The 55,087-nt window shown below is 30.2% G+C and overlaps 7 protein-coding genes across 7 annotated transcripts in view; 4 read left to right on the forward strand and 3 right to left on the reverse strand.

Annotated features, from left to right (window-relative positions):
* Positions 1-4,699: 4,699 nt before the first annotated feature.
* On the forward strand, positions 4,700-7,353 carry ACS6 (1-aminocyclopropane-1-carboxylic acid (acc) synthase 6). The gene is made up of 4 exons (XM_028063670.2): positions 4,700-5,118; positions 5,228-5,359; positions 5,481-5,641; positions 5,990-7,353. Exons 1-4 carry the CDS (start codon positions 4,948-4,950, stop codon positions 6,978-6,980), a joined length of 1,455 nt encoding a protein of 484 aa, XP_027919471.1. The 5' UTR covers positions 4,700-4,947; the 3' UTR covers positions 6,981-7,353.
* A 3,397-nt stretch (positions 7,354-10,750) lies between these two features.
* Positions 10,751-12,434, reverse strand: LOC114176366 (heavy metal-associated isoprenylated plant protein 39-like). Its single transcript, XM_028061397.2, has 3 exons — positions 12,288-12,434; positions 11,708-11,783; positions 10,751-11,296 (listed from the first exon to the last, which is right to left on the reverse strand). Exons 1-3 carry the CDS (start codon positions 12,291-12,293, stop codon positions 10,962-10,964), a joined length of 417 nt encoding a protein of 138 aa, XP_027917198.1. The 5' UTR covers positions 12,294-12,434; the 3' UTR covers positions 10,751-10,961.
* A 2,302-nt stretch (positions 12,435-14,736) lies between these two features.
* On the reverse strand, positions 14,737-22,177 carry MDAR6 (monodehydroascorbate reductase 6). The gene is made up of 17 exons (XM_085671107.1): positions 21,961-22,177; positions 21,726-21,885; positions 21,530-21,629; positions 21,340-21,417; positions 21,055-21,126; positions 20,544-20,662; positions 20,373-20,457; positions 19,948-20,037; positions 18,232-18,333; positions 18,029-18,118; positions 17,771-17,851; positions 17,410-17,481; positions 16,286-16,380; positions 16,107-16,195; positions 15,943-16,005; positions 15,812-15,852; positions 14,737-15,106 (listed from the first exon to the last, which is right to left on the reverse strand). The coding sequence occupies exons 1-17, from the start codon at positions 21,974-21,976 to the stop codon at positions 14,975-14,977; spliced, it is 1,485 nt and encodes a 494-aa protein (XP_085527233.1). The 5' UTR covers positions 21,977-22,177; the 3' UTR covers positions 14,737-14,974.
* Positions 22,178-26,308: 4,131 nt separating this feature from the next.
* Positions 26,309-27,857, reverse strand: LOC114176072 (protein ROH1A). The gene has a single exon (XM_028060981.2). It carries the CDS (start codon positions 27,623-27,625, stop codon positions 26,456-26,458), a length of 1,170 nt encoding a protein of 389 aa, XP_027916782.1. The 5' UTR covers positions 27,626-27,857; the 3' UTR covers positions 26,309-26,455.
* Positions 27,858-40,728: 12,871 nt separating this feature from the next.
* LOC146887424 (transcription repressor MYB4-like) lies at positions 40,729-43,311 on the forward strand. The gene is made up of 3 exons (XM_085671255.1): positions 40,729-40,970; positions 41,219-41,348; positions 42,232-43,311. Exons 1-3 carry the CDS (start codon positions 40,838-40,840, stop codon positions 42,905-42,907), a joined length of 939 nt encoding a protein of 312 aa, XP_085527381.1. The 5' UTR covers positions 40,729-40,837; the 3' UTR covers positions 42,908-43,311.
* Positions 43,312-48,884: 5,573 nt separating this feature from the next.
* LOC114178309 (small ribosomal subunit protein eS10z-like) lies at positions 48,885-51,517 on the forward strand. Its single transcript, XM_028064140.2, has 5 exons — positions 48,885-49,044; positions 49,139-49,187; positions 49,285-49,564; positions 49,755-49,887; positions 51,256-51,517. Exons 1-5 carry the CDS (start codon positions 48,886-48,888, stop codon positions 51,328-51,330), a joined length of 696 nt encoding a protein of 231 aa, XP_027919941.2. The 5' UTR covers position 48,885; the 3' UTR covers positions 51,331-51,517.
* A 2,854-nt stretch (positions 51,518-54,371) lies between these two features.
* LOC114178368 (mitogen-activated protein kinase homolog MMK2-like) overlaps positions 54,372-55,087 on the forward strand; it is a 2,732-nt gene continuing 2,016 nt past the window's right edge. The window contains exons 1-4 of the mRNA XM_028064222.2: positions 54,372-54,390; positions 54,502-54,724; positions 54,818-54,947; positions 55,071-55,087. The exon at positions 55,071-55,087 is cut by the window's right edge and continues 121 nt beyond it. Of these exons, the coding sequence (XP_027920023.1) occupies positions 54,540-54,724; positions 54,818-54,947; positions 55,071-55,087 (332 nt within the window). The 5' untranslated portion in view covers positions 54,372-54,390; positions 54,502-54,539. The remainder of the gene's footprint in view (positions 54,391-54,501; positions 54,725-54,817; positions 54,948-55,070) is intronic.

Here is a 55,087-nt window from a genome sequence, read left to right on the forward strand (position 1 = left end):
TATACAGAATCAGACGACACTCTGTGTATGCGAAGGGATACATCTACTTTAATAATAGAGAAATAATAATTGTAGGAGATTGGTACGACAATGATATGTTTTTATATACTTGAGATTATTTTGGTCTGTTGTTAGAAGTTTCAGGAATCATGAATTTGATATTACGTATTAAAAAATGAAAAGTTGAATCATGCCTTTATCTAGAAGCTGGGAACAGAACCAAAAAATAGCCAGTTGAACAACTCCAGTGTTTGTATGCGTATTAATTTCTCGTTTCCTACAATAATCCTTGGTTCATCTTTATTGAAAACAAAAACAAAAAACAAGTTATTTTGAAAGGTGGTGAATCCCGACACCTGGATTGCCGACAAGAACACCACATGCGTGGTGTCGAAGAACAATGAATGATTTTGAGGTTGAAGGTCCCGTGCGAGTTTTGCATATATTTAGGTTATGTGTAGAACACGGATAGAGTGAGTTCCGCGTATATAGGGTGGGTGGTTGGGTGGCTGAGTAGCGAGTGAATCAGGTCACACTCTCCTTTCATGCCACCTAAGGGATTTAATGGTGATGTACCTGTTCTTCGCTAACTAAGGCCCCACTTACTTTATACTCTTGCTATCTCACTACTCGTCACGCTACAACTTTTGTAAGTACAACTTAACACATACATATAATTTGTTATCTATATACGTGTGATATTAATGTACATAATTAAAACGAGATCATATGTTGGGTATGTTCGGTGTTCTTATAGGAAATTAATTATTGCAACCTTTTTATAGTAAAAAAGGTGGTTTGTCTAAGATTTCAAGTATTAATTTCAATAAGTGATTGCCTAAGTTAGAGAAAAGGAGAAAAGATTCATTTATTTAAAAAAAAATTGACACTTAAATAAGTAATAATAAAAAAAAATATCACCAATGGATGTCAAAAATATTTTCCCTAATAGGGATTGTAAAAAGAAATTTATATGGAGAAATCTATAGGCTTTGTTGCTTAGGCGAGTCTTTTGAATTGGTATGTTATTTCTACAAATCTTTATATGGCTTCATACAGTCTTGTAGGACTTGTTTTTACAAATTTAATATCATTGTTCAACAATTTGCTATAACTTGCAGTAAGGTAAATCATTCAATATTTTATTGTCACTTGAATGTTGAGTGTATCTATCTAATAGTATATGTAGGTAATATTGTGCCTACATGCAATGATTACTAAGGTTTGTTATAGGTAAAGTAACACCTTTGTTTTACCACTTTCAAACCAAAGACCCTAGCATACTCAAATATTTCTTAAGGTGAGGTAACACAATCCAATAATATAATTATTATTTTTCAAAGAAAGTATGCATTAAATATTTAAGAAGAAAATAGGCTAATGAATTTAAAGTCTGTTGACACACTCATGGACCTCCTCATGCCAAACTCAAACCTAATTAGAGGAGTTACTCACATATCTTGAGATATGCAAAATATTAGTTAAAATATTCTGATGTCTTACAATTATTGGTCCTAACATTTCTTTTGCAGACAATGTATAGTGAGTTAATTTCTTAATTCTTCGTGTGCATATAATTGGAATGCTATGATTCATATATTGAAGTATATTAAAGTTTCTCCAAGAAAAGGTTTGATATATGGGCAAAATCTTCACACTAAAGTTGTGTGTTATTCATTGATTAGGCATGATCTCCTTTTGATAGGAGATTTACATATAGATATTGTGTCTGGTGAAGGATAATTTGATTTCTTGAAAGATTAAGAAACAAAATATTATAATATAATATAGTGTAAAAGCAAAGTATACAATTGTGACTTTAGCTATTTGTGAGTTTATTTGTCTAACAATTATTTCAAGAATTGAAATTCGGAAACGTCACTTAAATGACATTTATATGTGACAATCAAGCTACTTTTCATATAAACAAATATATTGAGATTGATTATCATTTTATTAAAAAAAATGGTATATAGAAATGTCAAGAGTGAATTTGTTAATTTTAATGTTCAACCAATACATATATTTATTAAGTAGAGTGATATTTTGACAGCCAAAAAGTTTTTATATCAATTAGACACTACACTTCACTCTCTTTTTTCTTTATAAATACAAAAATTTACTTTTTTTAAGACCGCATTACCCCAAAATGAGTTATCAATTGGTTTTTTTTTTGGCAAACAATTTTTTTTTCTTTTATTAAATCGCAAAAAAACTCTATAATTAATTAATTGGTTAAAATACCTTTTTGGTCCCAATTTTTGTCAAGTTTTTTCAAATAAGTCCTAATTTTGGTTTTGTGTTCAAATAGGTCCTAATTTTTGTCAATTTTGTTCAATTGAGTCCTTTTTTGCTAACACCGTTTAAATCATTAACGGCCATGAACAGTGACTGCCACGTGTCACTTCGTGGTTTTTTTTGAATTTTATTTATTTATTTTAATTTTTTTTAATTTTTTTAAATTTTGTTAATTTTTTTAAATATACACGTGTCAACTTAGGAGTGTGCCACGTGTCACTTCGTGGTTTTTTTGAATTTTTTTTGAATTTTTTTTTAAAAAAAATTAAATGTTTTTTAATTTTTTTTAAAATGTCCACATGTCAATCCAGTAGCGTGTCACATGTCAAAGTCAATATTCTAAATTCAATTTGGTCCCTATATTTGTTATTTTTGTTCAATTAGGTCCCAATTTTTGTTAACATTAACCAATTTGGTCCCTCTCCAAATTAAAACCAAATTTAATTTTTATATTAAAATTCATACTTTTTATTAAATATCTTTATATAATATATTAAAATTCACATCATTATAACTTTGATATAAAAATTAAATTTGGTCACATCTTCTATAGGGACCAAATTGGTTAATCTTAACAAAAATTAGGACCTAATTAAACAAAAATAACAAATATAGGGACTAAATTGAATATAGAATATTGACTTTGACACGTGGCACACTACTAGATTGACACGTGGACATTTAAAAAATAATTCAAAAGAATTCAAAAAAAATTCAAAAAAATAAAATAAAAAATTCAAAAAAACCACAAAGTGACACGTGGCACACTCCTGGGTTGACACATGTACATTTAAAAAAATTTTAAAAAAATTTAAAAAAAATTAAAAATTAAAAATAAAAATAAAAAAAATTCAAAAAAACCACGAGATGACACGTGGCAGTCACTGTTCATGGCCGTTAATGATTTAAACAGTGTTAGCAAAAAAGGACCCAATTGAACATAATTGACGAAAATTGGGACCTATTTGAACAGAAAATCAAAATTAGGACTTATTTGAAAAAACTTAACGAAAATTAGGACCAAAAAGGTATTTTAACCTTAATTAATTATATTCGTAATAAATTTGATTAGATGACAACCCAAAGGAAGAGTTGGATATGTATGCACATGAGTTATTGAAATTATGTTTGATAGTAGAAAATGAAAGGTATAAATACACATTTGGTACCTAAACTTTTTCGGAAAGTTCAATTTGGTACCCGAACTTTAGAAATGTTCAATTTGGTACCCCAATTTTTTAAAGAAATTCAATTTGGTCCTCTCCGTTAAGTTGGAGTTAACACCGTGTCCGTACAGGACACGTGTCAAGCCATGAAATTTTTATTTTTTAAAATTTTTTTTTTCAAAAAAATTAATTTTTTTCAAAAAATTTTAAAATTGCCACGTGTCAGTTTATCATCGTGCCACGTGACAGCTTACAATCATGACACGTGACAGTTTAATAGTTGTTTTCAATTTAGTACCCCAATTTAAATTTTTGGTTCAATTTAGTACCCCAATTTTTTAAAATCATCCAATTTCGTCATCTTCCATTTGAGACCAAATTAGTAAATAAGCTTAATTACAACCTATATATACATGTTACAATAACTTTTTTTAATATATACATCAAATCATTTCACCTAAATACTTAAATTATTTTATTTTTTACATTTTAATCTTTGTAATTTTTTATACATGAAATTTTTTACACTTGTAAAAAATAAAATAATTTGAATATTTAGGTGTAGTGATTTGATGTATAAATTCAAAACAATTATTTTAACATGTTTATATAAGTTATAGTTAAGCTTATTTACTAATTTGGTCTCAAATATGAAAGGACGAAATTGAATCATTTTTAAAAATTTGGGTACTAAATTGAACCAAAAATTTAAATTAAGGTACTAAATTGAAAACAACTATTACACTGCCACATGTCATGATTGTAAGCTGCCACGTGGCACGATGATAAACTGACACGTGACAGTTTTTAAATTTTTTGAAAAAAAATTAATTTTTTTGAAAAAAAAAATTTTAAAAATAAAAATTTCATGGCTTGACACGTGTCCTGTACGGACACGGTGTTAACTCCAACTTAACATTGAATCTCTTTAGAAAATTGGGGTACCAAATTGAATATTTCTAAAGTTCGGATACCAAATTGAACTTTTCAAAAAAGTTTGTGTACCAAATGTGTATTTATACCAAAACGAAAATGTAGAAAGTAGAGTATACACGTGTAAGAAATAAGAAAGTGTGGGAACTTAATTTGGACTTGAATACTAACGGAAAGTGTTGCTGGTTTCCACTGAGTTGACAAAATTTATTACAAGTGGCAGCTAGCTAGGTCTCACAAAGCATTACTAATTAATAGTGGGTCTCTCTGCATACCAACTCTGCCTAATTTTCAAACCCTCACACCTTCTCTCCTTCCTCTGAACCTTCATCCATCTGAACCACTGTCTCTCAAAGTCAAGCTTCATTCTACAATAAATACACCCTCTCTCTTCCTTCTCTTCTTCATTGCAACACATTTCCTTTGTAAAAATTATTCACACCATTTTCCTAACTTCATTTCAACATCCTCTCTCCCACTTACTTGGATTTCATCAATTCACACACTTTTTTACACTCCACACTCTAATCACAACATAAACATACACCATATGGGTTTCATGGCCATGGAACAAACTCACTTGTTGTCCAAGATGGCTATCAGTGATGGACATGGTGAATCATCCCCATACTTTGATGGATGGAAGGCTTATGATGAAAACCCCTTTCACCCCACTGATAATCCTAACGGGGTTATCCAAATGGGTCTCGCTGAGAATCAGGTATAAACCGTGTAAAACTTCACTCCAATGTCATGCAATTGCATGAATTGGGAGGAATATGGTTCATCTACGTATCTGCTGCTAATTTAGTTATCTTCAATTTTTGCAGCTTACTTCTGATTTGGTTGAAGATTGGATTCTGAACAACCCTGAGGCCTCCATTTGCACTCCAGAAGGAATAAATGATTTCAGGGCCATAGCTAACTTTCAGGATTATCATGGTCTTCCCGAGTTCAGAAATGTGAGTTACAACATAAAGTGAAATTTGATCACAAACGCTCTCTTTATGCCATAAGTTGAGTTTCACTATTGATAACATTTGATGCAATCAAAAGCTAAACGTGAATTGCGAACTTGCACAGGCTGTGGCTAATTTTATGGCTAGAACAAGGGGAAACAGAATCACCTTTGACCCTGACCGTATTGTCATGAGCGGTGGAGCCACTGGTGCACACGAAGTTACTGCCTTTTGTTTGGCAAATCCCGGTGAAGCATTCCTAGTGCCCATTCCCTATTACCCAGGGTAATATATTCAATTCAGTTTCTAGTTCTTTCTTAATTTTTTTTTTCATTATTTTTCGGGCATTAATTTAGAAGAAGATGATGATAATGAGTGGAAGTAGTCAACGGTCCTATCAAATAAAAAACGAAAGCCCTTAAACTAAAGTCAAATTCAGACCACAATTGAATAGCAGTTTGATCATGAACATTGTTCGATTATTCATTGTCACGCCATCTCAGACTTTCTTTTGTCCTTCCCATTACAAGAAAAAATAAACCAAGAAAAATTATGTAATCATATGATATTAATTTTGTTGACATCTACATCTTGATGTTTGTTTCTAATAAGAATCTGAATTTCCTAATGCAGTTTTGACCGGGATTTGAGGTGGAGAACGGGAGTTCAACTTGTTCCAGTTATGTGCGACGGCTCAAATAATTTCATGCTGACAAAGGAAGCATTGGACGATGCCTATGAGAAAGCAAGAAACGATAACATCAGAGTAAAGGGTTTACTCATCACCAATCCATCAAATCCATTAGGCACGATCATGGACAGAAAGACACTGAGAACCGTGGTGAGCTTCATCAATGAGAAGCGTATCCACCTTGTGTGTGATGAAATATACGCTGCAACAGTTTTCAGCCACCCCGGTTTCATAAGCATAGCTGAGATATTAGAGGAAGAAACAGACATAGAGTGTGACCGCAACCTGGTTCACATTGTTTATAGTCTTTCAAAGGACATGGGGTTCCCTGGCTTCAGAGTTGGCATCATATACTCTTACAACGATGCTGTGGTTAATTGTGCACGCAAAATGTCAAGCTTTGGATTGGTGTCAACACAGACTCAGTATCTTTTAGCATCAATGCTGAATGATGATGAGTTTGTGGAGAGGTTTCTGGCAGAGAGTGCAAAGAGGTTGGCTCAAAGGTTCAGGGTTTTCACTGGGGGGTTGGCAAAAGTTGGCATAAAGTGTTTGCAAAGCAATGCTGGTCTATTTGTGTGGATGGATTTAAGGCAACTTCTGAAAAAGCCAACTTTGGAGTCTGAAATGGAGCTTTGGAAAGTGATCATTCATGAAGTTAAGATCAATGTTTCACCTGGCTCTTCCTTCCATTGCACTGAGCCAGGGTGGTTTAGGGTGTGCTATGCCAACATGGATGACATGGCTGTGCAAATTGCTTTGCAACGAATCCGCACCTTTGTGCTTCAAAACAAAGAGGTGGTGGTGCCTAACAAGAAACATTGTTGGCACAGTAACTTGAGGCTGAGCCTCAAAACCAGAAGATTTGATGATATCATGATGTCACCTCACTCTCCCCTACCTCAGTCACCTATGGTTAAAGCCACAAACTGAGTCGCTTAGAAGAAGTAACTCATATCTGAAGATTATTACTTGGTTCTTTGATTTGTTATTTTGGGAAGGTACATAAGCGCTGGATTTGTTCATGGAACAGCGATAACAGGAAATTCCTGATGCTGTTTTTGTGATCGGCATCACAATCTAGTGTCCTAGAAGTTGTGCTGATTCATGCACGCCCCTTCAATCTTAGGGGCATTTTTTTCTTTTTTCACTGACCAAATAACGGGTTCAAGGTGAAAAAAGTTTATAGATTCTGTAAGGTTATTGGTTTATTAAAAGAGTCCAAAAGATGTCTGTATTCTGTTACCGAAATTGTAACTTTCAATTATGAATAAATTGTTAATAAAGGTCTTCAAATTCATTTCCATTTCGTACAGAAGACTACATTTTTTCCTCCTCTTCATTTGTCAAAGTCAAAAACGAGATTTTGAATGATGCATGGCAGGTAAAAGATTACTACCTGATAAACATTTGTTGGAAGTTCCACAAATCAAAATATGATAAATAAAATAATAGGTGAGTTGTGTTCTCTTCTCGCAAAAGATGCTAACTTCAATTTCAGGAATACTTTTCTTCTTTAACATCTTAGTTATTGATTTTGAATCTTTACACTCAAATTCATATCTTAAAATCTCAAATCCGATAACAAGTTTAAAACTAATGGTTGATGATGTTGTTAAACTATTAGACAAGAAAACATTCCCAAAAGTTCATTCATATCAGAATAAATTAAGGTGTAATACGTGTAATGTCACAGAAGAGTGAAACGCATAAAATAAAGAATCTAATAACTTAAGCCCTTTACAAGAAAGGGGATTGTATTTTACTTTAGAAAGAAGAAGAAAAGTATGTCCCCTTTTTCGTTGTATTCAAGGTTATACCTTTTGATATTACAACTTTAAAATAATGGCGTAGGTAGCTCCTTTGATCAACTACTGCAGAGTACACAACAATCAGACAACACATGTATACTTAGAAACAGTCAATTTTGATCAAATCAGATAACATTATTGTCTTACAAATAGCAAAAACTCATTGGATAAGATTTGGTGCTGCAATTAAGAATGTTTTTCTTAAGAAACCCAAGATTAGTTAGATATTGGTTCAATGGCATACAGAATGACATCAATTGTATACTTGGTGCGGATTTATTAAATATGTAAAAAAAGTTATTTTTGCTCCTAAACTTATATATTTATTTTCCTTAATTTATTTTTTATTTTTATTTAAAAAGATTGTTGAATTAAAACTCAAATAATTTTGAATTATTTCTGTGATCCTTAAAAAAACCGTGGTAAAATGCTAGATGTTACGAGAGGGGTGACCTAAGCTATTCTGCATTTAAATGGCTGATTATTATTATAATATGGATGACACATTTAAAAAAGGATCACATCACTGATGACTGTGTCATCTCAATAATAAAGAGGCTTTACCTACAACAGTTTAAGTATCTTTAACGTAATTAGGGGATTTATAATTCCTTTTACTTCTCGTGATTATCAAAATCTGCATCTAAATCTAACGGAATGTCTTTTTGTTGAACAATCTATACATAAATAACCCTCTTTATGTTGAATCCATTTACGTCACATTATACATTAATTAAGTTTATTACTTTAAAGACTTAATTCAATTTTAAATATTTAATTATTTTTGTCTAAGTATATGTCAAGATTACATTACCTTTACTTTGGTCGTCTAGTCCCTAACTTGCCAATAAATTTGCTCTGTAGCTTGTTAATATTCTTTAACTTGCTAATAAAAAATAATTAGCCGATATGTTGGAGATGGATAAATGAAAATATCACTCACGTCATCACAACAAAATTAATTTAATAAAATAAATTTTTTTAATGAAGTTAAATATAATTTTGGTCCTTCAAGTTTAAATATATTAAATTTTTTAATAAAGTTAAATATATTTTTAAAGTGAACTCGCTCCCTATGTTGGTTAAGACACTAAATTATATTACTCAAGCTCTTACCAAAAGAACATAAAGATATCCATTTATTTTTGTTGATACATTATTTTATCGCAACAAGTACTTCAAGTAATTCTTGGTGGACTGCCAAAAGTTGGACAAACTATAATCAATAATCAAGACCCAATAGTTTTTCGAGAAGCTTTGAAAGAAAAAATAAAGTAGAAAAAGATTAAAGTGGAGAAAAACAACAATAACTGATATAGGTAAAAAAAACGAAGATACAAGGGAAAAAAAGTTAGATTTAAACCCTTGAAATTGAAATTAAAGATTTACAAGGGAAAATATGCTTTTATGTTTCAGCTATATATGTTATTGACAAATAAGTTATCAGAAGATAAAATTTTTTTAAGAGATGCTCATGATTTAATATTATTATTTTAGATATTAATTTATCGTTTGAAGAGTACAAATATTAAGAGTTCGTCTTTAAATTATATATAAATAGTGTATATAATGAATTCAGATTTTCTATTAATTCTTTTGATGTTATCTTTTATTAAATATTAAAAATATATTGAGTTGATATTTTAAATATTTTTTAATATATTTTAAAATATCAAAATTAGTGATAATCAAAGACTTAATAAATATATAACAAAATTCGATAGAGAATCAAATTCGTATACAATACGAGCAAAAATATAACACTATTTTTTTTATTTCTTTACCTTTCTATTTCTATATTTGATTGTCTTATGGTTTGTCTTGATCATAGATTTATAATGATTCTACATGTCATAGGTGGTTGTTTGTCAACATCAAGAATTTAAAACCGACCAACAAATTAGAACAAAGTTTTTCATCATTTGGAATTATGCATTGGAGCCGACAATAAGGCAATACAGTACAATGCCTCAATAATTTTAACATACCTCCTAATACACAGCAAGAGTCACTACCTTCAGAACCTACTTCATGCTCAAATTATTATGTTTAAGCCTACTTTTACACATACAATTTTTATTATTTTAGGATTTTTCATTGGAATTTATTAACAACTCATTCTCATTCTTCCTTATTGTTTGCTCTGTTTTCATAAACATTTTTAAAATTTTTATTGCCAGTTGTTAATTTTCTAGGCTTAACATTTTTTTTTCCATTAAGACGTTTTGAGAAAAATATAAATATTATATCCAATTAAAAACGTTTTTGAAGTAACCTTGGGTTGTTGTGACAACCCTACCTTAAACTTCTTAATCAAGGAGACACGCTTTCAACCGCAAGCTAACTCTGGATATTAATTTGGCCACTGGTTTTGGCCCCAAAACCAAAACCACAGTCACTATTTTAATCTTTTCTGAATATATATATATATATATATATATATATATATATATATATATATATATATATAAAACCTTAACATCGTCATCACATCTTGATCAAGATAATAAAAGACCGTGTTCCATAATTCAATCTTATCCCAAACAACTTTTCAAAATGTTACGGTCACCCAAAATGTATACATCAAGTAGAGTCCAATTTCTCTCATAAAATACGTTACAAAGTCTTTCGAAGAAAAATGACCGAAAAAGAAACACAAGTTTTGATAACACAGCACAAATAAGATAAGAATCAAATTTAGATATAAAAAAATAACATTATTTTCAACTTAAATCTTCAAAATAATAAATTTATGATTCATATATAATAGTCAATTTTTTTTCAATTTTACTCGGTAAAAAACTTCGACTATACTCAGATTTTCGATAAGAACAAAATTCCAGTAGACACAATTTTCTAAATTGGTATCAAATAACACAGTAATGATCAATATTCCCACAATTCACACATCAATTGATTTATTCATTCAAAACCTCCATAGCCTGTTTTGGTACATCGTAATCCTCTCAATCAATACTCCCAAAATATAATTTACACGAAGGTTTCACGAGGTTGGGTCATCTATGGTGGCATGGGATTCACCAATAAACATGAGTTGTGGTTTTTTGATGGTGTGAAAGATGAAAAAAGATGAGAGTGTGAGTCAAGAAATAGCACAAGCATTAGGGTTTTCTTCAGCACTCTGAACATAATAATATGTGGTCATGTGAGGATTGTATGCTTTGTAGAGCTTGACAAGTTCCTCAATTTGCTGATTTGGATCTTTCTTCTTCTCATCATCTTTCTTCTTGTTGTCATCTTTTTTCCCATCGTCTTTCTTCTCTTCGTCTTTCTTCTTCTCTGGCTCTTTTGCCGGCCCAACAGTTACAATTTCTGTGTGCCAAGTTTTTCTCAATTTGCTCACCACACTCACAGGGTCTATGTCACCCACTACTGTCAGTTTCTTCTCCTTCATGTCCATGGAGATCGAATCAATACCTGCATATTCAAATTATCAACAAACGTCTTATTTTTTTTAAATGTGTTGTAAATATTAAAATCTGTTTAAGGAATTGATAATTAACACATAACTTTAAGCCGTCCATTTTACTAATTAAGGTTCACTTATGTTCAGAGTGGCAAGTAGAGACAAAATAAACGTCCATTCCTGTGATTAACCCCTTTGTCCTTTTATATTGACAACATGCTTTGTTGAAAGCCATTCTCACTAATTAATGGGAAAAATTGTTCCAAATCAATATTTATATGTATTGAATGATTCCTAATGGTCCAATATCCACAGTTAGAAATTGCAGTAAATGAAAGAGAGAATTTAGATGTATTTTTCTATAATTATCAAAATTATAATTTAAATCCATAAGCTACCAAAGTAAGGTCTTAAATCAGTACCTGGCAGGCTAGAAACCGATTTCATCGCCTTCTGCTTTGCTTTCTCATCGTGCAAATCCAATTTCACCACCACTTTCTGCAGCAAAACAAAACAGCAACAACAACAACATGCAGGTTTAAGCTCGTAATAATAATCACGAAACAATAATCACCAATTAAGATTAAAACATGTTTAAGCTCTTTTCTTTTTCTGTGTTTGTATAGAAGCTAAGCTAGGAAAAGAAGAGATGTGAAATCATATTGTAACTGAAATATGGACTATGGTACTGTGATGTGTGCATACTATAATCTGCATCAACTATGATAGCGTTTAAATAATATATGTATGAAACAGATTAGAAAATGGGTATAATGATAAAAAACAGAGTGGGGGAGGGGATAGAAAATGAAAATGAAAATTAAACAAAGATAAAAGAGATATATATTGAAGAGGTCATTCTTGTTTAAAGGAAGAATGATGAGAAAGGGACACAAACTTGTGAAAGGCAAAACAAAAACATATAAGATTAGAGAGAACCAGAAGATATAACATAGGAAGTGCATGAGGAACTGAACTTTCAATAAGAATAGGAAGTCTCACCTTCATTTACAAATTGGTCTAAGTTTTGACAATGAGTGAAGAGTGTTTGAGGAAGAAAGGAAGAAGCAGAGAAATTAGCAGTGCAATTTCAGTGATGGGTTGGGGCAAGGTTTATGTGGAGGATGGACTATTTCCAATGCATCAACCCTGTTATTATATAATATAAGATCAAAACAAGTCAAACAAGTGCCTTCTTAGTTAATTGTTTTTTGGGTAAACTAACATTTTAGACCATTTTCAATCCAATAACTCCTTTAAGATTCTTAAATCAACCCTTCATGTTAACATCACTCATTTTTATTTTAAAACTTCCCAAGTATTACATACATCTCTCTAATCCAACACCTCCAAAGAAAAGTTACTACATGTTTCCACCAATAACTCCACATTCTAACATTTAATCTTTATTTAAATATTATTTTTAATAATTTGTTATTAATTTTTCGTTCAAAAACAAAGTAATTCATCAAATTGAGAATATAAAAAGTTTAAGTTTTGGAAAGAAGTGCATCGTCTAAAACTATGTTTTCACTGGTATAAATACATATTTAATCACTAAAATGTGAAAAAATAGCTAACTTTAAAAAATGATTTCATTGTGGAAATTTATTTAAAGTTTTCTAAGTTTGACAAGGATTTTATGGTTTGAAAAATGAAAACTAAATCTGTGCGTTTTGTTTTTCTATTGAATGAGAGTGTTGGGCAAGGAAGGGATGAAATTGACGCAAGATTTATGACAGCCAAACAAATGAATTTGTTTTGATTTTGTCTGTGTTTGCGTGTTGTTGAAGATTTGAAGGGTAAAAGCTTGACCAAGTCTTTCGCATTGGGAATGACCTATGCGTCACGCTGCATGTTATACACTCTCTGGACGAAGAATAGTTATGGTGCATGCTCAAATTTTAAAAAATGCTATATGTTGACAGTATTAATACGTAATAATGGATGATTTAATTAGGTAATCACTTGATTTTTTTTTCCAACAAATAATACTGGAATAAAAATCGTATTTTAAAATTTTAGAAAATACAGAATTTTACTTTTAAATTAGAATTGAATTCATTCATTTAAAAAAAAAAAACATATTTTATCCTTGGTATAACTGAGCTGTGCTTGAATTTTTTTTTGAAATAGATAAAAAAACGCGCGCTCTTTCAATAAAAAAATAAATAAACTATTAAGCTCTGTTTTTTTATCATGGCCTTCAGTTCTTTGTTGGAAGACACTAAAGGTATTAAAATCGCTAATAGCTTTCCTCTGTTATTGAAAATGATACATTAATTAAAAAAAATATCGGCAATCTATCTTTTAGTTGTTAATGTGTTTTTTTTGTAAATTTGTTATTTTTTTACTTTAGGAGAACAAGTATTTAAGTTTGCATATTACACGAGAAAAATGTTCAAAATGTGTTACTTGATTTGAATATTCTCCCATAGAAAGTATAGGGATTTTTCTTCAAGTTACAGAATGACAAGGACTTATACAAAATACTTACAGAAGTTATTAACAAATAGTTAACGGCAAGCTTTTAAACCAATTTTTTATTAAAGTAGTCTAAGTGCCCCTTTAATTTCATTTCTCATACAATGACAAGCATATAAGTATGACTCCAAAATATAATAAAAAAAATAACTTTTAGAATTTAATGTTAGTCCAAAATTCTACATTAAAAAAAATTAATAAGATAACTAGTATATAAGAAAAACGGCTCATAAATCTATTAAGGAAAACAGTATATAAAAAAAGCGACTCATAAACCTATACAAAAACAAATTATTAGGATTTAACGTAAGTCAAAACTCCACATCCGCATCGGGTAAAAATGAGTAAAATCATTGTTACATAAATAAATAAAAGGAACTTAAAAACCTATTGAGAGAAAGATTGATAGGATTCATGTAGTTTAAAACCCCACATTTGGTAAAAATAATAAGATGATTAGTATATAAGTAAAAAGACTTATAAACCTATTTAGGAAAAGATTGATTTGATTAAATGCGAGTTCAAAGTCTCACATCGGCAAAAAATAAATAAGATGACCGGTATATAAATAGAAAGCCTCATCCCCTCATAAACTTAATGAGATGATTGTAAGAATTCAATTTATACAAAGTCTCATTCGTTAAAAATGACCCAAAAACCTATTGTGGGAGAGATTGTCAGGATTCATTAGGTGTGAAGATCCACATTGAGTAAAAAAAACCCTTCACACTCAATTTTTTAATCTACCAAAATCAACCAGCAAACAATGACCTATAATACGCAGGACACATACAAAAGAACTTTATTCTGCCTTGTATTATATTAGAAAAAGAACCTGGAAATGCAAGGTCGAGCAAACTAACGAGAAAAAACAGTCGTTAAAAAATCAACCATCGAGGAATGGAAAGGAAGTCAGGGTTGAGGGTAGTAAGTAAAGAACAAAAATCACATTCCAGGACGATAAATGTAAAGTGAAAAGGCAAAGACTATCTTAAATTATTGAGAAAATTCATGGATGCCAAATGACGCTAAATCAGATCCAAGACATTCATTCCAGTTCAAACCCATTAATAATAACATGTGAGTGAATATAATAAAAATTATTCTCTCCCAAAGGGGGCAATCCCTACTCAGATGACGACAGATGGTCCCTGATAATCTGGCCGAAAATGAATAGAAGTGACTGGATGCTATTACCGAGATTATTAGACAGCGGCTTTGCCTTGTAAGGATGCCCGAGCAATCTCTAGAGCCTCCTCCACTGTAGTTGCGTTTTGAAGTTTGGCTTTGTCAATCAGAGGTTGATTTCTGGCGAGTTTAGGCAGGAGTTGAAATTCCTGAGTTAAAAACAAAAAATCAGCATTAGGTTTTCTCTTTCAATGATCCCACGTCTATTGAAATGAATTCTCAATTATATACGACTAGTTCTGAATATAAATTCTGTAATTTACTAGTGTAGTATAGAAAGAGAACTTAGTCTCTACTTAGATAAACTTCTATTTAAATATAAATACTATGAGTGAGAAGAAAATGAGATAAAAATGGTTTGAGCTTTTTCCATAATCAAAAACTAACAATTAGTTAATTTTTATAGAACCTCTCTTTTTTTTTTCTAAAAGTTTAACTGTATATATTGATTTTAGCTTACAAGAATTAATTCAACTTTCTTAACTTCTCCTTACCAAAGAAATTGTACAAACTGAAACAGAACCAAGCTAACAAAAATAACTGCTGACCAACAGTGTTATCGTGTTGTGTACACATTTAACGATACCAATAAAAACGAAAGCAACTTTGCCGATTTTTCGTAAACATGCCATAGATTATGGCAAATTAACTCCATTAAGTACCTATTGTATTAGGATACTTGCAGTATTCGATAATTCTTTTCATAAAATATCAATTTTACGTCTTATCTAAAAGTATAAGAAATGCAGAAAGACTGACCATGTAGTGTCTATCTTTCTGCTAGTGTGTGTGTCTGTGTATAATTCTAATAATATCAATTACACTGTAGAAAGATAGTGGCAACTAGCAAGTACCTCGGGGCTCCCACTTTCAAGAAGAACTCCTTTCAGCTTACCTGTGCTCAAGTAATCATATTCTTTGTAAGAGTAATTCAAAGATCAAACAAGCATATGTATGCATTTAAACGTACACATTAAAGCATTACCAGATTCAATCCAGAAGGTAGCTATTTTAGGATCAAAATTTCCAACTTCAACTGTTTCTCCGACTGTCCAAAGAAAAATAAATGGTAAGAGTAATAAGAGAAATTTAAAAGTTGATAAAAGAAGCAAATACTGGCGATAATATTTATTTTTAAGTAATATTTACCATTGTCTCCAAAGAACTGCCACCATACTTTCCTAGGGCTTCCTTCATATTCAAAAATCCTCGAGTAGAAGTATGGAAGATAGTCATACCTGAAAATTCATTAAGTAAATTCAGAAAATCAGCTGGCGGAAAAAAATGAACTCCAAGGATAAATGACAGGAACATATAATCCCATGTACGTTTGAGTTTGTGCGCTGAGTAATGCTTTCACACAGTGCTGTGCAGAGCGACGAGCATGATCTACATGTTCCACTCGAGAGATACGGTCATAAATCTGTCCGGTTTTCCATAAACTCATATGTCAGATGAAAAAAATGAAAAGATATACATAAACTGATCCAATTCAATGCAAATCACGAACACCAAACTAAAAGCCAAAAAGAAAATAACAAAAAACCAAATCAAGTGAAATAGTTGAGAAGTTTTTATTGAATTGGATTGGAATTCGTATGTGATTTTCAAAGCCAATCCAAACCCAAGTCAAGCCCAAATTACGTGTATATATAATTTTGTTTATGAAATTATTGTACTAATATTTGTATATACCTACTTATTTTGTTCATAATTTTTTTAACTATTTTAAGTCTAATTATATTAATATTTTATAAGTGTATTAATTTAGTTAGCTTGAATTTTGTATTTTTATCTTTTCAAACTATAATATTGTTGTGGTTGTTGTATCTTTTGTTCTCTGCTATTATATCACTTTTATGTTTATGCTGAAAAATAGGTTTTGACTTTTGATAAAGAATGGATAGAAGAAACAAAATATTATATACAGTGTGCCAAGTCTAAGTCTACAAAGAGAAGTAAAAATTTGTGCATGCATTCGTTAAAATCTCAAACTGCTAAATATGTAATCAATGTAATCCTTATAAGGCTTGATTTGGCCGGTAGTTATCCTAAAAAACAGTTTTGTAGGATTGAGAGTTCCCATGCCTAAATTCTAGTAATGTAAAATTTATGTATAAACATGTATCTGCAACTTTATATAAACTTCATATTATTTTAACCCTAGATTTACAAGTTGGATAATGCGGTGCCTATTGTCTAACAGGTCGATATTCAATACACTGAATAAGTATTTTTATTATATTTATTAAATAGTATGTGTTACATAGGAGGAGACTAAAACCACATAACCAATCCAATCCAGTCTATAAGAAATTGGACTGGATTAAATATTGTATTCAAATTCATCCAAAAATACTTTCTTTTCTTTTGCCTAAAATATATCTAATCCAAACTGTAAATGCTCCAACAATGAATTGATAAAACTTCAAAAGCAAAGTTAATTTTGTACCTTTAAAGGGAAAGCTGCTACATCACCAACAGCAAAGATTCCTGGAATGCTTGTCCGGAACAAACCATCAACCTGAAAAAAAAAAAAAAGCTATTGATGCATTTAGACAAAGTTCTTCAACCATTATTTTGGCTCCCTCCAAGTTTCTTCTGCAAATGTGGGTAGTATCTCTAATAAACAGAATGATCTCCGAGAATTGATGATTAACATGTTTAAAAACCTATGCTTCATTCACCGGAAAGGGAAGACATAGATGGTCTTGCCCATGCACAAAAATAGGGTTCATTATAAGACTCTTAGTCGTTAGTGTTTCCTAATCTTTTTAATTTTTTTTCAAATTATTGTTATTAATTGGCCTCACCTGTATACCACCAACATCTGTATTTAGGCCCACCCTCTCAAAGGGGCTGACAGCAGGTTTAGCTCCGATGCCTATGATAACCTGTGAATCAGAAGAAAAAGTAAAGAGAAAAAAAAAAAAAAAATCTCTACGTTTTGTCCTTCTTGCCTAACGTAGATTTAAAACCTCAATTCTTTCTCTTGTAACGCATGCATTACAGAAGTAAATTTGTACGGAAATGATCTTCAAATATTAAAGAGTACTTAAAAATGTAATTACTGTATCTGCTTCCACCACAGATCCATCTCCAAGTTTCACACCAGCTACAAGTCCATTAGAACCAGCTTCCAAATTTTTTATGGAGGCACCCTGGCGAATTAAGATTTAAAAAAAACAAAAAAGGGAAAGGTTTTCTCAAACCCATTACTACCTAATAATTATAGCAATGGAAAGAATTACAGAAATGGAGAAAGAGGAAATACCTTTAAGATTTTGACTCCATTTTTTTGGTAGAGTTCTTCATATCTCCGGGAAAGAGAAGGAGTAAACAGTCTTTGCAAAAGTTGATCTTCCGGAAATATGATCTACTTTTTATGGAAACACATATTTGCAAGTCAGTCGGCCAAAACTTTACAAAAAAAAAATCTTATAAAGGGTATGCATAAAAGTTCAACTCATGCGTTTGTCTTAACTCATGTCAATTTATTAGAATAGGAGACATCTATAACCTTATGTATCTACAGTTGATGTTCCTCCAGCCAATACTGTGTACCGATGATGTTTTTCGATTAGTAATGTTTATTGTCGATGTTTTTCTGGCAAGTACTATTTGTTGACAACATTTTTCTAGTGAGCTTATATTTTCATCGAGCTTTTTCCAACTAGCCTTATTGTTCATCATGGATATTTTTCCAAAATGTTTGTTTTCTTCTCCCAACAAACTTTTTCTGGCCGGCATCTGGCACTACTAGCATTGCCCTGTTGCGCAATGACAATTTTTGCTCTCTGAAAGTTGTTGAAACCTCATAAGACTTGTTGCTTCCCAGTAGTGACTGCACTCTCCAAGCATTTTTGCATTCTGGCAGCCGAGGTGCTCTTTAAGCATTTTTGCTCTCCAACAATTACCATGTTCTCTAAGCATTTTTGCACTAGCAGCTACCACATCCTCTGAGCAATTTTGCTTTCTAACAACTTTGGTTTTGCGTAGCTATTGTGTCGTCCAATCATTGTTAACAAGTTTGAGTCATGGTACACACATTACAGCCTGAGGAGTGTTAAAGATATGATTTTAAGGGAAGAAACGCACTAAATATTGTTGTCACTTTGATAGAGAAAATCATGTCCAGGAAATATCTACTTGCTTTGTAATTATTTACTGTCATCTTCAGCAATCAACTAGCTGACATGTTTACTAGGTCCCTCAAGGGGTTTTGTGTTGATGATATTTCTAAAAGGTTTGTCCCATATAATGCTTCAACTTGAGGGAGAATGTTAAAGGTGTGATTTGACAACACTAAATAAGGAGATATGATGTGATTTGGTAGAAAAATATTTTATCAAATATTTTTTATCATTACATGTTAATTTTGTTCCTTGTTATTGTATCTCTTCTATATTATAAATAAGAACACACAACATTCATTATCTTTCTTCTCAGTTTCTCTCTTCTCACTATAGTACTAGAGTGGTAACATCCTCCATCACTGTTTTGTTACTAATCCTTTCAACAAGGGGTATACTAGTCTATAAGATAAACGAATTAGAAATGAAAGTAGAAAAAGCTAATTGAAAAGCAACAGTCATATTTCTAATCCCCAATATAACAATAAAAAGTGAAGAGTTTTATAATGAATTCATTGAATTTTTTGTATGGCTTAACCAACCCTTTTGTGGCGATTCGAGGGTAGTTATTTTACACATCACAAAAAGGAATGTCATGCCTGATCCAATGTAGACATTCAACAAAACAAGTTAATGCAAGAAATTTTAAATGACTCCTAATTATGAATTCACGATTCATCACATACAATAAAATTTACTTAACGCAAGACATTTTAAAGCTTTGTGTAGAGAACCAAAATGCAAAACTTCTGTTGGCATAGATGAACACTTAATAGGCAATAACGGAAGTCAGAACAAGAACTTTTCACTTCAAACTATAAAATAGATAATGAAAAAGGTGCAGAATAAACACATACCGTGGTATCAAGATTCCAACCAACAGCAGCAGCAGCAACCTCCATTCCTATATAACCACCTCCAACAACTACAACCTTTTTTGCTTTTTCCTGGAAGTTAAAGAAAACAAATGAAACAAATCATAATGACGAACCAATTGCATGTCCTATTGTTTTTTTTTCTTTAGGCTGTATTGATATGTTTCTTAAAAGCAACCTTACAACAAATGTAAAATATTTGTAACTTTTCTCAATTTGTATGAAAGAACTCTTGACAAAGATTATGATAGAATAATATATTCATGGTGAAAATATCGTAGAATTGGAAAAACCACAATTTGAATACCTACACCAAACGATTGTAAGAATTGGAACGTGCAAGAGATGCTCCACTTGAAATGTGAAAATCAATCAAATTATTCATGTAAGAGGGCATAATAAATTACCAATGATAAAATCAGTGCATCAGCATCTGCAACATTCCGGATATAGTGAACACCAGGTAGGTTTCCCCCAATTTTCTCTGGAAACCTTGCATCAAGAAATCAACAACTCAGATTTTCAGCACCACATTGTACACAAACATAAATAGTGAACTAAAGTAAATAAACCAACACCTTGATGCTGTACATCCTGTTGCGATAATAAGCGAACCATACTTCAGAATTTTTCCAGAATTTGTTGTCAAAGTTTGATTTTCAATATGAATATCCTTTACTGGATCTTCATACAACATCTGGACAGGAAAAACAAACAGCCTAAACTCTTCATCTCACTGGCTTTAAATGATGAGAACCAAAAGGAACGCTGCCTTAGACAGCTACATTATACAAAGCTTTACCATTCTATTTCAAGCAATTTTACGTTCATTGCACCATGCGCATACTTAAAGTGTGTGTGTGGAAACCAGTTTGGAGCCTTATGTACAGAACTTTCCGCTTTCCAAAGCAGCAAACATAATAGAATAGAAGAGACAGATTGGTCTTCAGTTGAACTCAACTGAATTCCAAAAACAAACTTAACAGTGTATGCAAAGCAATCTTAAAATTTTTCTACTCTTTATTTTTGAAATCCCTACCCTGATCAAACCTGTTGCAAAACGATTCCAACAGCAAAATATAGAGTTACCTCTATCCCATTCTCTTTATACCACTCTGGAGTCTGCCTCTCTCCACCGGATCCAACACACGTGTGAAAACCCTAAAAAGACATATAAGAACTATCACAGACAAGAAACCATAATGTGAAGCCAGGGAACAACAGTACAGAATGGCAATAATAGCATAATAATATAACTAATTGAAGAGTATATATGAGCACCCCACCACCAAAGCCTTATTCTAGATGAGGTCCGTTAAATGGATCACACGATGCAATCGCATTTTATCAGTAACTAAGGGAAAAAACTCTTACAGGGAGACGCGCTGGTTTCTTATCCGGCGGGAACAAATACGCTTTCGTCAGAGCAGGACGCTCGTAAGGTGCATATGGCTGATTCATCGAATTCAACGAAAAATCATAAATAACAACAAAGAAACAGATCACGTTCAAGTTCAAACTAAAGAAACAGAAATTGACACACTGAAGCTAGAAACTATTAAACCTCTTTGGTCACAATACAAAGGCGTCCATCCGCCAAGCCGTGCTCGACGAAAGTGCGTGCAGCATATCCCGCGGAATTTCCACCGCCAACGATCACGTACCTGCTCCAACAGAAAATGAAAACTCAAAATCGCGTAATAACTAAAATTGAAAAAAAATAAAAAACAGTGATATGCATGAATTAAGAGAAGCCGTACTCGCGATTCTCATTGGCGAAAGCGGCGTAGCATCTTCTGAATTTGATTGAAGTGGAAGAAGGAGGAACTGGAGTGAGAAAAGGACGTTGCGGACGCGCCAGAGAGAAACCGTGCTTGAGTGATAATGAGTTTGATATCGCGGCCATTGTGAGTCTACGAGCTGAAACAGAAATCGGTTACGAGAGAAAGCGACAGTACAATGCAATCAAATACTCCTACAATAGAGGTCGAGTACCTGAAGGAGAAGGCATGGATGCGTTGTTTATAGGTGAAGCTTATTATAATAATGATAAATTAATTATTGAAGGGTAAGTTAGTGTTACTTAAGGTGGCTCTAGTAGAGGTCCAAGGGGCATGATGTCTGTTCAAATTAAGAAGTGTGTGCGACGGGAGATGGTCAAATTTGTTGCGTTTTCTCCATTGGAGGTTATCGCCATGTTCATTCTGCTGGTGCCCAGTGTGTCCTTTCCCAATAGACTAATACGACGTCGTAGAAGACGAGAGCATTTTGTTTCTATACAGGGCCCAGCCCATTTTGTAATCACTTAAGGTCAGTTTGCCCGTCGTTACACAAAGCATCAACTTTTTTACTCTTTGCACCCTCCACAACATTTAAACGGAGATTCAGGAAGAAACAGCCTTATCTATCTAGAGACGCCACAACTCATGGGCTCTGTCTTTTTTTGTTCCTGTTAAAAAGTAGTTTTGTAAATTGTCTTTCAATATTCAAAACAATTCGTATTTCTTTTTAGAAGAATTATAAATATATACTTCTTAATCTTCTTACACCTATTTAACAATTGATAAAAATTATTCTTTTAATTTTTCTACTTTATTCATTTTAATTCATTTTATATTTTTTTTTAATGGTGAATAGAAGTTGAATAAAAAAAATGTTATTTAAGTATATCATCACTTTTTTTATTATTTAAAACACTTTAGTAGGTTCTTCGCGGTCACTTTGAAAGTGTGTGAAAAAAAATCTGAAAAGTTTTTTCAATGATAATATTCAAGTAATAGAACACTTTTTCTTTAACAAATATAGAAACAATTTCATAACTTGTTAAATTGTTTGAATTACTTAATTCGTGCATTTCGAATAGAAATATTTTACTGTACATTTGTTATCAAGTATTTAACTCTCCTAATTTTTGAATAAATAAATATTTAAGTTTAAATTTAAGTTTGAATTTAAATTTTATTTTAATTAATCTTAAACTTTATCTTATTTACAAATAAATATTTTGAACTTTTATTTTATTCCAGTTATTTTTTAAACTTTATTTTAGCTTAAGTAGTTAGTAACTTTGAGTCAAATAATTCACCGTATTTTTGTTATTTGGTTTAAGACATTAAACTTTTTACCTGAAAAAAACAAATTTGGGAAGTTTTTTTTCTTCTAAAAACTATATCAATTGTTCTCTCTTTCTATTGTTCTCAAATGCTTATGCTTACTTTAAGAAAACTGATATTTTCCTCAGTAATGATGCCTAACGTTAACATGATCGAAAACTAAAAACTCGTATGCGTATCTGAGATGTGATGTATCAAAGAAAAGTTTTTATTTTGTTCCTATTCTTCGATGTCAGTATGTTACTAAGTGTTTTTTGGAAAGAAAAATAAAGAAATAAAGGTAAGACGTGTAGTGATGTCTTGCACGTCTAAATAATTCAACCTAACATCCTTAGTTGTGGGAGTGTAAGTGCCCGGTATATGCCACTACGCATCCATAACTTTTCCTTCTTTTATTTAAAACTACTTTGCTTACTTTACCTTGCAAATTCAATACATTTTTTAGTTACTATATACGGTGACATCTTTGTAGTACTGAGCCGGCAACTTTTTTTAAACGCATACAGTTCATCTTTTTCTACATTAAAATGTTATAAAATAATATTTTAAAAGTAAAAAACAAACAATTAAAATTTATCTTAAATTTCCAATCCTAAAATGTGTTATGTTTTAATGACTGTAAATCATTATATGTTATACATAAAATAAATAAAAACTATAGAGTTTATTATAACTATTTTTAACTCATATTAAGGATATTTTTAATTGATTGCTAAAAAAGTATACTCACGTTTAATGTACATATATTAAATTTGATGAATATTATACCTTTTTATACTAAATAACTATTTTAGTTTGTGTCAATAGTATAACGTTGAAAATACTGACTCACTTGTACATAAAATAAACACCAAATAATGGAAGAATCAATTCCCATATTATGGGTAATGCTTTTTGGTTATTTTTCATTAGATTAATTATGTTAAATTTATGAGAAATTTGAGAATTTTTAATTGTGTTCTTAATAAATCTTTATGATATATTAAGTAATCAACAAATTTAAATATTTCAACTAAATTCTCACGGTTAATTTTTTTTTGTTAACTTAGTGATGTAATTGTTTAGAGTGATTGATATGATTATTTTTTTTCATATCACCGTTGTTGGTTGTCAGTTACATGTAATTTTATTATTTTAAAAACTTTATAAATTATAATTTTATAATTTATGATTTTATAATTTTAAATTTTTATTGTTATATTATTATATCGTCATATCATCATATTGTCATATCGTCATAACGTTATATCGTTATATCATTATATTATTTTATTGTGTTATCGTTATATTGTCATGTTGAAATATTGTTATATCGTCATATCATCATATTGTTATAAAATATCAACATATATAACTTGACAAAAAAATAAATCAAACATTCAAACTATTTAAATATTATTCAGAACATTCTAGTATTTAAAAATACCAAATTGTGAACCTATATAATTAAAAGTGGTAAATAATTATAAAAAAATAAAATAAAATAAAAAATTGTAACAAAAATTAATAATGTTTTTGTTGGTGGGTCAACCCACATTCAACATAGCTCAAACCCATTTAACTCGTGGATTAAGTAAGTTGAGTTCAATTCAACTTACTTTTGAAAAAATAAAATTTTCTCAACCCAATCCGATTCAAACCTTTGGTGAGCCGTTGGTTCAAAGGTTGGAACTCATTTTGACATATCTAGCCATATGGTCTTATCATTATATCGTCATATTGTCTTATCATCATATTATCATATTTATAAAATTTAAAAATTTAAAAATTATAAAGTTATATATTATAAATTTATAATTTATAATATTTTAAAATAGTAAAATTGCACATGACAATAATTAAGCATGATGTCTTAACAAGATAATATCCACGGTCAGCCACTTAATGACCATATCACTGAGTTAGCAAAAAATGTTAAGAGCGAGAATTCAATTGAAAAATTTAAATTTATTAAGTGCTCAATAAATTATAAAAATTTATTAGTGACTCAAGTGAATGTTCTCAAATTTATCGAATATTTAAAACATAACTAAACCTCTCATGTTTATTATATTAAATTATTTAAAGAGAATAAAAGATCAATGAATAACCAATCTTAATGAAAATGGTTATCTTGAAGACATTAAAAAATCTATTTATAAAAAGATAAAATGTTTTAAGATTATTTGAAATATTAGGAAACTTTATAAAAAAAAAAACGGTAGAACTAAAAATTAATTGGTATAAACTTAAAACTCAAGAGTTATGTTTGTGAATAAGATAAACTTGGAAGATGAATCGAAACATATGCGAGGTTTACGATATTTATATATGTAGTAAAGGTTTAAAGTAGTTGCTTTTTTTTCATTATAAATAAATAAATGAAAGAACTCCACTAGATCAAAATACTAAAACAAAAGATCATCCAATTGTAATTATGGTCAAAACATGATACTAAAACCAAAGAACATACAAATTGTAATAATGATTCTAATTTTATGGCAGTGTTGTGTGTCGAAATTGAACTAAAAAAAATATTATCCTATTTTATGCGTTTAACAACGTCCTTTGACAAAATATGTTACGTCCCTTGACGAAATATGTTCGTGTCTTTTCATGTAGATTTAACGAGATCGTGTTCATGTAACATTTTCAATTGTTGTAATCTGATGTGTGATTGCAATTAAAAGTTTTATTTGAGTCTCACTTTTTAACTGTGACTAAGTGTTGGTGCCCTAAAACATTTTTTTTTTGAAAAGGCACATTAACATTCTCCTTAATAGAAAGAAAATGAATTTTTGACAAACATTTTATTGATAAATTTGACAAAATTACGAAATGGAGTAATTTTTATTTTTTGATGGAAGTTACAAATATAAAATAATAAAGTTTTAAAATTTTAATTTTTTAATTTTTTTTTATCAAAAACGGTTGTTTACCAAAGTCAAACAAAATTTTATAATAGTATATTTCCCTTAATAAAATATGAGATTGAAAAACTATAACTGTTGGCTTTATATTTATAGTTTGCAAATTACACAGTTAAGGATAAACAATTACAAGCTTTGGAATATAAATCGTTGCACACACACACACACAGAGTATCATGTCACGCCTGCGCAATATTTAATACAGATAGATCAAAATTAAGTGACTATAACCAATGGTAAGAGAAATGTGTACATAATTTACACAGTTTTGAAATATTTGAAAAGAAACAAAGCAAGGATCTAGGAGTGGAGAGTTGGTGATTAAAAAAAGAGAAATCGTAAAGGTATGATAAATATAACTAATTTTTGTACAATTAAAAAGTATGAAATGAATGAGAAATAGAAAGAAAAGTGATAGATTAGTAGATATCTATAGGGAAAAAAAAAAAAGAAGAAAAAAAAGGTTAATTAAACGGCGGGTGCAGACAACTTGCCAGCTTGGTCCAAGACAACGAGAAACTCGGCCCTGCTCCTGACAATCCTGTGAAAGACCTCCCTAATCTGCTGCTGCATGGGCTCCAAGCCTTGGTCCATTTTCTTACAAATTTCGGCCAAGTCCTCAACGTTTCTCTTCATCTCATCCAAACGCTCCGTTTCGGGGGGAAACTGAAAGGAGTCAGCGAACTCAACCAGCGACTGCGCCAGCTTCTCCATCCTCTGCATCTCCTCCAACAAACCCACGTTGCCCTTCTTCTCCTTCTTCTTCCACTCCTCCGCGATCTTCTCCTGCAACCCGATCAAGGGCTGGGCCCAGTTCAATTGCCTGGGCAGGGGAAAGTGCGTCCCCAACCCATTCCTCTCCTGGCATGGAACCGCTGCCACAAAAGCCCACATCACGAACATCAGCACAGTGCTCATTATGTAAACGGGCTGCGCCAATCCCGACGATTCGGCGCCGCGAGGCGCCGTCAGATTCGACATCATCGCGTGGATCTGTTTCGACGCCGACCAGTTCCGCGCCATCGTCCACGATAGCGCCCGCACCCGGTCCTTGCTGTTCGACCCGGAGTTGTTGGTGCGCCGCCCGAAGGACCGGTTGCGCTCGGTCCCCTTCGCGTTGGCGTTGTCCTCGTGCAGCATGGCGGCGATGAGGGCGGAGAGCGCCTTCTTCGCGCGGCGGACCTGGCCGTCGCCCAGCGGCGTCACTTCGAGCGCGTCGACGACGATCTCGGCGAGGCGCTGGAGGTTCTTGACGGCGTCGAGGCCGAGCGCGACGGCGTTGCAGAGGTCGAGGGATTTGACGAAGCGGTCGAGGAACTCTGGGAGGAGCTTGTCGAGCGGCGGCTTGGCGATCTGGGAGGGGTCGCGGCCCATGAGCACAACGGCTTTGAACTCTGCCTCGATGCAGAGGAGCTCGTCGAGGAGGCGGCGGAGCCAGGAGATGGAGAGGAGGGCGTCGCCGGAGGAGTCCTCCGTGGTGGTGGATAAGAGTTCGGAGAAGCGGTCTCCGACGTGCTTCTGGAAAAGTTCGAGGTCTTCCATTTCTTGGTCGTGGGTTCCATCCATGGACATGACTTGATTTCTACGTATGCTTATTCGGCCCAGAAACGAGCCTTGGTTCTCTGTTGTTGCAGGCATTCTTTGCTTTTTGCTTTTGCTTTGGGAGTGGATGATGATGGGTCAATGGAGAAAACAAGGTGTTGAGAAAATGGGAAGAAGAAGAAGAAATGGAAGAAGTCAATGGGGATAGGGCGTCAGTTTTGGAAGTTATTTATGCTGTGTTTTAAGCCTCACACCGCACCCTTTCTCTTCTTTTTTTATTTCTTTTCTTTTTTTAGTCCCTCATGTCTTCTTTCTTTTCTCTTTTTTCCCACACTGTCCCTCCCTCTCCCCCATCCCCCACAATTACAACACCAAAACTGGAACCATTTATTACTCACCGTTACAATTTTATTTCTTTTTTGTCAAATCAAAATCGCATTTTACACCTGTCACTGAAAGCAACCTAGATAATAATCAATTAGATAGATAAACACGGTTCTATTCTATTTCCCTCACTCCATCTATTCAACTTCGTTGACTTCAGTCTTCTCTAGTTAATATTTTCATTTTTCAAACAAGATTTGTATGTAAAATTTTCATTTATTAACAATGTATACGGATTTTTATTATGTAAATATCTTTTTTTTCAACTTTTGTAATAGTGCACTTACTAGTAGTAACTTAACCATTATTTCGGTAGTTCGTTTTAAAACTTTAACTGAAAATAGATTAGTTTAACTTCTAATAAAAACAGTTCATTATTTATAATTTAATTTTCATATAATAAACTTTTTTTTAATTTTATTCAATTTTTTTAACAGCCTTGGTAAGAACTGTATCTTGCGAAGAATAAAACTATATTAATATTAATATCCAGAAAATAAATTTCAACTATTTTTTTTATTAGTTTACACTGTCGAACTGAAAGATAATCAACTCCTTATCATACTAAATTTGACATTTATGTTTCCGTTATTTTATTTAATTTGTTTTTATGTTAACAGTTAAATTTAATTATAGACGTAATAAATATTACGATTTACCAAACAAAATCCGTCTTTTTCTGTGTGAATATATTCTCCATTTTATAGTGAGAATAGAGTATATTTTGAAATGCATAAAATTGTAATAATTTTAGAACGGGCAGAATTATCGTGGAGTAATTAGTTACCTTTTTTTTAAATATCCTGTGGTGGTTATAATGTATAATATTTACAAGTGATTGAAAGTTTCAACAATGGATATTTTTTTGAATGTGACTCAACTTAATTAGAACACCAACTAATGCTGAAATGAAAGAAACCACCTAATACTTAAAATATTAAACTTTGTATGTGACATCACCACCACTATAATGAAATCATAATATATCAAAGTCATTGACAATCCTGCTCTTTGTGAAGTGTTGTGAGGAATTTTAAAAAGTAAAGAGTATGAAATGTTCTAGTTTTATCCATTTTGATTATTAATTAATGTTTTCAAAAAGACAGGTAACAAAGAGGGAAAGTTTCGTGCGTAGAAATCTACGGATAATGATACTTTAATATATATTTTTTACTTATTTTTAATCTATTATTTTAATTATTATTAGATAATCGTATCATATTACTAAAAATAATTAAAATAAATAATCATGATTAAAATAATAGGTTAAAAAATATTGCGTATCTTAAAGAATTTTATCATTGTCAATACATTGAATTTGAGTGAAGGTTGTTTTAAATTCATTTACTTTTTACACATTGTGTTTGAATAAATTATTTTAAAAATATTAAAATTTAATTTTTTAATTTAAATGAAGTATTTTAATTATCATTCAACAAAAAAATTTAATCATTACATAGTTATTAATAGTTAAAAATATTAGTCTTTAGAATTTAGTTTTAGGATTTAACATTTTTTAAATTGATTTTGATTTTTTCTTTTTTGTTAAAATTGATAAAATCTTTTTTATTGAAATTAATAAAAATAATTCTCTACTAACGACAGTTTAAATTATTTTTAATTGATTTTGATGGTAATTACTTAGATTATAAAATTATATTTATCACATTTTTAGTTGAATTTTATTTTCGTTAACTTTTATGAGTATAAGTTAAAAATTTTCTCAATCAATATTAATAAAAAAAACTTATCATAGTTAAATGAAAGTCTTTATAGTTAACATTAGAATAACAAATTCTAAAAATTATTGAAAAAGAAAATAATAATGTTGATATTGTTGATAAAAAAAAATATTGTAAATAGTTAAAAACAATCATGAAAACTTCAATAGAATAAATGTGGTTCAAATTCATAACAAAATTATTTTCCCCACACTAGCCTTAAAAATTCTAATTCGTTAAAAAAATGACAATGTAATTAAAAAAATAAATCACATTAATAACTTTGATAAGTTATAGTACATATCAATTGAAAATTGAAAAATATTTGACTTGCATTGTTAAAAAAATAATTTTAATTGATATTAGTTGAAAAATAATTTTGACTCAAATAAAAATGTTTCTAATTGACAAATTAAGAAAAAGTCTTTTGTCAAAATATATTGTTAACAATAAAATTGATGGATTTTTTATGACTAAAAACACTGATGAGACGGTAACTGATATAAGAACTGTATATACTTTTAATATATAAAAAAATATTAACACAATGAATTTATAAATTTTATTATTATAAGTTACTTAAATTTTTTTAATTCTACTAATTGTAAAACATAAACTTACATTTAAATTTTTTAAATTATGATATTCAAGATATTGTCAGGACAACGATATTATAGTCTTTGTCAAGCCAACCATGTTTCTACTAAAATAAATAAGATTATTAAAATTTTCAAATTCTTCCTTTTTTTTTTATTAGAGGAGAGTTTAAATTTTTCTAATTTTAAATAATTTAATTATTGTAATAAAATTTCAATATTTTTTTCTTCCACAATTGATTACTCATACGTCATAATTTTAAAGAATGTTATCCGAACATGCTATCAGAACTTGGGAGTAAACTCAAAATTATATCGTTTCAACATTATGTGTACGAGATTAAGAGTTTAGAAAATATTTCTGTAGTACTCTTTAACTATTGTTTTTTTAACTTTTTGAACGGATTTTTTTTTTATGATAAAATCATTTTAAGTGTATTCAGTTTTAAATGTTTCTATTGTTTATTTTTGTTTTTCTGCTTTCATAATGTTTAATGTATTCAAATGTATCATATGATTTCTAAAAAAAAGTTTGTTTAAAAAGTGTTTGAAGTCTCGTACCAATTTGAGATAAGACCAATTTACAATATACAAATGAGATGTAAATTTTATCTTACAAACTAATGTTGATTTTAATAAAGTTGAGTTAGAATTAAAAATTTATTTCTAAAAAAAAAAAAAGTCTGTAATACCAAAATATTTATTCCGAAAATGTGTAAAACATATATTTCAGATCGGCTATTCCGATACCTTCTTAAACATCCAATCCGGAAAAATTAAAAAAAAAAATTTGCAAGGATTCTTATTATATTTATAATAATGAGGAACAGTTTTAGAATTGCATGTTTTTATGGGGTGCAGGAAGAAAAAAAGGGGTGCAGGAGGAAATGTCCCATAAAACAAAGAAGAAAAAGCCATGTAGTAAGGTTCCGGCCCAAATAAATGGCCTAATACTTGATCATTGGGCTACTGTTAGAATGCACTGAATTATCTTTCTTTTTTGTCAGAACCCTCTATCCCAATTTTGGATGGCAGTTTCTTTCTGCACCTCCATAACTTATTGTGTAATTCAAAAGAGAAAAATAACTTTTATAAATTGGAAAGGATTAAGAGAAAAAAAATATGAATTACATGATATAGAAGTCATTTAATTTTTAATTATATAATCCAAATACTATTCTTAATTTTCAGATTGCGAAATTTAAAAGAGTTTCGGGTGTAGGGACCAAACGCCTACTAAAAACCACTTTAATTTTATTCCTTTCTTCGCTAAGTCTCCTCTCTTCTTGATCTGTGATAACTTCCTCACCAAGAAAGCTTCCTTCTCTCTCGATCGGTTGAACAAACGATCGGGGTACCTGTCTAAAAGGCTCTGATGCTTAAGTCAGTTGATGGACCGATCGGTGTATAAGTATAGCTGTTGTAATAAATGCGAATTCAAGATACTCACCAACCTACCTTTGGGCCCTATTTATAGTTTTCGGTTTGGGCCTATAATTAGGGTTCCTTAATCACGACCCAATGATCTTTTAATCAAGATTACTGACTTGTTTAATGTTAATTAACCCAGCTAACTGGCTCAGTTTGGCCGATCGACCGATAGCCGCTTGACTAGGTGGGTTATCTTCTTTGACTTTAATAACCTTAAGTGAATATTTAATCTATGTGGGTGATCGATGATCATATGTAAGACACTACGCGAATCACCTATGAGGTTGATCGACCGTTGGATCTCCATGGGTTGATGCGTGATCAACCTGGGGACCGATCAACTGATGGTCCTTTACGAGGTAACGCGTGGTTCGTCTGTAGGAATGATCGACCGATGATCCCTTACGAGGGTATGCGTGCTTCATCTGGGGACCGATCAACCGATGGTCCCCTGTGAGGTAACGTGTAATTCATCTGTGGGACCGATCGACCGATGGTCCCCTGTGGTTCATTTGTGGGGTCGTTTGACCGATGGTCCCCTGTGGTTCATTTGTGGCGTTGTTCGACTGATGGTACCCTGTTGTTCATCTGTGGGGCCATTCGACTGATGGTCCCCTGTGGTTCATCTGTGGGACTGTTCGACCGGTGGTCCTGTTTCATAGGCAAGCCCTCCCGACCTTGTTCGATGGACCGAAGGACTGTGCGTTGTCGATGGTCTGATGAGATATACAGTACAAAAAGAAAAATTAAAGAAAAATAATGGATTTCGTATGATCCAATGAAAAAGGTATTTTTTATTTTTGATCGCATAATAACTTTTAACTTCTGAAAATGAATTTCAAAGTTATACTATTTAAAAAGCACATAAACAATATTTTCTTATATGGAATGCAGGGGATTCATAGATGTGCAGATACTTCCTACCATAAATTGGGCAACAAGTTCTGACAAAGAGAAAGATAATAAAGTTCGTCAAAACTTGTGATAATTGGGTAAGAAACTCATGTGTTAAGTAATTTTTTTTTTCACTAAATGCACTCATAAAAATCTATGCTACAAGTAAATTACGATAAAAACTATTAATTGTATTTATTTTCATACGACACACATATCTAACTTGAACATGAGTGTGTTTATTTCAAGTATATCCACATCTTAAACATTGGCAGTATCGCGTATACATCTTCGAGTAGCAGTGTCATGGGATGAAGGCCAAAAAAAGATAAAAGATTTTGGTAAGAAGTTTGCACCTAGACATATGATTTGTGATGGTATTCATCTTCGTTGTGCGTTTTGATTACTTAGATTGTTTCTTTATAAATTCCGGTACTAAGGTTTTGAAGATATATTTACTAACATTCTTTTGACATGTCACCTAAGAAAAATGACTCATTTAATTATATGATTTTGTTTTGAATACTTTTTTCTTTAATACCATTAGAAAATTTTGGATTGATTAGTATTTTACCAATTAATAAATCAATACAATTATAAAAAATTGCAATTGTAAATTTTTAAACGTTACAAGTTCACTTTTAAACAAGATTTGCTTGAAGTAAATTAAATTATAATTTGCAGGCTTGGAAGATAATATAAGTTTTTTTTTTAATTATTTGATTAATTGATAATGAATTGAACCGTATAAAACAATAGAAGTGTTTTAAAAGTAAGATTAAATTAAATTAGTATGTTAATTTAATTTCTAAACATTAGTTCACTTTTAAATAAGATTGTTTGAAATAAATTAAATTGTAATTTATATGCTTGAAAAATATAATGAAAAATAAAATATTTATTGATAATAGTTCATACAGTCTAAGGAATTTAGGTTATAAAAAAACAATTGAAAGCAAATTAAATTGATTTAATTTATTGTGGTTATAAAGTAATTCAAATTATTCCATTTAAGTGTTCTCTTCCAATAATATGTGTTTAAAACAATTGATTTTTAATATGTTTAATGGTTATTTAAAAAAAAAAACACTTTTCTACTTTCTGTGAACAACTTGGAGTGATTTATCATAAAAAAACATGACAGAAAAGAAAAACTTAAAAGAAAAACTTTTTTTAACTATAAAAACATATAAAATGTCCTTATATAAAAATCAGTTAAAAGTAAATAACTTTTTATGAATATTTTCTTACAAACAATAATGTTATTGTAATTTGAAAGGTTTGTAATTAACAAAATATCCTAGAAGAAAAAAAGAAGAGGAAGAAGCTATAATGATTGTTGATATTGACACACTGCAAGAATTTCAACTGAAATAAGAGAAGCAGTGTATGTGGACCAGAAGGCAGAGAAGCAGAGTGACTTAAAAGTGGAATTGGGAGTGTATTCAAGGCTGTGATTTGGATAATCAGACGTACAAGTTCATTGTGATGTCCACTTAAGCACTTATAACCACACACACCCAAACACTGCAATCACATTCATTTCTTTAAAGGTGAAAAGTGCTTTTCCTCACTCGGAATCAATTCATTTCATATTCAATCTCCAATAAACATCATGCGGTTTAGACTAATACAACTCCTCACCTCATCATCTTAAAACAAAATGCATTGGTTACTAAAGTTATGTGAAAAATAATGGTTGGGTGTTGAAAGTCTCATATTGATTAGAGATAAAGTAATTTCATAATATATTGATTAGAGATAAAGTAATTTCATAATATATAAGTGAGGTGCAAACCTTATTTTACAAGTCGGTTTTGTGAGGTTGAGTTAGACTTAAAACTCACTCCTAATATGATATCAAAACCATTATTTAAAACAAATCAAACTCTCATTTATATTTTCATGCACGAGATAAATATATTTTATGCGAATGAGTATTTAGTTCAGTTTTAAAGAATAATATTAGTAGAAAATAATTTCTATAAGATATTACTTCATTGAGTTAAAATAAAAGTAAAAATATCATTTTAGCATATTAAAATTGCAGTAAAATAATTTATTATTTTTTAATTTCTAAAAATTATTCATTAGAAATATAAGTATATATTATAAATAATCAGTCATTAGTTTCGAGATATTATATATAAATAACTATTATTTTTATATTCAGTTTGTTAATATATTTTTGTTATTATAAACCGCTATCACTTTTTATAAATTACACACATACTGTTTAATTAATTATTTTATTCATTTCTTGATATGATTTTAGGATCTATATCGATTGATAGTTGAGTGTATAGTGTCATTTGTTATTGAACATTTCTTGAATCCTATATTTAATGTCTTCATCATTAAGGTATATTGATTAAATATAAGATGAATTTATAATGATAATGGGTTTATTAAAGTTTTTAATTATTCTTATATTTTACTATTTAATATATACAACTATTTTTAAGAATATTTCTGAAAATAAAAAGTTAAAAGAAAAAAAAAAACTATTTTGATAACCTTGAATCTCACGTGTAAGCAAACGTCGTATGTCGCAATTGAATGATAGGTCCATCGAAAACCCTATTAGTTATGGAGGTGAGATCATGCTGCTATTACACAATGACACTGCCTCTAAAAGCAATTTCATGCAATGAACTACCCTACTCTTCTTCATGCTAATATAATCATTTTCCATATATAAATTTCTGGATTCTAAGATGCTTTCTTTGTCAGAAAATGATTGGATAAGACAGTAAGTTGCAATGTGCATGTGCATCTGTCATATATAGCAAAACATTATTATTATTTTTTTATATCAAATGTGAAATTATAAGAGATTTCATTTAACTTAATAATCATAAGAGACTGAGAAACAAAATGAGTTTTCAAACTTCATATTATTCCGAGAGATAAACCAAAACCTTGCAAATAATGATTTTGAAGAAATATTATGAGTAATGATCGATCTGTTGTTTGTTCGAGTACTTCTTGGTCTATTTGTCATCAAATAATTTAATATCAAAACAACACGACATATTTATATATATATATATATATATATATATATATATATATATATATATATATATATATGATATTAATTAAAAGATTGCAATTTTAAATATATAATATTAATTTTACATACATAAGATATTTAGTATCACTTTTAATCTAAAAACCTCAAGACAACAAAGTCACGTTTGTTTTTTCTCTTAAATAATATTTTTTATTTTATTTTATTCAATATAAAACTTTGACTCAAATTTAATCAAGAATACAATAAAATGGATTTACTCCTAACAAAATGATATTTGATTAGTTTTACAATGAGAATTCTTCCTTAAGAGTTAAAACTTAAACTATATTACATAAACAACTAAAACATAATATTGTTTTGCAATAAAAACTTCGAAAGACATGTTATGAGTGAAGAAGTTCCTAAGTGACTTAGAACTATGAAGATGAGAATATGTATGCTGAATCATGATAACCAAATTATCATTCATCTAGTTGAGATATTATATATTATATTCAAAATTCAAACATATCATATGTATCATTGGATATAAGATAAAATCGTTGATGAAAAAAAAAATCTATGTGAGATATGATGATTAAGACAATACTAACTAAAAAAAATGTTGTATAAGACGTTGATTTGATAATACATACAAATTAAGGAAGGATTTTTCTTAACGTTATTTCCTTAATGGTTGAATTATAATTAATTGTTGTGCTTGTGCATGCCAAGACTACCATTTCTTTAATGCATTATGATGGTGGATAATAAATATCCACGTTTTATTTTGAAGTGCCATTTCTTATTCAATAAGATACTTTGCTCCTCTATAATAAGAAACTTGTGAATATTAGCTATTATCAAAGAAAGTTTTTTCCAAAATTCAAATGGCTTAAATTTCATCTAATATATCAATAATACTTTGGTAAATTATTTAAAGACCCAAAAATTTATAAGATTGTTGTAATAAGTGATTATTTATATTACTTTAATATCTTTACAACTTTTACCTCTTCAGTCCCAAATTATATATGCATAAAATAACACCAGCAAGTTAAATCTAACTAGTTAAATAGATTAAATAACATCATGCTTAATTCAAAACTCTTTTTTTTTTTCATTATTTTGACAAGTTTAATGTACTCGGATATCATCTAAATTATTTTTTAAAGTTATTTAATTCTTTGATTTAACTTATGATATATTACTCCATATAAATCAACTAGTATCTACTGTAACATTCAGATTAGAATTATCTATTTTACCAAAAATTTAAGTATGATGATTGTTAAATTACTAAAACTTTTTTACATGAAAACATTATTATATATATAAGCTCTTGCCACCCTAGTACGACATTTGAAACGTTCCCCTTTTGATATTAATATAATATGTAAAATAATATAGTTAAGTGGGAGTGTTGAAAGGGGGAGAGGTGATTGATGCGAATGAACCACCACAATTGATGGAAAAGAAGAAGAGAAAATGACATTTGCTTGTATGAATAGCAAGCTAAAACTTTGATAGTAATACATATTTAAATCATTTTTAAAAGAGACCTTTGGGAGGAAATGAAAAGAGTAAATGATTATAGTTAGCTTTAAGGAGGAGCAATGGAGTGCAATTTGGCCCTACCATTTCCATTTATATATACTAATTCACCATTTAATTCCTTTCACCCTCATCCATTATTAAAATTAACCATACCATAAAATTTATTTTACTTTCAACATATATATAGACAAAACTATATTTAAGTGGCTTCATGCTTACATAAAAATTCACAAATATTTATATTATAATTAATTATGTATTGATGTTAGAAGTCTCGTATCTATTAAAAATAATTTAATAATATATATGAAGCGCAAATCTCACTTTATAATTTAGTTTTAATTTAATTTTGTGAAATTAAGTAAAAGCCTACCCTGATCATATCGGAAGTCTCGTATCGACGATATAAATTAATTCTTTACATTTTTTATTGCCAATTACTCCATGAAAAAAAATGTGTCGGCGTTTAAGATAAAACCAAGCCAAACTTCAACGACAAAATTAAAAGGTACAGAAAACAATAATACAAAAATCATATTGAAGTTTCATGTTTTCAGTAGAGGGCAAAAATTAGATTGTGAAGTACTGGTGAAATTGAAAACAGAGAAAATGAAGTTTCATGCATATCAAGTACCAATGTTTATCAGATACTCAAACCTGCAATTCTTGTCATAACCATTGCTTCTTTTTCACCCACGACTTTTTTACAGTATGATTAAATTTTATGTAATTATTTGTATTTAAGATTTATTAATTACATTATTATTCTATTTGGTGTTGTTAAAATTAAATTACATTATTATTACTACCCTTCAAACAAGGCCACTTTAATTAAAAAAAATTATTGCATGGCTAGCAAATCAACAAATTAATGATATGATTAAAGTGATCTATTATTAAATTAAATAATAAGTGATGTCTGGGTAGTTATCGTTGTTTTTTCCAACTGCCACACAGGTAAACTTGTGGTTGTCGGGACAGGACGTAATTAATATCAATCACAAACACCAATAATTAAACGCATTCGGATGAATTTAAATTTTTCAATATATTATTGTAAGAAAAATCTATATATCACAAGTTTTCTTAATAATTTAAATTTAGGTTGTGATTAAGATAAATTAAAATTAAGTACAATTCCTGACATTCTCAAAGTAGATTTAGTACGAGTCATACACTGGGATTAATATATTGTCACTTGAAGATAATACAACATAATCAAGGATAATACAGCAAATTACCTGCTTAAACTTAAGACATTTGATTTGACCAATACTGTATTATTAAAGCCAAAAAATAATTATTATGTTTATTTTTTTCAATTCCAACATTTTCAATCATTGAAAAGTTGAATGAAGCTTAGACTGTAAAAATCATGGACAGAATTAGCAAACGTTTCTAGTAAATTATTTTTCCATGAATCCAAATATGAAAATAATAATTTGTAATGGACTTAATTAAATTTTAAATTTACGGTAAATTTTTGTGATATATTAAGTCTTTAGAAATTTAAATTTGTTAATTTGTTGTTATATTAATTTATTAATTATATGATTTGACAATTATTTTATTCTCTCATATATAGATGATGACGATGATATCTACTTTAAGATTTTGTTTATTTAACAAAAATTAATTTTAAAATTAATTAAAGTTATGAAATATTTAATTAAAAAGTTATATATATATATATATATATAATTATAAAATTATGCAAATATAAAATTACAATGTATAGAAATATAAATTATAAAATTACAAAAATTATAATTTTACAATTGTGTATTTTATAATTTTAAGTAACTTTAAAATAATTTTTAATAAATACAACAAATTCTAAAAGAAGATTATTTTTAACATGGTTTTTTAACGGTAAGGTGAGAAAGAAAAATAATTATCAATTCACATAATTAACAAAAGTTCTAATTACAAAAATTTAATTAAAAAAATTTATTTTTGAAGACTCAATAGATCATAATAAATTTAATAAGATTGAATTAAGAGTTTCAAATTTATGAGAGATTTAATTTCCTTTTATTTATTTGACCGGTTCTTTGTGTTTCATATGAAAAAGAAAGGAAAATACCCTTTATGAATAAAATACAAGTCATGAGTTTTTTCGGTACACCATTTATATTTTCACAGTTACTTTTGATATTACAGGTATCATTTTATGTGCAAGACCTGTTAACTAATTCTTTGATGTGAAAAATTGAAATGAAAACTTCAGGACTTCCATGAAGCTCTTTCTGAAGAAGAAAAAAACGTACAAAGAAGATAAACCCGTTCTCATAATTTCATAATTGCTCTGCAGTATAGTATGAGTTGTATGTAATCACTTTAATAATATCAATATTTTTTGTCATCTCAATTTTCTCTATCATTTTTTCATTCGCCATCTTCCGATCTCTCCCTATAAAAGTAGACTCTCTTGGGTGTGAAGATATTCTTTGTTTTGATTTTATACGATAATGATATTTTGACTATTAAATTTTGATAATTTTATTTTATAACATGAGGTAACATTTTTTAAGTGATTTTGGAATATTAAAAGTGAAAAAATGAAAAAATAAAAAGCCACTTAAAAAATGACTCATCATGTTATAAGAAAAAATTATCAAAATTTAGTAGTCAAAAACTTATTTTTCTATTTTATATATATGTACGACCATATACCAATTCTATATCTTATTCCTCGTTCCGTGTGGTAGGAAAACTACTGACACATTTTTTTACCTTGAGTTTTTTTAAGTTCATTTCGACCAAGTTCATTTGAAACTAGTTTAGTATTGTATTATCTATTGCTCGTCCGATGAATTTTCATACATGGTACAAATTAAAAATACAGATAATATCAACACGTGAACTTTAAACTTTAAATTTTATAAAATTAAAGTATGTATACATAGAAATGAGACCAGATATTAATTAATAATAATAATACGAGAAATTCAACGAACAACAAAATTCTTATTAAAATATATTTTATTTCATGATTTTAATATCATATAAAGAATCAAACTTTAAATTTAACTTAATTTTATAAATAAAGTGGTAATCATAAATTTATTTTATTTAATAAATGTCCAACAAATAATTATAAGTAATAGAAAAAATGTATAAGTTTAATGTGTGGTGGGAAGCATTAAATAAAGTATTAGTGATTAGCTTGGAGATAATAATGTGGAAATAATCCTGGAAGTCGATATCAGAGAGAGAATCCAGTAGTGTATAGTTGCAGCAGACAGGGCGAAGAAGGTGCATAAACAACCGGCAAAAGATGTTATTATTACCAAGCCTCTCGTTTTCTTCTCTATCCCTCTTTTTGTTTTGGATTTGAAAGATGTGCGGAGAAGAGAAAAGAGCGAGGGTTTTAGATATGTAGTGGTGTATGAGGAAGTTTGGTTACGTAAGTGCTCCACTCTAGAGGTACGTAGAAATGGTTACACAGTAATGAATAGTTAGCAATATATGGAGTTAGGTTGATGGAACGTCATTGTAGGGTTAGATGGAGGTGTGGGTCCCCTGCATGGAGCCCACATGAGGTTTCTGAATGTATGTCGGCTAGGGCATGTACTTTTAAAAGGAGGGGGAGGAAAGAGAGTCTTTAACTATTGCACACAAATTTGATCCAGGCAATAGAAGCCACTTAGGGAACAAGAATATAAAAGAAGGAAAAAGAAGACGACAGAGCAAGAAGCCTAGAAATATGGGTCACCATTCTTGCTGCAACCAACAGAAGGTTAAAAGAGGACTTTGGTCTCCCGAGGAAGATGAAAAACTCATCAGATACATCACAACTCATGGATACGGCTGCTGGAGTGAAGTTCCAGAAAAAGCTGGTCTGTTCTTCTTTCTTTCTTTCTCCTTTTCATAACAATATTTAAATCAATTCAACAATTTCTTTTTCAGTATATATAATTCAAAAAAATAATATTATTTACGAAAAAAATCTAATTAAGACTTTTCTCATTGTTGATTAAGTTGTTTCTGATATATGTTTATTTGAGTGATTAAGTTTAAAGGACCAGAATCCCTGTGAGTGTAGTGTTTATAATTTCTGATCTGTGCTTGATTAATTGGCTTTCAGGGCTTCAAAGGTGTGGCAAGAGTTGTCGCTTGAGATGGATTAATTATTTGAGACCTGATATTAGGAGAGGCAGGTTTACACCAGAGGAGGAAAAGTTAATTATAAGCCTTCACGGGGTCGTAGGCAACAGGTTTGAATTACACTATATAGCTTTATGCTATACCCAGAATTTTGAATCATCATCATCACTTCAATCCTTCTCTTGCTTTATCTTCCTGCATTTTCTGCCCTACTGTCACAATACACATGCCTTCTTCTCGGTCCTATATACGACATCATTAGCTGTCGTTGAGTTGAGTTTAATAGCTCTCTATTAGGCAAAAAAAAGAAAGTTTGGAAATTATGAAATTTGTTATGATTTTCATTGATTGTTATATAAATTAACGAAGGACTTATGATGATGGCTTATTAAGGCATTCCTTATGTTTCATCTTTCAATTTCAGTTCTGATAAACAAATAAACTAGGTATAAAACCAGCATTGCACTTCTAGTCTCCATGTATATTTGGAGCAGACAAAATGAGCCAGATTTCTCATTCAATTCCATTATTTAAACATCATACAATCCACACCATTCTCAATTATCTGTATCTATTGCTTAAGTTCTTTTTTCACATAAATATCGCAGTCAAAAAGTAATGGCAAAAGTTGTCCCGTTTTATCTATACAGAAGCAAATTCATTTCTAGGGAAGTCAATAGATCAATACTTTCAGCCCTATATTCTCTTCTCCACCTTCTCAGTCTTATATATATAGATGATATAGATCTGTATATACTTCTAAAACGTTATCTTACTATTCATTTTCCACTATCAGGTTTTTCTTCACACAAATGTTTCCAAATTATACAGAGAGAAACTATACAGTGTCTTAAAAAATATATACAAGGGTTTTATGTACACTTTTTCTCTCTTTCTTTTTCTTAGTATATGTCTAAACTTGCTTGATTATATATAGATCTATAAGCATCTGCTATAGAATTCCATATTGATTATTGAATCTGTGAAATGCAGATGGGCACACATTGCAAGCCACTTGCCAGGTCGAACGGACAATGAAATAAAGAACTATTGGAACTCATGGATAAAAAAGAAAATAAGAAAGACTTCAGTGTCTTCAACCACTATTGCACAAAGTATCGATCACAATCCTTCCCAGTTCAGCTACAGTTCCAATCTACTTGGCCACTTTTCTTCCAACCTAGATAATCCACAGACAAAACCACCACTTCAAGAAACCTTGTTTTCCTCAACATGCCCTCTGTTCATGTTCGAGACACCTTCACTGGAAGGCCCAGCGACAGACTGCAACAGTGTGCGAGCTGAAAATTTTCAAGATGCGGTGGGGTTGAGCACTGAAACATGGTTGAGCCACCATCAGGTTCAGGCGCTTCCTCCTCTAACAGTGACTGTGGGCTTGGACACCACAAATTATTTGCCACCATTGATAGAGAACGTGGACAACATGGTCCCGATTGAGGTACAACCTTGTACCATGGAGGAGCAAGGAGATATAGCACTGGAGTGCCTGCAGAGGCAAGGTTTAAATGAATGGGTGGAAACGCAGCAGCAATGTCCTAACTTTCTCTTCTGGGACAGCGTTGAAGGACATATTGGTGGGGAAGAACTAGGACCAAATTCGGCAAATGTGGAAGCAAACACACTTTCTCCTTTTCCTTCTTCTTTGTGAGATTAAAATGATTGTGGAAGGTGTCCCCACTTTCTTCTATGACCTCTCTGACTAGCTAGGAAGACATTTTCACGAAATGGTCCAGGCCAAGCTTTGTGAATTTGCAGAGGATATGCACGTTTTTTTCTTTCGATTGCTGATTTGTAAAGATTGTGATTAATGTGATTGAAGGTAAGAAGAAAAATATGTATTGTATGTAACCAATGGTGATGTTTGTTGGGTGTTTTTGACGTGCAAGAGGGAAAAAAAAGAAAGAAAATAAAGGTGATTGCAACTAGCAGCAGCAGCAGCAAAAGCTTTATTTTGAAGACATGTAAAGCATCTTCCAGTTGCTAGATATTTGACTGTACATGTGTTGGATTTTCAAATGATAATAATGCATGGGTTTTGCCCGCATCACATAATTCTGTGTCTTCTTATATCTTTTTATTTTGTTCTAACACAGATTTTTTTGTGATTATTATCTGGTAGAGATTAATCTTGGTATCAGCAATTTCGTTCTTTAGCTCTATCGTTTGACTGTGATGTTGCTTGTGGACGACAATAATGAGTTTTTGTTCTTTGCATTTACATGTCCTTTTACACCAACCTGTCTATGAAAAAGAGAAAAAGTGAAAAAAAAAACATTGACTTATCACATGTATGTCCCCCAATTCGCAAGTCCCAAAAACACCAAATGCAAAAAGATGGAGAAAAAGAGATTCTGCATAAAGGCTGTGCATGCATTGATTAGTTTCCCACTTCATAGTGGCGCGGGTTAATTTGGTTTCATCAACAACGATAATAATGCCCTTTCAATCATAATACCCTAAACCCTAAATATTTTCAATGTCAAAATAAATTATACATTAATAATGAAAAATAATATTATTCAATCTCAAAATGCTATGTACTTTAAATTTACTCAGTTTGATAATAATTATACTGCAAATTATAAAATATAACCAAATTTTTAGTTGGGTTATGATGTCAACAAATTACGTGTACATAACTATTAAAGTCGCTTTTATTACCGAATTCTCTATTTGTTGTCCTAGATTCAACAGAACCGGTTTTGTATAGAACACAATTAACTTGTAAGAGTTAAAAATGGTTGATACTCCTATATAAAAACTTTAATAAATTTGACAACTTAGGATATATTGGTACCCAGATCTTATTTTGGAAAATATAAATTAACTTAATATTTTATGTACAAATTAATAGTTTGTTTGGAAGAACGGTGAGACAAATGTGCTTCTGAAAAAAAAATTACTGTTTGGTTTTCACAAATTAAGACCAAGTTAGTCATCACTGGTAGAACTAAAAACATATATGACTTTTATCCTGGATTAAAAATTTGATACTAAATATTTACGTGATTCCTTAATCAAAGTTTTCAACTTCAGGTAAATTCCTTGATTTCACTCATAATTTTAACCAAATTTCATTTAAAATGACAAAAACCATTTAGATTTTAGTTTGCAATAACTTGTTCGAATGAGTCTGGGTTCCAAATTATTGTTTGAGGGAGAAGTGAAAGAATACGTTTCGCTAGTTTACAAACTATAAATTAAAATTATGCAAGCGGATTGGAATATGGGTACTATTATTTTGACATTCAACAACTCCGAATTTAAAACACCAATTAATTAATATTGATTCTTTTGAAACCAACCTTAAATAGAGATTGTTAAATAGATTTGTTGTTTTTATACAACCACAAATTACAACCTCGAGGCTAATTCAAAGAGAGATCAAGTAAAAAGGGAAGAGGGGTGGAACCATGCTCTTTTTCCATTCTCCCAAACTATATTTTTTGAATCATCTTCAAATTGAGCCAACATTTCATTTCAGTGTATATAAAGCTTTAACTATAGTCTGTAAACTTAATAATAACAATGGAATTGGAGTATTTTCGTGTTTGAAATATATAAATGCATTGATTAAATGCATATTTTTTCGCAAATCATTTGACAGAAATATTAGCAGAAAACAGGAATAATAAGATAATATATTATTTCAATGTAAATATAATTGATTATTTTATATTTTCAAAACCTATTCCTGAATCAAATATAAATAATTGAACATGTTAAAAAAGTATAATTTATTATTTTTAGTATTACTAATATTTTACACACTCGTAATCAGTTATTTACAAAGACTAAAAGATCAAATACAACATCCAATAACAACCTTATTTTTCTTAAAACGATTAATTGTCTAATTTATGTAATCACACTTACATTGATCATAGGCCGTTATTTAATGTATTTTTCATTTTATTAACAGACCACGGTTTTAATCGTTATTTTTCTTCATTATGAGGGTAGTTATGTTATTTTAAAGGATTTTTTTTTAAGGTGTCTATTTATCAACTCTAGATATTTCTTCTATAAAAATATTTATATATTTTTAATTAATTTTTTAAATCTATATATTTTCTCTTCAATATTTCCAAACTAAAAGCTTTTATGTATATCTCACACATTAATATAAATAACTAAATAAAATAAATATATTAAAATCTAATTTAATAATTTTATTGGTGTTATATACAAAAAGTTCTAGTGCAAAAATAACAACTATAAACATGGGTGGGGGCTTCTCCCTACACCTCCAAAGACTTCTACTACACCCCCAAAAATTTCAAAATTTCAATAATATCCTCTAAACCTTTTATTGTTGAACGGTAAAAAAAAATTAAAAAAGATTCTCTACTCTTAACTCACGGCTGTCATAAATCCGTCTTCCAGTCTCTCTTTAATAAAAGTTACCTTTAATCTCACACCCCCAAATTGAAAGCAAAGCTTCAACTGCTAGGGGAGACCCTTTGCATCCAAAGCCGCACCAGCCGCTATGAAAATCTGCAAGGAAAGGTTCTTTCTTTTTCCAGTAAGCATTATTCTTCTATTTATGATTATTATTTGAATATACTTGTATTTATGATTATTGTTTGAATATACTTGGAGATGTAGATGAATATGCTTATTGTTTCAACATGGAAAAAATATATCGTGTAACATCATTTATAGCATCGTTCGTAGAAGTTAAAAATGGATTTAGGTAGAACGGATTTCGAAACCCGGTAAAATATTTATCCGGCTTTCTAAACCCGGTAAAAAACTTGAACTTTCGTAACCCATAGTGCACCGACATTTGAAATCCGGTGAGTGATTAAACGAAATTCAAACTCCGTTTTATTTGTGGACCACCATTGTAAACCCGTTTAATTTTCTACCGGCATTCGAAACTCGGTTTAATTTTCTACCGGCAATCGAAGCTCGGTTAAGAAATCCAAAATCATCTTCTTTTGAATCGGCATTGGTAATCCGCTGATAATTTAAATTTTCGTATTTTTTTATTCATTTGTTTATAAGTTTTAATTTCTATTATTTTATAATTTATGTATTAATTATTTAATTTTAGATTATTTATATTTTATATAAGTACGTTAAATAAAATTTTATTATTTTAAATTTTGTAGTTATTTTTACTTTGTTAATTTTTAATTAATAATGATAAATTTTTATTTAAAATATTTTATTTTATAATATGTAGATTAATAAAATTTAATTATTTTCGAATAATTTTGCCTTATTTAATATTTGTTACCTCTTAATGTTTTTATTTATTTATAAAATTTAATTTCAAATTTTTTATATCATATATTAATTATTTAATTTTAATTCTATATTAAATAAAACTATATACCGGCAATAGAAATCTGGTACGTTAATAACTTTTTTATTTAAAATTGATATTTGTATACCGGCATTTCAATTCCGTTAGTTTTTTTTTAATTTATTTTACATGTAAAATTTAATCTAATTTAATTTCACATTAGTATTATTAAGTTATTGTTTAAGTGTTTTTAGAATATATTTTATTAATATTTCTTATTTTTTTTAATTCTGAACTTGAGTTTTTATGTATTTATTTTTACTATTTTTTTTAATTTTTTATTCATTTTATTACTTTATTTTTAATTTAATTTTTTGTATATCTTTTAAGTTACATATTTTATAGTTATTTTTACTTTTGTTATTTTTTAATTAATAATGATAAATATTTATTTAATATATTGTCTTTATAATATCTAGATTAATTATATTTAATTATTTTAAAGTTAACTTTACTTATTTATTAGTTGTTAGTATAATTATATTAAATAAAATTATATACCGGCAATCATCCGGTTGTTAAACTAAATCTTTTTTTAAAGTTACCGGCATTCTAATGTCGGTAGTTTACTTTATTTATTTATTTTATATATAAAATTTAATTTGAATTTGATTAATATTATTTAGTTATTGTTTAATTGTTTTTAAAATATATATTTTATTAATATTTATTATTTCTTGAATTTTAAACTTCAGCTTTTATGTATTTATTTTTATTTTTTTTAATTTGTTAATTTTTTTATTCATTTAATTACTATATTTTTAATTTTATTTTTTATATATTTTTTAGTCATATATTGTATAATCCTCTTCGCATATATCATTAATAAAAGAGGAGAAATTTGACATCAAACTCAAATTTATTAATGAATCCAAATAACTCAAATGAAAATCTTTCATCTTTATATATGAAGAGATTATAATCACCTACATGACATAATAAAAAATTAAAATAATTAATAAATGAATAATATTTATAATTTTTTTAAAAATTTGAAAAATAAAAAATTACAATACATATAAATAATTATATGATACACAATAAAAATTTAAAATAATTATAAATGAATAATATTTTTAAATTTAAAAAAATAAATTGAAAAATAACATTACATATAAAAAATTATATGATACACAATAAAAAAAACTTTAAAAAATAAACAGAACATAAAAAAAATTATTAAAACAATAAACATTAAATATAAAATTTTAAAAAATAACAAATAAAAAAATTATTAAAAAACTATTTAACATTAAATTAAAAGGAAATTAAATTTTTAACCAATTAATAAAATTAAAAATAAAAATATAAAACAAATATGTCAAATAAATAAAATATTATACCTAAAACTAAATAAAAAAAATCCAAAATCAATACCGGATTTCGATTTCCGGTTTGTGTAAAATGAAATTTGTGGTTATCATTACCACTGATTTGTTTTATATTTTTATTAAAAATATTTAACAAAAGATTTTATTTTTAAAAGTTGGAAAAAGAAATATAAATTAAATAAAATATATAATGAATCAGAAAAAATATAAACAATTAAAAAATTTAACCGGATATCGAAATCCGTGTAATGTAATCCGTTTTTACGTAACCGGATTTCGAAAACTGGTGTATGTGTACATGAAAAACCGGATGCCAAAATCCGTTTAAATTTTTAACCGGATTTATAAATCAGGCATAACCGGATGTCGAAAGTCGGGTTTATGCTTTCTAAATTTTTTTTTTCTCTTTTCGATGTTATCTATCAATATCTTCAAACACAAATCACCCATTCATAACCATTCACAAACATGCATCACTATATACAAAAAATGCATTTGGTATTCCATATATACAAAGCCTATTGTATAAAATGGTTGATATATGAAAGTTGAATGCATAATATAGTATTTCAAAATGATGGATGATGGACGTCCAACAATAACTTACATACCTTAAGAAGATATAACTTAAATAACTGAAAAATGAAACAACATTTTGATAAACCTGAGCAGCGAAAGTGCAACACAATTCACAGTGAAAACAATAGAGGTTCTGAAAACAACAATGAAAGTGACTTGTCGAGGGGGAGAAGGGCGCAAGGCGCAACAACCAAATTCAAGTCTCAACTTTCAGTTCACCTACCTCAATAAATATTTTAATTACTTTTACCTAATTAAGAGAGAGGTGAGTCAGAAAGGTAAAATAGACAGTGCAATTAATATTTGAAGGTGCAGTAGAAGTCTTTGGAGGTGCAGGGAAAAGCCCCCACATGGGTTCATAGATAAGTGAAGGCCAAATATGTGTTTATAGGTCGTGCTCTAATGAGCCAGTCCGGCCCATTAATAGGCCCATTTAATACGAAAAATCGATCAAGTGAGAATTTAGGGTTTATACGCCACAAGGCAGCAAAGATAACAGTGTGGACGCCGAGCTCTGTTTCCCAGCATCCATTTCTTCTTCATTCACCTTCTCACACAATGGTATGTTCACAAATTCGTTATCCCCAAAAATTTTCAATGTTTCGTTCAATTTTCACTCTGACGCAGACACTTGCGTGCATTTTTATATGTTCAGATTATCCCGGAGAAGAACCGTAAGGAGATCTGCAAGTACCTCTTCCAAGGTAGGTCCATTATAGTTTATCATCATTCGTGTTTGTTCGTTAGGGTTTCATCTCGTGGAATAAGTAGTCTGACCTTTTCTCGGTGTTGATGGTGCAGAGGGAGTTTGCTTTGCGAAGAAGGACTTCAATTTGGCGAAGCACCCTGAGATTGATGTGCCTAATCTGCAGGTGATTAAGCTGATGCAGAGTTTCAAATCTCGCGAATACGTGAGGGAGACCTTTGCTTGGATGCATTACTACTGGTTCCTCACTAATGATGGCATAGAGTTTCTCAGAACTTATCTTAACCTTCCTTCCGAAATTGTCCCTGCCACTTTGAAGAAACAGGCCAAGCCACCTGGCAGGCCCTTTGGCGGCCCATCCGGTGATCGCCCTAGGTATGCGAAGAAAATCACTGTAAATGATTGAATAATATCATGTATAGTAGGATTAGTATCATAGTGTGGTACTATGAGCTTAACTAGCTTAACTGAGTACAAGAGATGTAGGGATTTGGTTATAATTAACTGATAGTTACTATTTCTATTAGTTGATTGTAATGAGCCTGATTTGTGGCGTTTTGAACAGGGGCCCACCACGCTTTGAGGGTGAGCGTAGATTTGGTGGTGATCGTGATGGATACCGTGGAGGTCCCCGAGGCGGTGGGGACTTTGGAGGAGACAAGGGAGGAGCTCCTGCTGATTACAGACCCTCTTTTGGGGTAATCCTATTTTTCGCTGCAATTAATCTTTTGTTTATTTTAGTGTAATCTTGATTGTCATTTGCTTTTGACTTAGTTTTCATCATCATTGTGTGTTGTCTTTTTTTTTCATTGAATGCGTTCTACATGGTATGCACTTATACGGCTTCCTATTTGAAGAAATGATTTTTATTTTAGCTCATTTTGAATTAGCCTATAACTTATAGAGCTTTAGTCTGGATAAGTATTTTGTTCCAAGCCCTTATAAGTTATAGGTCCTTTTGTGGAGAGGTTCTGAACAAGTTGAAACACAAGTAAAATTAATTAATTTATGTGAAAAGATTTAAAACCTCGCTTCTTTTAAATCCCTTCATTCCTATATCTTGTTTTTATTCTCATTTTCATCACTAGGCTATGTTAGTGACTAGGACTATGCCTGTTCTCAAGTTTTAAACTACCTAGAGTATATTTGTGGCTAGGGTTGGGTTATGCTTATTGAACTTGTGTTAAAATTATGAGTAAATTTGGGTAAGGTGATTGTGAAGTTTTCCTGATTGGTTATAATGTTGCTGTTACAATGGTAGTTGCATTTGATGATGGTAGTTTGTGAAATCAAATGATTTGTTAGTCCAATGTATCTGCCTGTCGTTCGTATGTGTATGGTCGTTTCCGTTTAAATCTTTGAATTTTTTTTCTTTGCCATGTAGTGTGGAATTCCAGAGATATTAAATTATGGTTCAAGTTAAATTATTTATGTGAAAAAGATTTATAGGCTCCTATGGTTGCCTTCGCTGGAAGAAATGGTTTATAGTTGTGCTCAGTTTGGGTTATTTTTTACCGTAGTAGAGCTCTTGTCTTAGATAAGTATTAGTTTTCAAGCACTTGCAAACTTTTGAACAAGTTGACATGAATAGGTTAAAATTAACTTTTTCAAGGAAGGTTGATTCATTTTGCTTTATTATGTCTTAGTTTAACTGTAATCAAATTGACTGGGAATACTTATAATTTCCTATGATTTGTTCCTTTTTGTTGTAGAAAATGTGAAACCAAATACTGGGTTGGGAACTCATACGATTTGACAAATCGGATTTGTACATGTGCAATATATTTCTCATCAATAGTGTCGAGTAATTGATGAAACTGATCAGAAATTTTTGTCAATGTTGGGAATTTTTTGTGCAGTATAGAACATTTTAAACTGATTTAAGTGTCATGTGGCTGATCATTAGGCTTTGTAATTTAAGTTATGGTAGATTCGTGAAGCAGTTAAGTTCTAATGTTGATAACTATATTTGTATGAGCTTGGGACATTTTTTGTGCTGTGTAGATTTACTTTTGTTTTCTTTTTCTGTATTGTTTTCCCTCGTAATTGGTTTACCATATTTGCAGGGTTCTGGCGGAAGGCCTGGCTTTGGTCGTGGATCTGGTGGTTTTGGAGCGCCAACCAGTTCTAATCTTCCTTAAGGATAATGTTGTGTTTTATTTTTTGTTTAATTTTCTAGAGAATGTGCCTGTAGTTGGAGTTAATGATAGATTACCCTCTCCTATTGATTGTTTTATCAGCTTAAGAGTTTATATTCAGTTTATCGTTCAATGAAGATTTTGAATTGAGTTTCTACTAATGGAGTGTTACATCCCTCGTTTCTGTTCAGTCTAGAGCCAACTTCTAATGCTTGCAGTTGGCCAGAACTTTCGTTACTACATTGCATATTTCGGACTTACTGCCAAATTTTAGCCCGCACGTGAAGGAAAACAGAATAATCAATGCACTATTCATGCCTAATGAATTATGACGTGAAAATCCCTTTAATCAATGCAGTGTAGACGCCAGAGATTTTAAAAGAAAAATTACTATGCAATTTTTTTATTTTGTATTTTTTCTTTATTATACGTTTTCAAATCTGCCATGCTAAGGTCAACAATTTTTTATTGGGTCAGTTGTCTTGGTGTTTCTTCGTTTTTTTTTTAATCTTTTTTCAGTTAGTCTTTGGAAGAAATTTGTTAGGCTATTGCTTTTTGTACCGTCATATTTCTTCCAGCACCTTATCACTTTTGAAATTTATTTTTTGGATAACTATAAACAATTTTGGAATTTTTTTAGAAAGCAATCACCACTAATTATCGAAAAAATTTTCCTTAATCATTTTGATGGGGTGGAGGTGGAAATTTGACGGATGTAGGAAGCAACGGCCAATTTCTTAATAGGCTATCCTTTTGTGTGTGAAAATTTTGTTTTGGAAGACGAAAGTTAAGCTTGTGAAGAAATAGAAAGGCTAAAATAGAGTTAATTACATTTTTCTCTTACTAAAACTCCAGAACTTTGTATACATTTGAAGACAAAACTTCAAATTTATAACATTACAAGAAGAAAGGTTTTCATTGATAAAAAATCAATTTGGAAAATTAGAGGTTGATGATCCTTTATACGAGACCTAAAAATAAATAAATAATCGCCCATTTCCAAGAAATCCAAAAAAAAATTGGACGAACTGTTGATTTGGTTCGGATGAGCAAATAATGCTAGATGGTTAAAATTGGATAAAATAAATAATATTGGTTTACACTTTTATAATCATTGGACACGAAAGTAATATTTGATTATTTATGAATTTATAGGTATATTTTAAATTTTAAATTTAAATTGTATAGATTTGTTAGGTTGAGTTCATCTTTGCTCGTACTTATTTTATAACTGTGATAATAAACCACACATTCATTTCTTAAAATAAATAAAAAAGTTCTTATTTCATTTTAATCCTTTTAATTTTATATATATATATATATATATATATATTTATTTATTTATTTTAATTCTTATAACTACATCACTTTCTTATTTCAATATCTGATGACGTTATATTGTATACTTTGTTGTGTTATTATTGTTAAAATGGCAATTTTATTAGCATATCATGTTATTATGTTATTATATCACACTGTAACATCAAAATGATATAGATAATCTATTATAAATTTAAAACATAACTTATATATTTAAACAATTTATTATAGATTTTAATTATAATATAATTTGTATATTAAAAGTTATTATATTTTTAATTCTATGAAATAAATTGCTGAAATATTAATTCTTCTTTTTATACTCAAGGTATTGCTTCTGGAGTGATTTTCTGTCCTGACATGGATGTTTCTTGTTCGCAGCTTATTACATTTTACTTTAGCAGTGCCTTCTTGCTTTTTATGGATATTCAATTCTCTGCAGATTTTCAGAATTTGAAGTGAGCGAATTCAACGCAACACCACCACGTAGCTTTAATTACGCGCACTGGTTTTTCTTAATAAAAATTCAAATATATGAAGAACATCTTACACTTGACATTAACATCTTGTAATAATTAATTACCATGAATTGCTCTTACATCTCATTACATTTAACACAATATATAAGATTAAGAATCTTCCTCTCTGACACTGTCTCTTTTAGTTTTTTATGCAATCATACAAACGGAATGATATGTGAAAAGAGAAACAGTATTGAAGGTAATAACTTCATGTCTTCTTCATTAGACTACTACAGGTTCGGATTCTCTCCATTTTTTGCAGCTATGTGTAGTGAAATTTGTAACCTTACACTTGACATGTAAAATTGCAGGATCTAAGTTTTTCTGCATTGCACAAAAAATGGCTGAATCTTATGTGTTATGAAGCAAGTCAAACGCTGATTTCGACGTTCGCTTGCCACATTTTCTCCAACAATGCTTAGCTTCAAGTTTTCAACCAAGATAAGTTGCATCATATTTACACATTGAAAATTTGAACACAAAAACCAGCACTTGAGTCGATCACCATCCAAATCCTTTCACACACCACACCCCAGTAACAATCACCACAGAATAATAGAATTTTGGCATAAAAGAAGAACAGATTTCAATCTAAGTTTCTTCAGAGTGATATACAAGCTCTCTCGTGAAACTTATGCACACTTTATTTGTCTTGAATTGGCCTAAAGCCACCAAAACAACACATTTTTTTATAACTAGCCTTTTTCATTTCATGTTCACTTAGCTCGTCCATTTTTTTTCCCTCTTTTGCGCACCATAAAGTACAATACGTGGTGTACTTTCAACCACAGCACACGTTTCACCATGCAACTTATCACAGGCAATTCGTGAACTCAGAATGAGACGTGGTTCTGAGGGGTATACGTACCTAAAAAAGAAAAGAGCCAGGTTTCCATTTTCTAGAGTTTTAACGATGCATGAGTGCAAGAAAATTAACAAACATCTCGTGACAAATCCTATGCTTTTAGAGATCACGTTACATTTTAGGCTTTTACTTTTACAGGTAGAATGATCAATATCCAAGTGGCAAGCCCATGATCCAGAAAACGCCATTTTCAGATTTCTATTAAAAGCTTTATTACAACTCACTTATCCTACAACTACTTTTTCCCTTTATGATACCTTCTGCGACCACTTTTCGTGTATGTGTCAAAATTATCTCGTAACTTTGGTCTATGAACACACAAGTATCTTATATTTTTTTGTACTAATTGGGTGGAAGGTAGTTGTATTTACGTACGTTCCCATCATCAACTAATAAACTCAACCAGTGAAAAATGCTATTTTCTGTTTGCTATTGGGTGGCTTAGCTTTTTTAATTTTGATTGAAAAGGTGAAGACCCTTTTGCTCTTGGAGTTCGAACATTGAACATGGCCACAAAAGGGTCAAGCTCTTCTGCTGCTGCTTCAGCTTCTGGGGATGCAAAAATCAAAAGGGTTCTCACACATGGTGGTAAATATGCACAGTACAATGTGTATGGAAACTTGTTCGAGGTGTCTTCCAAGTACGTGCCTCCTATTCGCCCAATTGGTAGAGGCGTTAATGGCATCGTCTGGTAAGTGTTTTATTTCCTTCTTCAGATTATTTGCTTCTTAAAATATATTCTTGCAAGTAGATTTATGTTCACTTGAACCATATTTTTTGTTAGTGCTGCTGTTAATTCCGAAACACACGAACAAGTTGCCATCAAGAAGATTGGTAACGCGTTTGACAATATAATTGATGCTAAGAGGACATTGAGAGAAATCAAACTCCTTCGTCACATGGAACATGAAAATGTAAGTGCTCATTTCCTAATTCCTTCATATTCGATTGAACTTTGATCTCTTACAGTCTCAGTTTACATTACTGAAGCTTGTTCTCTCTGTTTAAATACTTAAAATTGCTATCATCTTTCACAGATCATTGGCATCAAGGA

Source organism: Vigna unguiculata, chromosome 3 (genome assembly GCF_037176805.1).
Source record: "Vigna unguiculata cultivar grain cowpea cultivar isolate G323 ecotype 2 chromosome 3, ASM3717680v1, whole genome shotgun sequence".
In the NCBI taxonomy this organism is placed as follows: domain Eukaryota; kingdom Viridiplantae; phylum Streptophyta; class Magnoliopsida; order Fabales; family Fabaceae; genus Vigna; species Vigna unguiculata.

Bases quoted from the DNA above. Each gene is read 5' to 3' on its own strand.
- ACS6 (XM_028063670.2), top strand. From the start codon at position 4,948: ATGGGTTTCATGGCCATGGAACAAACTCACTTGTTGTCCAAGATGGCT. The intron at 5,119-5,227 runs GTATAAACCGTG...CAATTTTTGCAG, and splicing joins TGGGTCTCGCTGAGAATCAG to CTTACTTCTGATTTGGTTGA. The intron at 5,642-5,989 runs GTAATATATTCA...TTCCTAATGCAG, and splicing joins CCCATTCCCTATTACCCAGG to TTTTGACCGGGATTTGAGGT.
- LOC114176366 (XM_028061397.2), bottom strand. The intron at 11,297-11,707 runs GTACTGATTTAA...TTGAATATGCAG, and splicing joins ATCGGTTTCTAGCCTGCCAG to GTATTGATTCGATCTCCATG.
- MDAR6 (XM_085671107.1), bottom strand. The intron at 21,127-21,339 runs GTAAGAGTTTTT...ATGTCTTTTTAG, and splicing joins AGAAACCAGCGCGTCTCCCT to GGTTTTCACACGTGTGTTGG. The intron at 18,334-19,947 runs GTATGTGTTTAT...CATAAAAAGTAG, and splicing joins GTTGGAATCTTGATACCACG to ATCATATTTCCGGAAGATCA.
- LOC114176072 (XM_028060981.2), bottom strand. From the start codon at position 27,625: ATGCCTGCAACAACAGAGAACCAAGGCTCGTTTCTGGGCCGAATAAGC.
- LOC146887424 (XM_085671255.1), top strand. From the start codon at position 40,838: ATGGGTCACCATTCTTGCTGCAACCAACAGAAGGTTAAAAGAGGACTT. The intron at 40,971-41,218 runs GTCTGTTCTTCT...ATTGGCTTTCAG, and splicing joins TGAAGTTCCAGAAAAAGCTG to GGCTTCAAAGGTGTGGCAAG. The intron at 41,349-42,231 runs GTTTGAATTACA...TGTGAAATGCAG, and splicing joins CACGGGGTCGTAGGCAACAG to ATGGGCACACATTGCAAGCC.
- LOC114178309 (XM_028064140.2), top strand. From the start codon at position 48,886: ATGAGCCAGTCCGGCCCATTAATAGGCCCATTTAATACGAAAAATCGA. The intron at 49,045-49,138 runs GTATGTTCACAA...TTATATGTTCAG, and splicing joins ATTCACCTTCTCACACAATG to ATTATCCCGGAGAAGAACCG. The intron at 49,565-49,754 runs GTATGCGAAGAA...CGTTTTGAACAG, and splicing joins CCATCCGGTGATCGCCCTAG to GGGCCCACCACGCTTTGAGG.